This window comes from Oreochromis aureus, linkage group 18 (assembly GCF_013358895.1).
Source record: "Oreochromis aureus strain Israel breed Guangdong linkage group 18, ZZ_aureus, whole genome shotgun sequence".
Lineage (NCBI taxonomy): Eukaryota > Metazoa > Chordata > Actinopteri > Cichliformes > Cichlidae > Oreochromis > Oreochromis aureus.
The window spans coordinates 30,126,280-30,187,227 of record NC_052959.1 but is presented as its reverse complement, the minus strand read 5'-3'; the positions used below and the strand labels follow the sequence as shown (position 1 = coordinate 30,187,227).

General features: G+C 40.3%; 2 protein-coding genes across 6 annotated transcripts in view; both read left to right on the top strand.

Moving 5' to 3' along the window:
* Positions 1–1,506: 1,506 nt before the first annotated feature.
* Positions 1,507–56,334, top strand: larp4b (La ribonucleoprotein 4B). Of its 4 annotated transcripts, none has more exons than XM_031749004.2 (17): positions 1,507–2,105; positions 10,972–11,105; positions 24,717–24,870; positions 29,757–29,921; positions 30,759–30,837; positions 33,335–33,471; positions 35,062–35,165; positions 37,437–37,547; positions 37,703–37,756; positions 38,393–38,599; positions 39,029–39,132; positions 40,203–40,466; positions 41,909–41,933; positions 42,120–42,290; positions 43,638–43,828; positions 45,433–45,544; positions 48,185–56,334. In XM_031749004.2, exons 2-17 carry the CDS (start codon positions 11,025–11,027, stop codon positions 48,515–48,517), a joined length of 2,292 nt encoding a protein of 763 aa, XP_031604864.1. In that variant the 5' UTR covers positions 1,507–2,105; positions 10,972–11,024; the 3' UTR covers positions 48,518–56,334. The 4 variants fall into 4 exon arrangements, with proteins under 4 accessions (XP_031604864.1, XP_031604863.1, XP_039457860.1 ...); XM_031749003.2 differs by having other exon boundaries at positions 41,888–41,933; XM_039601924.1 differs by lacking the exon at positions 1,507–2,105 and adding an exon at positions 2,178–2,641 and having other exon boundaries at positions 41,888–41,933.
* A 3,945-nt stretch (positions 56,335–60,279) lies between these two features.
* Positions 60,280–60,948, top strand: part of LOC116327403 (disco-interacting protein 2 homolog C) — a 226,563-nt gene continuing 225,894 nt past the window's right edge. For both annotated transcript variants that reach the window (XM_031748990.2, XM_039601846.1), the window contains exon 1: positions 60,280–60,542. In XM_031748990.2, coding sequence (XP_031604850.2) covers positions 60,464–60,542 — 79 coding nt within the window. In that variant the 5' untranslated portion in view covers positions 60,280–60,463. The remainder of the gene's footprint in view (positions 60,543–60,948) is intronic.

Below are 60,948 nucleotides of genomic sequence, written 5' to 3'. Positions count from 1 at the left end.
TGACACTGCAGTGGGTGGGTGTATTAAGGCAGGAGTCGGAGTGCAGGGAAATAACCTCATGCTGAATGTCAGCAAGACAAAAAAGAGTTGGTTGACTTCCAGAGCAGAGCTACAGGTACTTGGGTGTTCACTTGAATGGCAGACTGGGCTGGAGGACCAACAGGGATGCTGTGTACAAGCAGGGAATGAGCAGACTCTGCTTTCTGACGAAGCTCAGTGTGCAGCAAGGGCGCTGTTTACTTTGCAGTTGACTGCTGGGTGGACAGCATCGGTGCCAGAGATGGCAGCAGGCTCCACAGGATCACTGGCCAGAATCTGGAGGCGTTTGAGTCAGTGAGAAACAGGAGGTCACTGAACAAACTGCTCTCCATCATGCCCCATCACACCTGCTCTGCTCCACACTACAGAGGCAGCAGAGCTCATTCTTCCTCAGACGTGTTCAACCTCACTGAATGAAGAACGCTTCAGGAAATCATTCCTACTGCTCTCTGTAAAACAGCATAACAGCTCTGTTTTTCTGTGACAGGTGAACACACCTGTCAGGACAGCAGAATCCACATACCTTCTTAGATCTATTCTGTATATATTATTTATTAATGCCATTTGAAGTACTCTTTTGCACAGTCTGAGTCTGAATTTTGTATTTTTTAACTTAGCTTCAGTTTTATCTTCTTAATTTGTAATCACTGTTGTGTATATATAAATATTCTTTGCACCAACTCAAACTATAAGATGTGTCTATCTACCTACTATACAGAAACATAACACAATAAACCTATTTAACATGTAGCGTTAGTCTATCGACATGAGATAAACAATATAAGCCACCTTTAAAATGCTCTTACCTGAATAGAAAATCCTAATTCGTCTTGGACCTTCTTATATTTCCAAAAGTCTGTCACAAACCGACTCGCCCTCTTAGATCTTACACTGCCAAACTTTGAGCTATCAGCTTTCACAGTTAATGCCCCCAAACTGTGGAACATCAAAATATTAGGGAAGCAAACAGATAATTTCAAGAAACTCTTAAAGCACACATTTTTATTTACTAGTCCTTTTACCAAATAATGAACATAGGAATAGCAGTGCACAGTCGTGCCTGTTGAGCTCAGCCACGTTTGGTAATCTAGCAGATAAAGATTATTTGCATGCCTTCCTGATTAGTATCAAATTTTCCTTCTACTTTTGTTAACTAACATTGTTTCTTATATATTTCTTTGATTATGTTTTGCTGGATTTTTTTGCTGATTTATTTTTACTTGTGCATTATGTGTGTGTGTGTGTGTGTGTGTGTGTCTGCATATGTCTGATAGGCTGCTTGTTTGATTAAATGCCTGGTTTGAGATGTAAGTTTTCAAATATGTGAATCCCTTTGAAGCTATGTGATATTATTGGGCTATATTAATTAAAAATCTTTATAATGAAGCTCAGGTCTTTGGTGGACACTTAAAAAAAGATTTTTCTGAGCCACTGGGATGTCCGGTAAAGCTGCGCTGTAGACGATCTTTGCGCTGCACACGAAAAGGAAAGGAAACGCCGACTTCTCCATTCCAAACCCCCCTCTTCTCTCTCTCATCTTTAGCAGGAGCGAATGTTTGATCGATCGGAAGCTGGAAGACGAGTCACGTTTATTTCTCACTTTTTAGGCTTCCCCTGATTGTTTCTGGACTGGCCTCCCTCCCTCAGAGCCTGCTGTTGACCGTGAGGGATTTTGCTTCCAGACGCCAGTTTTCATCGACTGCACAAACTTGATAGGCAGGCAAGCTAGCTAGCTAGCCACCTAGCTAACTTGCTAACTAGCTTGCAGTGTTGTTAAGGGGGACCTCGTTTTCCTTTCTTTTTTCCCCCCCTTCCCCTTGTCAGTGTTGGAGTGTTTTTGTTATTGCGCTGTAACTGGCTGTGGGTGCGTCTTCTGACACCTGAAGACTGTTTGCGGGTGAAGTTTAAGCCGGTTGTTCGCAGCTAGCGTGCTCGATACAGCTTGCTAGCTCGCTAGCTAACACCCTGCGCATTTAGCCTGGAAGCCAGTTCGAGGCCTCAGTCCAGCACCACCTCCAGCAGCAGCTACCACAGTGTTTGCAGAGCCGTATAGTGAGAGTTGACAGGTGAGTAAGAAGCTGTTCTCTATCATTAAGGGGAGAGGGGTGGTAAACACACGGTCAGGGGCAAGTTAGCTCTCTTGCTAACTAACTGATTCAAATCGGTTGGGGGTTGGGGAATCCGCGAAATCACGCCTGAGGTCGCCATCTTTCATTGGATGCTGCTGCAAACCAGCTAACAAGACATGGCTGCTACTTTGCAGTCGGCTCAACTTTACCACACAGGCGTCGTGGCTACAGTAGCTGTTTTTTCTTTACCCACGCTCAGGCCGCACTTCGTCCTCATCACGGCTCAATTATTAAAGGAGTGTCGCTGAGTTTGGCCCCTGGCATGTGAGCTGCAGTCACTGCCGGCTGTCAGCTGCTAAACGCGCCTGCATTGCGTCTCCGCTGGAAGTTGTAGTGTTTTTTGACTTGTCAAGTTGATCCACACAAATGCTTCTCGAGTGTGTGTGGATGGACGGAGGTACACGCTGACAAGCAGCTGATTAGCAGCGTTTACGGCGACATCCAAGATGTCTTGCGACCATCCTCCACCAGCGGTAAGCAACCGACTATAAATACAGTCCTCTGGAGCACCCTTGCATTTTTCACCGGTAGAGTTGAACCTCGGCCTTGTTTTAGAGCACCGGTTGGGGGTCATAAATCACCTGAAGTGATTGAGCAGGGTGGAAACACGACAGGGGAGGAGTGAGCAGAGCTTGTTTTGGTTCAGGCCTTGTCTAGACTTCATGATTGAGTCACTACATCTGTAGAGGAAATGGGATGTGGTTTGACAAGGGTCACTGTTTGTTGAAGGGTTGTATTGAGGGGTTAAAGTGGGGATTCGGGGGGCAACCTCAGGTGTAGTGGCAGCGGGGTTTCTTGGCTCACAATGGGCCTTTTTGTGCTGAGAAAAGCGGTTGGTCTGCATCTAATTACTTAACAGACATCTCTTGTTTTCTGGTGTTTGTGTGTATTTGTTCACAAAATATGTACTCAAGGTTAAGTAAATTAACCCACCCTTTAAAAACATTGGTTATTAAAATGTTTATTATCAGTGTTGTGGTTTTCCTTTGGAATAACTTTGAAATAAGTTGTTTAACACTGTCTGTATTGCGTGCTCTGAGGTCTGTACTAGGAAGCAGAATTTGGACTTGAGCAAGATAACTTCAGGTGTAACTCTGGGGTTTTAGGGTTATGTAGGTATTTTTGTTGTTAAGGCGTTACATCGCTTGCTCCAGAGCAGGTTAAGTTCAAAATAAGAATGCTCAACAGGTATGAAATAACTATCCATTTACCAGTCAGCTCTTTAGAAAGTAGCGCTGCTGTGATTGCTCTGACCTCGGGGCAGGAAGGATTGTCTCTACAGGACTAAACATCTGCACATTTATTCTCTGAAAGAGTGACACAATGAATACACACAGATGAGGGGCTTGTGTCTCTAAAAATACTTACTACAAGTACCACTATAGCTGGTCTTCTTACTGCAGTTATAATAACAGCAAGATGAAAATAATTAGTGGCTAAAGGTGATAACAACTGAACCACTAACCTCTAACCATGCAGCTCTTATGATAGATATAAGATTTGGATCTTATTCTTATATTAAGTTGCTCATTCAGTGCAACCTCTACCATAGTAGAAGTTGCACTGAAGTAAACAAAAATATTATTCTACTGCTATTAGTCCTCTTTAACCATGGGAGACACAAGAAGAATATTTAAAGTACACAAAACATGGATATAAATGAAAAGTTAATGCGCCCTCTGAATTTCGGAAAAAAGCAGAAAAGAGAAGCTGCTGCAGCAGGTAAACCCGAGTTCCACTCAAGTTCACCTGTAGACTTTAAACGTGTTGTGTAGGTCAGATGTGGGCCCACCTCTGCAGTGCTGCCGCTGTCCTGTGGCTGTGCACCAGTGCAGATGCAGACAGCTTTATCTCTCTGTGGCAGTATCATGTCTTAGAATTATGGGAAATGATTAATCTTACCCTGGACATACTCTAAAGTTCTTTTCTTTATTTGATGAGCATCACTCAAAGAGATTTGAGGAACAAATTTATTCCTGTTTAAAACTATTTTAAAACTATTTTTTTGTTATGAAATTTAAAAGTAGATGTTGCCCACCAACTAGGCACCATCACCAATACTGTGTTTTATTTTATTTTTTTTATTTTTTTTAAGGATGGTTAACCAGTATTTTTAAGTAGGGTTTAATTTGCTAAAGCTTAACTTTTTGTTTGTGAAATCCACAGAAACAACAGCAGCTAGCATAAATAGAAGTGACTGTGTGATGATGTTATGGCGAGCAATGCTGAGGCTATTCTGGCACGTTGAGGCCTCACATTGAGGAGTTTCCTAATTCTAACCGCGGCTCTGGCCTTTCTGTGTGGAGTTTGCTTGTTATTCCTGTGTATGTGGGTCCTCTCTGCATACTCCACGTTCCTCCCACAGTCCAAGGACTGCTTATGTTAAATAGTGATTGTAAATTGGCCGTGGATGTGAGGTAGATTAAATGTGGCCTTGTAGTCTAAGCTGTTTGAGAGGGCAGCAAGAGTAGAAATTTGCTATAAATGTGTTTTTGCTGCAGCTATATGCATACCAGTCGTGCTTACGCATAGACGTGCATTAAAGGCCCATTCTATGCCAGCAAAAATCCTACACACTAACCAAATTGAATCCTATTTTTAATTTTTGGTCTTTACTTCTTCACAAACTGTTTTTGTTTTTATTTTTTATTACAGGCTTACCTTCTTCGTATTTTCTAAGATTATAATTTTATCTCTGAGTCAGTCACTCTGCTCTCAGCACACTTATGTTTGTGATTGGTCAGATGCTGCCAGTGTTAATTAGATTAGATTAAGTTGACAATGACCTTTGTGTAATCAGTTGGCCTAATTGTTGATGTTGGGTGTAGTTAAGCCAGATAAAATAAAGAGATCTGGGCATTTTGTTATGCCTTTTGTAAGTACAGGTATAGGTGGAGTTAAACGTGGGATTGGGGCTCTCTAAGTTCAGGTATAGTGAGGGTGAAATAAGCAAGAAAAGAATTTGTATTGAGTTGTTTCTTTTTGAGCAGGCAGTTATCAGCCAGCCTGTGTGTTTATCCAAGTTCAATTTGACTTAATATTTATAAGCTGTTACTTTAAACCACAGTACTACACACGATCAGGTTAGGCTGCCTTAGGGCTGTGCAATTAATGAAAATTAAATTTCACTTACAGTTTTGGCTTCTCACAATTATCCATGTTAAATGTTTTGACAGACTGATAATATTTCAGTGACGACCTGTAAAGCGACCTAAGGGAAATGTCTCTGGTCTGGAGTTTATCCTGCATGAAGTAAATATCACACTTGGCTCACTCTCAGAGTGCAGGTGTTTTCTCTAAAAGGCAGTTTGTGTGTTGGTTGAAGGTGTTGTCTCAGAGGTTGAAATTACAACGCTGTGGGCATGAGACGTATTCCTGCTGGCAGCTTAAGGCTAAAAAATGTAATTGTCGCTGAATTGGAGAGAAATGAACTTGTTCTTTATTTATATTTTAAAAGAAACTTCAGATTTTTTTTTTTAACTGGTTTTAATTTAATTTTAAAATGGTGTGGGTGTGGGGAGGTGTGATTTCTCTTCTTAACTACTTGCCACAGGAGGGATTTATACGCTTTTGAATTACTCATTAATTCAAATTGATGAGCAATTAGTGAGTTACTGTGTGTGATACCAAAAATAGAATTAAGAAAAACCCAACTCTGTTAATATTTAGATGACGTTTGATGAACAACAGCTCGCAGTGCAGGACGCAAAATCTGCATCTTTACTGTTTCTGAGAGCAGCACAGTTCACACAGTCTATCTCAACCCTCAGAACAAAAGCTGTCCAACCTTTCTGTGTATTTACTTTTACACAAACGAGGCAGAACATGTTAAATGTTTTAGCCAAATCAACTGGACTGATGCTTTACCTCAGTAACGTTAGTATTACCAGGGTGAGGTTCCTGAAGTAGTTTAAAATAGTTTACATTAATGTCACTGCAACTGTCATTTTCACAAGTTCTGCGTTTCCTCTGTGTGGTTCTTTCAGTTTATTCATATTTACATTTGTGACTAGTGATCCAAGTTTGCATGCTTTCAGCTTCACGATGTGCGATAGTTTCTGACCAGAGTGAAAACGTAATGTTCTCACTACTCTAAAACAAGCATTACCCAACCTTTGGGCTAAACAAAGAGTATTTTAGCTGATATCACAGCCTGGTAGCTATGTCATTTGTTGTGCCATAGGTCAGCTTATATATCAAGTAGATGTAGATCTAACAGGTTCATAATATGATTTCAAGTTTCTGCACAAAAGTATTGAATTTGAAATTTGTTCATAAATTTGGCTGCCAGCAATTATGAAAACGACACAGTCCGGATCAAACGATGACTGTTTTTGCTCCAGCAGGAAGCATTTGGTCCTCCACAAAAGCAAAGCCTGATCAGTTGAGTTCAACTCGATCCAGGATGATTAAAGGAGAGCTTTAGCTCCGTAAGATCTCTCTAGAGGAAGTAAAACTACTGAGATTTCTATAAGTGAACCTGTGGAAGGATTATTAGTGTTTGCCTTCAGCTTCTTTTATCTCCAGAGTGCTCACAGGCTTTCACATGGTCTGCTTTCAGCTCTGTGCCACTCGCCTCGTAGGTGCAGTGCAGAACATCAGTTCAGTGTTGCTTTTGCAGTCTTCGCTCCAATCTGTACCCCAAAAACTTCCTGCAAATGATGTGACATGGGCTCTGCCAACAAAAATGCCTGTTTGGGTGTTTTAGGGACAGACTAACACCTTTTTTTTTTTTTTTTTTTTTTTTTTTTTCTTCCCTTCCTTAAGCTGTTTACCAAATAAGCTCTTACAGTGACTGTAGTTTTAAATCTGCAGAAACCGTTTCAGACCACGACCCTTTCCGGAAGAGCTCCCTGAGGTGAGCGTGGTTCAGCCTCAATAGGAACAGGCAGTTGACCGAAGGGCAGCTGACATAGACAAGAATGAGACTTTCTGGCTTTAATCACAGCACCAGAGTTATTTTTTATTTATGTGTGTGGTGATTTTTATCAGAGGTAGAAGTTCAAATCAGAACGTCAGCATTAAAGAGCAGCAGTTTGGAAAAAGGGCTGCCAAGACTTTGTTGTGTCAGTATTTCAGTCCTTTAAATGTGTGACAGCAGAAACAGAAAAATACATCAGAGAATTTGGTACTGAAGCACACAAGGTGACATGAAAACCCAGAACCCCACACCCAATCGTTGGTTACTAGCTTCCTATTTAGTCCAAAAATAATAAAAATAATAGATTTTGCATGACTTGTCAGCTAGTTACACACTCGGGTTGTGTGCAGGTTTCAGTTGTCAAACAGCTTTTATATGTTAGGTGCAAAGTTTATCACACAAACAGATGCTTCGATTATTGATGTGAGTTGATGGAGGCTTGTGCTTAGCCCCATTCATCACAGCAGCAGTGACACTGTGTCATTATGTGGATCAAAGGTCACCGGCTTTACAGCCACACCATTCTTTTTCTGCTTTGTATGCGAACACAGCGAGGGCCCGTGTCAGGGACAGGCGCCCGATTGTTAGGCGGATTATCACGCTTTACAAGCAGGACAGAAAAGGTGGTGTTTCCAGTGGTGTTTTGTTTTGTGTCTCCCCCCCCCCGTTACACTGAGGTCAAACGTTGTGGAAGTGATCATCCAATCGGGCCTTGGGGATGAGAGAGTGATGTCGAGAACTTGACCTACAAAACCTCATGACGTTTGACTCGTATATAAACAGAAAGCAAAGAGTGCAGCTAAGCATCCTTTTTACGTGGAAAAGAATTCAGGAAGGCAGGGCTTGATGGTGTAAGTGTTTTGCCCGCATTTGTGACTAAAAATAGATGCACGAGGACAATAAAAAGTATTTAGGAGCGTATGTTCAAATATTTAGCCAGTAGGATGGAGCATTGTAGCGCTGACACGGGCAGTTGTTAAAGCCCATAAGAGTCCTTCATTAGACCGCCTGAAAACCTGAAGAAAAGTGACGTTTTTAGCTTTAAGGAAAAGCTGCTTGTTTAGTCTGCTGCAAACTTTAAATTTGGTAAACTTCAGGTTCATAGAAGCCATCCAATCTCTCTAGCAGACTTACCTTCTATTACAGTTATTTTAAAGCTTTAATAACAAATATTTTCTTACACATTTAGATTTTAAAAACATGGTGGCAAACTAAACGGACAGCTTTTATTTTGACTTATCTTTATGTGTTTGCTTTATTGCTGTGTGAAACAGGAGAGCAGTGGATGAGAGCAGCTGAAAAGATTATTTTCTTCATGTTTGTTGAGTGGTCGGTCCAGAAAAGTCTGATTGGATTTTTACCTGCCGTGATTGTGATTGTGACAATGACGAGTGCCGCTCCTGTTAACTCAAGAAAAACATTTTTGTTTTAATGCGCCTGGTTTCACCGCCTCATCAGAGAAATGAGGCTGAAGATCAACCAGAAATTACACACATGATCTGTGTGTCAGTCTCATTGGTGCTTTATTATTAACCTTTCTGTTGAGACAGCAGGTTACAACATTAACAATAATAAATTTTAATCACTCACATGCTGCTAAATATTCTCTGCAGTCTGTATCAGTTTGTAGCTACATATGGGGAACATGATGCCTGCGTGATCATTGCTGCCTTCTTTGTGTGAAAGTGTGCTTGCAGGGAAAACTAATCAGTTTGCTTCACAGGTGAAATCATAACTGGAAACGCCATCATTGGTTAATCAACCTAGCTTACAGGCTTTTCAGTGGTTATGTTGAACCCTAAGTGTAAAGATTGGAGGTGGGAGTTGCCAGACACCCCACGATACAATCTTATCAGAATACTTCACTCATGATATGACAATTTAATTTTTTTTTTAAAAATATTTTGCAGTTAGTATTGCAATAACACATACTCCACTTTATCACATTTTGTCAGTTGCATTCTTTCAACACAGTTGAAAAAAACCCGATCACATTTTTTAAACTAATTTTTTTCAGTGATGTCCTCAAAGTTGAACTTAGTCAGTATCTATTTTATCCTATAAGATAAAGTTATCACACTTAAGCTGTTTTTATTTTTGTCTTTTCTTTTTTTGTCTTTCTTTTTTTTTTTTTTTTTTTTTTTTTTTTGAGCTGCAAAAATCCGACCGTCACGAGAACCTGCCATAAATGTTGCCAGACAAAGTCTGTGTGCTCTGTCTGCTATTGAATGGTGTCAAGTAGGCAATTAACTGTGATAAACCATTGACAAGCACATATCTGCTGCTGTCTACATAGACAGAAATTCACATTTAATTAATACATTTCAACTCTGCAACCTTCCTGTTCTATAGGCATATAAACCAGAATACAGCTAGCTGGTAGCCTGTTGTGTTGAGTCCCCTCGAATTCTGGTCATTGACAAAGACTCGTTTAGACTCAACGCAACATGTTGGCAATCTGTCTCATTCCAAAAGTCTTTCTTAGTTACTGCAGTCAGTCCAAGTTGGACTGCAACTGTTAGTATTAAGGTTGCCTCCTATCTGGCAACCTGTGCAATTGCCCTGCCATCATAAGTGGTGATGAGAGTGCAACAGCATCAAGCTCTGGGCAAACATTTTGTTACCACGAGTTTTAATCTGTTGCAGAATGTGAAAAAATTCAATACAATTATTCATTTATTTATTTGATTTTTAGGCCCAGATTATTGTGTTTGATTACAATACAGCTATTTGGTGTCCCTGTATAGATACCACCATAACAAAATATTGCAATGCTACTATGTATCTTTTTTTAATACCCCTAAAAAAAAATTGTCAAAAATGGTTAAAAGTTTACTTTTTTTGTGTGCCCACAAGCAGCAAATGTAGCAGGTGTTAAAGATAGAAAACTGTTTGCTTTCTGTGGATGCACCTGTTGTTTTCAACATAACTGCATGGCTGTTTAATGCCGAGATGCACCATCACACACGTACACATACACATTTTATTTTATATTTTAAACTGAGAAAACCGTAATGTTAAAATTCAGTCATACAAGCACGAGGGCTGGTAAACCCATAAAAGCACGAGATAAACATCAGCACTGTCATCAGTAAATGTCAGTATTCACAGGCAGCAGGAAATGGAAAATCTTTTATTGAATGGGAATATAAAATACAAAATTTAACCTTGAAAAATACAACAGTTCAATAAAAACGAGCACAAAAGAACAATTACACATTTCATTTAAATAATCGGCTAAATATTAAAGCCTGCGTTGGTCGTTTAATGCAAAAATGGCCAAACTGTCAACTAAACAAACAGCTGCTAAATATGAATCAAAGCCACGTTGTGTAATCGAGGCCTGTAAAGTAGATGGGTCTAATTCACTGGTTGTTTCTGTTACGAGTTTCAGAGCTTTCCGTGTTACTATATTTGTATTATTTCCAATTGATAGCTTTTCTTAGACATTGGTTTGACATACTTTCAATGTGTCAGAACAAGCTGACGTTCAATTTTTCATATTTTGTCATCACGTCTGTCGGAAGTGTCTGAAATGAGAATAGTGGCCTCCGTACGTGTCATTAAGCACAGATTGAAATGGTTTGAACAACGACATATTGTCAGTTTTGCCATTACAATTTTAAGAGAAGCAACAACGTGTTGGTAGTTTAAATTAATGTAAAGTTAAGTCTGTAGGAGGAAAATATCCACACATGCACTGATCGTTATTCTGTCCATATACAAGCATTAAAAACAATTTGTGTGAAAAATCAGATTTAATAATGCAACTGTCAGACACTACCTCCTGACTCCTTTATCTTACACATGTACCAGCTGATGATACGCTGACAAACATCCGTTGTTGACTCAGACTTGTTTGTCCCTTCTGCCCCCCTGTAGCTTACTTGGTGACACAGAGACTTCTCCCTGAGGAGCCAAGAAGCAGACGGCTCATGACTTCTGACCAGGACACGAAAGTTGTAGCTGAACCACAGGTGCAGCAAGTACAAGAGGCAAAAGAGAACTCTCATTTGGTGAGTTTAACGCGCAAACATTCATGTTTTTCAGTTGAGCTTACACCACTGTGCTGTTTTTACTGGAGCCACCTGCTCGGTTTGTTGTAGTTCAATACTGTTCCAGCATGTGTTGAGCTTGTATGCAAACACAGTCATTCAGGGGGTTGTAGCTGCACTTAAACTGAAGGAACAAAAAAGGGTGGAACTGATCCTGATTTTGGTCTGGAAACCCTTTAACTGAAGAGCCAGGCATATTTCTTTGGATCTTTGGCCCTACAAAGGCGTGATTGCTGACTTTCAGCAGTCACTATTGTTGAGCGCAGAAATTTACATGCAAATGTAAGCAAACTTGGCTCAGTTCTTGGCAGCAACCTGAGCAGTGCTGTAGACAGTGACAACAATGAAAGAATTTTTAAAAAAAGAAAGAAACTGAGGTGGAGCTCAGAGGAGACGGAGGGGTACAGAGTAACACGCTGACCTGGCCCGTGTTCCTGTTCTGCTAAGTCAATGAAGTCGTTACACGAATGAACCGTACAGAAACAATTTGGTTTATGTTGTTTCCAGTTCATTAAAACAATCCATTTGACTGATGGAAAACATGGCACACAGTTTTTCTTTGCATCAGGGACATTTTCACACTGTTTTTCAGACAAAGTTTGATGTCTGTGTTAAGGATACACGGCAGCTTTTCATTAATATTCAACGAAAATGTCTTGACGAGGGCACAGTAACAAAGCAAATACATTAGGGCTGTAAATGAATATTCTTCTTATGATTATATATTTGAGTGAGTCTTTGTAAAACAGATGTTTAAATGTGAAAATAATAGCTTGTCGGGAAAACAAAGATTCGAGCAGAGCCTTACCAGCTGGAGAGAGAAATTATTTTGTCCTTTAAACAGTCTTAAGTCAAAACTTTTTCACTTATTTCTCAAGTTTTTTTTGTTCTATTAACTCTTTTATGTTGTTTTATATGTTTAAATAACAGTTAATTACTGCATGAACAAGCTTAATGATTGCGCCCTTCCATCTGATCTCCAAACTGGCTCAGACCTGGAAATGACAATACTTTGATTCTGTGTGGAGGTTTTTGACTCAATAATGGAGCCTATACAGCTTTGACAGCACTTAATTAATAAAATTAGTTTTGATGATGTAAGATCACTTTTCTTCCAGGCATATTTATCTTTTTTTGTAGCTTTTATTTTATTTACCTTGTTCATACATGTAAAGCACCTACACAAATGCTGAAGTTAAAAATTAGCCAAAAACAAACACACAAAATCAAGTTCATGGACATTTGAATAGTCCCAGGTCAGTGCAAGTCTGCCTCTATTCAATTAATTAAAAATCCTTAATTTTAAGTCCTTTCTTTACTTTGTATGACAACCTTTTGTCCCAGTGTTGTAGAAAGTATTCTTTTTTTTCCTGTCTGATCTTTCACATCATCAGAGTCTCCTCAACAGCAAACACCTCATTCTGTAGCTTGGTGTTTCAATCCTTAGTTTGGTGATAATTTTCTTTGCTGGTGCCAGATATGCCCTTAGGATATACGTCCCTTAAGATAACTCAAGTATAGGATCAGAAATGATCTTGGAATCATATATTTCACCGAATCTTTCACCAAGCTGAATGAATGCCATCCCAGCTTTATTTTCCCAAATGTCCAACAAATGTGAGTGTGGTTTGTTTCCATATGACCGCATTTTCATAATTTCGAGCATGGCTGGGATTTCTGGAATTTCTTCATCCAGCTCCCGTTTCCATTTATTTTTCTTATATAAGGTTATAATGTATATGATCTCTAGATTCCATCAAATTACAGACACTAGTGTGGGAACTGTTTCTTTGTAAGATGATCCAAGCGTCTTTATAATGGGATGTACTTTGGCCTAGTTTATCTTTATGCCATTTATGTAGTAATCCCATATCATGGTTTTGTACACAAAGCCATGTTTATAATTTTTAGTTGTAGGATTTTATGTGTTGTCCAGATCACAATCCTAATAGTTTGTGTTGGAATAAGTGAACAACCTCTGCATTGCTGCAGACAGCCTGTAATACTTTCTTTTAAAATCTTCTTAGTTTCTGTGTCTATGTCCTTACAAACCAATGACATCATAATAGATTTCACCTGAATATAAATACTATACAATCTGTATTTTATATTAAAGTGCTGCCGTGCACTACTTTAGAGTTGTATAATGGGCGTAGCAGTAAAGATACTCTAAAGGTCAGTATTCATGTAGCATTTTCATAATGTCACATGAGTTGTCACAGTGAATTATCTTTTGTGGGGATGGCTTTGGGGTTGTACCATAACATAAATTCTCAGTCTTGAAATCTAAAAAAAAATCCTCTTTTTCATATGTAACAATGAAAATTAATTTAATTTAATTTAAAATCTTGGAAGGTTCAGTTTTTTGGGTTACCTGTCACATTTATTCATCTCTATGGATGTATTTCATGGTAAATCAACCATAGAAAGTTAAAGTTTCTTCAGCACCAGCCTGCCTATATTAAACTATGTTGGGGGGGATGGGGTGTATTTCAAATCAGCCAAAATGGCATCATAGCTGCCACAGCCTGTTTTTCACTGCAGCTGATTTCCCACACTGATTGCATATAATAGACGAGTGTTCAATAAAGAATTGGGAGGCAAAGAAAAAGGCAACTCTTGTAACTAAATAACCATGACCTGTTTTTGTTTCTCACTTTTCATGGGCCTGTAGCAGTCCTATTGATCATAGCTGTGACATTTTATTTCTCGTTGAAGCGTGAAGGCCAGACAGAGAAGTACATCAGAGTTTGAGTCCTGTGTCTTTAGGTAACATGTTGTTTTTAGTAAAATGACTGAGTGGGTCTGGCTACAATGTTTTACTATGACAGATGCTTTAAAATGTTCTAATGTAATTAATTATGGTTTTCATTTTTATACAAAAGGGATAGAAAGCTAATTTAAAAGTCCTGATCTGTTTAAAAACTAGGGGTTGAGTCTTAAGTGGCTTTCCTGCTTAATATTTGTAAGTTATAAAACAACACAAGGTATCAATAAATTGTGATCATAACAAGAAAAACCGTTTAACCAGATGTGGTTCCTTCTTTTTAAACACGGAGAAATGTCAAAAGTTTTTTACACGTTGTATGTTGAAGATGAATCGCACCGATCAGTCAGTTTCGTTTTGTGGTCTGCACTGACTGAGTCGGTGCAACGTGTGAAGTATCATTAACGTACATCTGGGTGTGTCTGAAATTGCAGAAGGTCGCCGTGGGTGTCAACCAGACATTTCCATTATCTGAGTTCAAGTCAATAGTTTGCTTCACAAAGATTATGCTTCCCATTAGTACTGTTTTGGAAAATCTTCTGAGGGAGGTGGCACCAGGATTTGTGGCCTCTTAAAGCCTTCCATCATACAGAATAAACAATTGCATCTTGTTGCAGTCATCGGTCGTGTTATTCTTTTCACATAAGGTTAGGAAATGTAAATTAAACACCAAGTTTAAGAATAACACATTAGCTCTCTGCTTGAATTTTTTTTTCCCAGATCCCCCACAATATTGTCTATTGGGACAACCCTATGGCACACAATATTTGTGAAGCATAAACAGTTTGTGGAACTAATAACTCCACGTTAATAAAATATACCGCTGAACAAACTGCTGGGTACTGTTAGTTCGCCTGGTAGCATAAACAGTCTGTGCTAACAGCTGTGAAAGGCTCCATCCATCACAAGGTAAATGTGGGATGATTTGGAGAGCAGAGATGCTCTAAATCAGCCTCAACGGCCGGTGTCCTGCAGGTTTTAGATCTCACCCTGGGTTTAACACACCTGAATCAAATGATTAGATCATCACCAGGCCTCTGGAGAACTTCATGACATTTTGAGGAGGTAATTTAGCCATTTAAATCAGCTGTGTTGGATCAAGGACACATCTAAAACCTGCAGGACACCGGCCCTTGAGGCCTGGAGTTCCCCCCGACTCCTGCTATAAATTAACCTATAAGAGGGGGGGGGGGTTTTTTAAAGTTTTTTTAACTACTCCCTCGGGATGAATAAAGTACAATTAATCAATCAATCAATCAATCCCGGGCAGGGCAGCTGCTCCACGCAGAGCATCTGGGAACTTGAGTGTTGTGCTACGAAGCAGGATCAGTGGGTTCATGAAGTATGTAGAGCTTCTCTAAAGGTGGATTTGGCTCGATCACTATAGCAGCTGAACACAACCAAGTCATGATGAGTTTTTTATTTAAAGTCACCTAATAGCAACACGTCTTCACAAGTCTTTATGCTTAAAGTGTAATATAGATTCTCAGCTCGGCAACCTGTTGAGCCAGACCTCACTAACACCTCTAGATGAAGGCCAGCACTAGAGCTGCAGCACTGCAAGCTGCATGTGTCACATCGTCCCTGGAATTTGCATGTAGTTAGGTGGTGACGTAGAAAATGTGTAAATGTTTTTATGCTTGGTCCTCGTCTGTTGCCGAGTATTAACACTTCATGAACTGCAGCTACGAGAACATAGGTTGGAAAGTAATTATTTAAATTTGTAGGTTATCACTGAGAATAATTAATCGGTAAAATTTATTTCACTTTGATCTGGTCTAAAACTGAAGTGGTTTTTCTTTGCTGCAAGAAAGACGCGTGGTGTCACCTTTTGCTGTTTATTTCAAAGCTTTTTAGAGATCACTTGTCTCTCTGCTAAAATCTGTGTTTGGAGTAGACCATGTTAAGTTTTCGTTTTTGTTTGTTTGTTTTTTTGTGGAAGTCGTGTTTGACCTCCACCAAATTGATTTGATAGAGTAAATAAACATTGGAAATCCAAAAAGGCTTATTAGGATCCATATTGACTGATATATCGGTGTGTCCATAAACTGAATCGTCAAAAAACAGTCTGTTTTCATTATACTTCAGCAGTACTTATTTTTGACAATACTAATAGCCCACCAGCATGGTTATTTTATCCCCGAAATGCTGCCTTTCTGCTCCTTATTTATATGCTAGTTACTGTTCATTGAAAACCTTTGGACGTGCATCCAAAAAATACATTTCAAATTTGAAACACAAAATGTAACTGGAGCAAATTTTTTCCATTTCTGATCACTGAACATTGATTGTTCCACAAGCCTTTCGGATCAGGAAGTGAGAATGAAAGGATCCCAGGTTTTAAAGCCTGCTGCAAGGGAGAAGTACTGCCCGAGCTAAAGTGGTTATTCCTGTGTGTTTTCCTTTTATCGGCGACTCTGTGTATTAATCCTCAATCGTGTCCCCAGAGATTCCTCAGTTCATCTGCACGACCTCTGTGCTTTCGTAGGGAACTTCACAGCGCTGCAGGTTTGATTGACAGCAGCACATGCGAGCCTGTTGGGGCTAAATGTGGTCACTGGGGTGGGATATTACAGCAGGCTCTGACCAAATACTGGTAAATTCTGGCTGTGACAGTAAATACGCCTTCTCTGTCGTCCACTTAACCAGCTGCTGCTTTTCTCAGGCCAGACGTGTCTGGTTAGACTGGAGGTGGGCGGTGAGGTGTAGTAGCTGTGATTTAAAAACATAAGTTTCCCATTCCTCCCCCGGTTGGGTCGAACTGTTTTTCTGAGAAGTGTTTGTGGCACTTTTCTGGTATGGTGTCTGGCTCTCTTGGCTGGTGGTGCTGCAAGATTATTAGTTGTATTAGGGTTGGGCAGTGTGGTCCAAAAATAATGTTTTAGTGCTTGTATCCTCAATGCAGGCAGAGAGATATTGGTATTTATCATGAAAGCAACAAGTAAGATGTTGCAAGACTTTTTGATTAGACTTTTTGAATTTAATAGAACTGAATGGAAGCTACATTTGTTATATTTATACAGCACCAAATCACAATGGTAGTCACCTCAGGGCGCTTTGTATTATAAGGTAATGACCCAACAATAATACACCAAAACCCGAACAATCAAGCGACTCACTTTGAGCAAGCACATGGCGACAGTGGGGAGGAAACACTCCCCTTTAGCAAAAAGAAACCTGCTGCAGAACCAGGCTCCGGGAGGGGCGGCCATCTGCTCCGGTTTGAGCTGGGTTCTCAATCAATGTTGGCCTACAACAATTATTAAAAAAGGATAATGATGATAAAAATGTTAATTTTGCTACATTTATTCATACTATTTATTTTTGCTACTAACTTAACACCCAGGTTTGTCAGTTACGATTTTGGCCTCCTACAATTATGAAAGAAAAAAAAAATCCTGGGAAAAAATGATTGGGTCTTGTGATCAATCACACCTGTTTACTTAAACACAGAGTCCTTTTTCCTCTCCTTATCAACCTAAATTCTTTTCTTATTTATATCAGCAAGATGTATGACAATTTTGATTAAAAAGACCTTTACAGGCTCTTTAAACTTACAGAGTGGGGTTGTTGAGTGCTGAGATGCACAGTGATTAGAAGTCAAATGCCTGACATTAACATCAGCACACAAACTGTGTGCTGGGAGCTTCACAGCAAGGGTTTACATGCCCCAGCGGCTCCAGGTGTAATGTGTAGGTGGCCCACTACTTCTCTTCCCTATAGTGTATGTCCGTATAAATGATAATTGTTTTTAATAACCATTTCCACTTTAAGTAGTAATAAATATCCCGACCTTCGTTGGCATTTTTTGTTTTGTGTGGGGTTTTGTTTGTTTGTTTGTTTGTTTTTCATCCAAGTGCTGTGATTTGAAGCTGAGTGTTTGTAGTGTTGGTTCCTGGTCTTTAAATCACTCCCCTGATGCGAGTGTATCTCATACTCTTTGTGTTTTTAAAAGGGAAATCATTCTTACTCTCGCTGTTTCTTAATGGTAATTCTTACTGTAGCAGAAACTGGAATTTCCTCAGTGCAGCGAAGCATAGCTGCTGCTGCTGCAGTACAGGTGAAATATGGGGACTTGACCTGAGAACAAACATTCACAGGGGTTGACTCCTCAGGTTGGGCTTCAGTCAACCTCCTCAAATAGGAAAGAATGCACAATTGAGGAAATGGGCAGAAAGTGAGCGGATGGCCTTGAGGCGAAGAAAAGTTATTTTTCCTGTGTGCTCCAAAATTAGGAAATGGAAAGAGCCTGCTGGGTGTTTTTTGTTTTTTTTGTTTTTCCACTGTCATTTACAGATGCACAAGATTAGAAAGTAGATTGCAGCGAAAAGGAAAGAGCAAACTACCCTCATGGTTGGGTAGGTCTCAGGTGGGATTCGTTGTGGGAAAAGTGGTCAGAGAAGGAAAATACAGCCCTCAAAGTTAAAGGTTTCTGAGGAAAGAGATGCCACCACATCATATAACGCACAAGAGTTGTAGTTTAGGCCAGGTTACGTTCACATTTATATAATGAGCATTTAAAAAGACTGTAGACTCTACATGACCCAGCTGCTACCAGCTAATTCAGTTTTGAACAAAGGCTTGAATCTAAAGCTTGTGAAACTGTTGAGCCCACAGGAAGTAAAACTTGATGTTCAACCAACATAAAAAAAAACAACAACGTGTTAACAGTTACTTCCTCAGAATTTAGATAGAACTGCGGGTTAGTCTGCACACTCATTTCTGTCAGATATGAATAAAATTCGACAACAATTATCATGCAGTTTGTATCTTAGTAATCTCAAAAAATACTTACTACTGGGCTATGCAGTTATATTATGGCATGCTAAGAGTTCCAGAGGGAAACTTGTAAATATGATTAAATAATTAATTAATTGGGTTAAAAAATTCAGTAATAATTCATTTAAATATAAATTGATTTTAAAACTTGTTTCTCTAATTATTTCACGGTTGCGGTGCTACATTATATCTTGAATTTGTTTTACTTGTCAATCTAATCCATTAAAGTCGGGGACGGGTCTAAGAACCATGTAGTCTAAAAGATTGTTTTGATTTGAAGTTAGTTTTGGCTCAACTTGGTCAGCGGTCTCAACAAATGCTGGTGTGCTTTTGCAAATTCGGTTTTTGGTGATGTAGAAACAATAGTATTTTAAAACTTGACTTAGAGTTTGGAGTGCTTGACATGCATTCTGGGATACCTGGCTGCCCCACATCAGTCTATTGTCTGGGATTAATCGGTCTCGACTTGCTGTGCAGGGAAAATGCTGATCTTGGGTTCCTGCGGATGGATATTTGTTATTTTAAGTAATTATGCATTTAATTGTGTATTAATTTAATTTATTACCATTTTAATTCACACATTATTTTATGTATTTATTTAATTTTGACACTCCTGGCACTTCATATGGTAGGTTTAAAATTGTAACAGTGAAACACCAAATTGTACATATAATTGTAGTGAAATAGCACTCAGGTATATGGATAATAATGCACAAGCCATTTGGTGCTACCAAACCCTCGTGTGTTCCAACTCGTTCCTTATTCACACGCATGCGTTCACACAGAGCGACGGAGTGATACACCATATGCTTTGCACATATGTGTCAGAAACAGACCAGAAATTGAGCATGACCCATTTTTAGCTGTGCATGTTAAATCAAATCAATTATGGACACAAGCTGGAAAGAAAGTGAGTCTGACGGGAATCTTTACAAATATTAGTATTATTATTATTATTTTCATTTGTTTTTTTTAGGTGGTCAAACGGGATTTGGAGAGAAGCTGCAGTTTCACTGCATATGCAGGTGTGAAAATGCTCTGTGTATGAATGCAGATGTAATCAATACTGTGGGGACAGAAATGCAGACTAGTTTTTAAGCAGTTGTCCAGCTTTGGAAACTGAAGGGAATGTACTCAAAGTGTAAATGTAGTTCAGCAGCTGGTTAGCCATATCAAAAGATTTCAGATCCTCATTCTTAAATCTGTTGCCAAAGCAGGGAAATGCCACCAATACACAGACACCACACCACCGCTTTTCTCACCACTGTCCAGCCTCGTCAACAAATCTTAGATCGCACAGTCTTTTACGACGACTTGCCTCTGAGTTATCGTCTTAAAAAAACCCACGGTTCTTATACAAATGTGACTAATAATATAATGCTGTTAGTTTTGTTTTCCTCTGGAAGAAAGCAGCGTTAAAGTTAGAGGAGCTAAATGGCTCGTTTCTGAGAGAAGATTAACAAAGGCAAAGAATAGGCTTGCATTAGATAAGATGCCCTTTATGCTTCCCAAAGGTTCGGAAACTTGCTGTAACAAGCACAATTGCCATTTCTTCTAAACATAGAAGAAAATAGCTTAAATATGTAGAATGGTATTGAGTAGGGCTGTGCCATATTTTAATGTGATACAGAAGCATCGCATCATGAATCGACAACCTTCAACATCAAAAGAGCCGCTTTAGCTCCGCCTACAAAACAACAGGAGGAAAGAGACCTGCACATGTGAACGGCGTACTTGGCGTATTAAAAGGGTTACGGTTAGTTTTAACTGTAACCGAGCCACAGGTTGCTGACCTCTGGTTAAAAGTTACCTCAGCAACCTCCAACACTCTAACAAAGCACAGTAGAAGGTAAAATATATGTTTAGTTATATAAATAAAAAAAATAAAAAAAATAGATATAGCATAATTAAGGTAAAATATCTAAAACTCAAGATGCTAAATAAACAGAATAAGGTATCTTTATAAAAATGGCACAGCAAATATCAGATGATGTTACAATAAAGTGTAGTGACGATGCAAATAAACTGTTAGGGATCATGCAAAGCTCCTCTAGTCTAAGAATAAACACAGCATCAGTTTAAGTTTAAGCCTGTATCAAACAGCCCATGTGGACTTAATTTGTAATTTTGACTGTAAAACTACAAAATGCAGTTGACCCTGGTATTCGCAGGGGTTAGGGACCACAACCGCCCGCAAAGAACTGAGATCTGCGAATAATTGAGACGTGGAAAACTTCTTGGCACTACCACAGAAGCTAACATCCACAGTCTTCCTTATGTTCACCTCCTTCTTGATGTACTGGGCGGTACTCTCGGTCAACATGAAGGAAAATGAATGGCACTCCTGGATTGGCTGCTTTGCAAACACCAGCCAATAGTGTGTCAAATAAAAAAAAAAAAAAAAAAAAATCTGTGAATAGGTGAATTTTCCCCAAATAATTTGGAGTTACTTTCCACAGAAAAATCAGCGAATACTGAACTGTGTATAGATGGAGGTCGACTGCAGTCATCTTTCTGGAACCATATGAATAAAAAGCACACACTATGAAGTCTAGGTTCCCCCGCCTGGTGTTCACACAGTACTTTATGAATGCTTTGTGCTACCATGATACACAGAATATCCCTGTAAAGGTCATCTTCTCTTCTTTCCCAAACTGTTTAAATTTTGTTTTTAGCACAAGTGGTAAAGGAGTTTAGAAGGCTTGTAAAATGGTCCTGCCACCAGACCAATGGTTTCAAAGAAAAATAAAAAAAGGTTAAACTGTTCAAATTTGTCTAAATAATGACCTGGGGGAAAAACAACTAATCTGTAGTTGGCAAATTAGTCTAATATTGTAGAAAATGCTGTTAAGGATGATGCATGCTGTAGTGTTTGTGATGTGCCCTGTGTGCTCATCTGGCCCATCTGGTCTCCCCCAGATCTGTCTGTCAGAGAGGAAAGAGGAGCCTCCGGTCTGCAGACAGACAGATTAGTCCAAATTCAGCTGTTTTTGTTTTCCCCCCCTAAGGACTCTGGTTTGTCTGCTCTGTCTTTCTGTCTGTCTGCCTGCCTGCCTGCTGGGAGCCCACCTCCATCAACGAGGGAGAGCAATAAACCCGTTGTTACGTCGGCTGCCCTCCAATGACACTGACTATAACTCATCTCTGTCCACGGTTCATGATGAATCACATCCTCCTATTTCATCCAAAAATGCACCCTCAATCAGAAAGGCTGCTAACCTTTCCTTCCTCTGTGAGAGAGGGGAACATTTTAAAATTTTGAAAGGTCAAGCGATGCCCTGGACGTACTCGTCCATTGATGTCAGCAGCAGTTTCTATGGCAGCCGCTCGGACAGGAGTGGGAGTTTTACATTGGAGGAAGGCTGGATTATTAGCATAGGCGGGGATTTGTCTCTGTCTGGCCAGGCACATCCTGAATGATCTCGTAGTGCCATGTTTGTGAAATACGACTGAGAAACAATATCTCTTGCTGCTCACTTCTTAATCTTGTCGTGTTTTTGTTTCTCTTCCTCCTCTCTTTACTATGTTCAGAAAGAAACCAGTTTGCCCAGCCCTTTATTTTACAACTTAGCTCGTTAGCAGAATAATCTATTAAAACCAAGGCTCTGGAGGTCTGAATTTGAGCGATGCCTCAGGGTTGATTTAACATGTGGCAGACCGGAGCAGGCATTTCATTTGAGCGCAGGTGTGCGACTCAACGCTGCCTGCACAGCTCCAGCGTTTTTTTTTTTTTTTTTCCTGGAGAATGACTCAGTGCAACGGCGACAAAACAAAAGCAGAGACGGGTGCTTAACGGGAGCAAGACAGCCAGTCAGCTTCTGCAACGTCAGCCCTGGCCCACCGGGGCAGGCGAGCCTCAGTGCTGTCATCAGATTTGTTGAATCAACCCAGCAGCCTGGATCGGAGGAGGGCAGGCAGAGCGTGGCGGTAGCTGTGATTTGATGAGGACGACTTGGAGAGGGGTGGTGGCAGCCGCTTCGCTCAGAGGATCGCAGGTTAGAGCCTGAGGCAAGCCAATGTTGGTCGGAAGACTTCCTTCCTCAGGCTACCGGTGGACATACTTAGACCTTATCTTTATGTGTTAGCCATGGATTGGATGCAGTGGACTCTTATACCACCAGCGGCAGGCAGCGTCTGGCCTGCTGTTCCTCAGGAGTTGAGTGAAACACTGACTCTGACCACCGCTCTGGGTTATAGCCTCTTAGCCTGTGAGACATGCATGCTGAACTGCCGCTTTGATCCTGTGAGTATTTCCAGCTGACAACAGGGGTTTATTAGCCTGGTTCCTGTCAAACGATTTTTAGTTTGAGGAGTCTTGTCGATTGAGACTTATGTACAACATGACTGATGAATGCTCGCCTTTCTGATGCTCAGCGTAGACCATTTTAAAGAGTCGAGAAGGCATTACAGAAACATTACAGTGAAACGAGGGGTGGGTTGTTTTTTGGTTTTTTTTTTTAATAAACGCGGGGTTTAAATTAGTTGAGCGTAAAACACATTTTGACCAGGAAAATGCTTAGACTTGAGCAAGTCGGGCTTACATGCACAGTCACCCAGCCGAAAGGCCAATTTTGAGCCAGGAGAAATCCTGGAAATAGAAACTTCTTTTCTGGGCAAGTGAATCTGTCATTTAAATGTCATATTTTATATTTTCCCTGTGTTTTTCTTTAGAGTTAGCAAAGGAAGATTGTTGTAGAAGGCTTTGCAGTATTGGTATTCTCACACACTGTAATGCGAGTTTTGACATGAAAGATTTTGTGAAGACTTTGGTTTTTTGTTTTTTTTAAACCAAATTACCGTTTGCTTTATAATATGTCTGGCACATCCACAGTGTTTTATTGGCATATTTTGAAATGTACAGCTCATTGTGCATATGAATATAAAAAAGCAACTATTTAAAACTGCCTTAAAAAGCAATACATGTGGGGAAAATCAGCTTCTACAGTCTTTGTGCACTTCTCTCTCTCTTTAGCACTGTTATATTAGCTCGTGTCACTGACAAAATGAGACCCCATAATGTGGGTCACTCGTGATTGATTTTAATTAGGTAGAAGGCAAACCCTGATGACTTCCTTAGACACCATCTTGTTGAAATCTTTTTTTTTTTTTTTTCTTTCTTTTTTTTCCCCTTCCCTGTGACCTGGGTGGGTTGATGTTAGCTTGGCTCTTGTGCTTGTGATTGATCTGTAGCAGTTGCAGTGTTTCCCACAGATTCGGTCTTTGATGTTAGCTCATGTGCACTTACAGAGGCACAACCATGCTTGCTTATAATATTTAATTGTGAAGTACTCTGTGACAAATACTGGAGGAATATAATCAGATCAGAGTCTGTGATCACCTGGGTGGACTTCACTTCCACTCGTCTTTGCTGGTGCTCTTGTTCTAACTCTGCTGCGCAACCACGGTGAGCTCAACAATATGGTGCATGAAGCAGTTTTCCACCTGCTGCTCTTCTGATTAGAGTGGCCTTCAAGCTCAGAGAGGATCCGCAAAGTGGACTACGGACTGTCGTAGCCGGCTTCAGTCCAAGGCAATAGAGTTTGTTTGAGAGATGGAGAAAATGTCCCACAGTCTCAAATGTCTTGAACCAGAGAGTGGGGAAAAGCAAGACCAAACTTTAAGAATAAGAGTTAGAGGATAGTGGTTGATTTTTTATTTTATTTTATTTTTTTTCTTCATTCAGATGAGTGAACAAGGCAGACATTAGTATATGTGGCTGGTTGGACTACATAAAATCTGTATAGGAAACACTGCTTTGTTATTGTTTTTTAAATTGCCTGGATGAAATGTAGGCCACATGAGTCTGTTAGCATGGCTGTAAATATACTTTCAGAACCTCTGAGGTGTATATTTACTAGTAAAAGACAATTCATCGATTACAGTCGTATGATTTATACTCAGAGTTGATGCCCAAGAAGTTAATGTCATTTCTTTTCTTTTTCTTTTCTTTTTTTTCATCATATACTGATGTGGTGACATACATTAGCTGAAGTTGATTTCTCTAATCAGGCTCTGTTCTTTCACAGGAATCTGCCAAGGTTTCGGACCTCAACCCCAATGCGAAAGCATGGGCCAACCACATGTTTAGCCTGGACCCCAGCGGGACTGCCGACACCACAACTGCTGCCCTGCAGCCATGGAAGGAAGGCTGCGATAGTTCGGCCGACCCCGGCCCAGAAGGTCATTGATGCACAAAAACTGGCTTCTGATATACTTAGAATCTGACTTTTGGCCACTATAGTGCAAAACAAAGTATAACTGCTCTCCATTTCAGATATATCTAAATAACGCAATACAGAGCACAGATAAGAACATTAAACGTTTCCTGCTTCTAAAATGGTTTATCAGTATAGCATTGAATCATTAATCAGCATTAACAGGAATTTTTCTGCCTATAAATGGTCTTTTTGGATTATTGTGCATATAAATTGGTAAATGCATGGTTAAGGCAAAGAGACTGTGTTACCTAACTTAACAGAAGTCTGTGCATTTTTGTGACATTAGTAGTGATATAATAAACCAAAATCTAATTAATCTAACTCCAACTTTTAAACACGCCAAAGAGTTTGTCACACTCAAGGTGGCTTTCCTTTAGCAGAAGGCCCAAACCGTTTTTATATGCAGCTAAACTGCTGATATGTTAGGCACTATATAAGACGGGGGGTGTCAGACTTGTTATAGATTATGGTCCACTTTCAAACCCAGTGTTATTTCAAGCTAGGCTAACCACCAAAACTATTGCATGTTCAACATTATTGCAAAATAATGTTGAACACGTCCCTAAACAGGCCAAAGTACATAGTGAAAATATTTACGTGTGGCAGCACAGTGACAAGTTGCTGGTTTGAGCCCAAGCAGAGCCCTTCTTTAGCATTTTCTTTAGCTAGTGTGGAGTTCAGGTTCGGGTGCAGGTTTGTAATTTCTCACGCTTGGACATAGACAGTGTAGCAATAGTGCTAGTATTTCATTGAAAAAAATGGGATGATTAGACTTAGGCAGTCATTGGTGGGTGGGGTATTAACCACAGGCTGCATGTTTGACACCTAGAATCTTAAATATCAAAAAAACAAAAGTACACAGAATTGTTCCAGAGAACGTAACTGTTAAACACAAAATGATTCTGGGCTGCCTTTAGCACAATTCTTCTGGGCTGCAACAGAGATGAGATTGTGTTGCAAGATATTAACTGAAGTTCAAATAAGTTCAGACTGCAGTCTTGCGTAACACCCCTGTTGGCCACAAGATGGTACATGGAGTAAGTGCAGTGTTCACCATGACACCAACATAATTCAAGCTAGTGTTCGCTCAGCATTCATATTTTACTGTTGTATTTTGCTGACTTGTGCTGACTTTGGTAGCTAACAGTTTTTACAAATTTACATTAATGAGAAGTAGTCTGTTTAATGCAGGTTGGGCTGATCAGCTACATGAAAACCTTCTGGTAAAACACTGCCACCATGTGGTGAAAGTTTTTGATTTTCAGAGGCTTCTTTACAAAAAGCACCTTTCAATTTTGCAGGTAAATACTGGACCTGAAAAAGTGGAGAATTATAGCTTTTGGTGGTTGTGGCAGCATGAAGCAGGTGAACATAGCCAGCAGCTAATTTAATGTAATGCTGAGAAACTGAAAAGAGTATACAGCTAATCTGAAGCTGAGGTGTAGAAAGAAAGTGAAATGTTGGCATGTAGCCTACTTGCTAAGTCTGTAATAATCGAGTAGTGACAAACTGCACAGTCTGGTGTAAAAGTCTGCTTTGTCCACTCTGGTTCCCTTTTCCCACCACACAGGAGACACCCCTTTAATCATTCATACTCAATCTAGTATGAGTTATGAATATTCCGGCCTCAGTCAACCTTCTTTCTTGGTAAATGACAGTAATCACTCGCTTCAATGTGCTCAGCCAAGTTTAGCCGCAGAGGCAACAAGGATATGGTGGTGAAACAGAAATTATTGATTAGTCTCAGTTTGACTCGCACTGACGTCCTGGCCTACTTCATCTTCCACGTCCACAAAGACATTTATGGAAAATTTATTACAGAGCACTGCTGATTTAATGCAGTTGGGCTATGCATGTAGTGGTCTGTGACGGAAAATTTACACCACGCCTGCAGTGGTAACAGTGATTTAGTCATGATACTGGCTGGTTCCTCTAATGTGCCCATTCACTGTCAGTATGCTAAACCATTACATGCACATGGAAACTTATTCTGATTCCTTTGTCGACAAACAAAGAAGGACTATTAAAGGTTATGAATTTAAGCTACTTTATATCATTCAACATCCCTCCTGTCACCTGTTTTTCCTTTTACATTCATATTGACTTTAAACTTGGGTCCTTCATTTACTGCGGACTCATTGTTTAAACAAAACAAAAAACCTGAAAGTTATATGGCAGATGATGAAAAACAGGAACTTATTTTATTTAATGGTTCATCTTTTACTTGCCAACCTTGGTACTGCGTTTCAAATTGTAGGCGATGCCTTTCTCACTTAGAAGGCCGTAAAATGAAAAAAATGAAAAGTTAAAAATTAATGTGCTACGTATCCGCAGTAATGGTTTAGTTTGGGGGTCCCATTCTGTCCCACAGGCTGTATGTTTGACACTCATGGGTTATCGGTTTTTCTGATGTTTGAGTATTCACCATTATATTTCAGACTTGCCTGATGTGGACGTGACTTCAAAAGTAAAGGTCAAGATTTTCAAATATTCAAATTTGGGATGGGTGTCATTCGTTGCCTCGACGATGAAACGGTGCTTTCCCCATTATAATTGTTCATATTTTATTAATGAACAACAGCGTTGTTTCTGAGACAGCTGGGAGTGATGTGCTAAATTAAGACAGATGACACCCACAGAAGCAGTGTGTGAACTTATTTAGCAAAGGCATGTGGACTCGTAGGCTCCTTCACAAGACCCTTGTCAGGAGGACTCGATCGCTTGTTGCTTCTAGTCAGCCACATCTGTGTTTATTTTGACTTTTGTGGTGTGCTTTGTGCTAAAGTTTGAAAGAGTAAGCAGGTCTGAGGATTTGAACAGAACTCCCACAGGCTTAGAGACTGGTCAGTGACCTCATCACAGCTTCCGGCCACTTGGGAAAAATGTGTTCCTCAACAAGTTAGCGAGTGGTTGCTGGAGATTTACCATTTAAAAATGGTAATAAATGCTGGTGAAAAACCACCTTGTGATTGTTTTAGTTGCCAGCAGGTTATTGAAATCACCTGTAGTTTCCATGGAAAACACAAGCTTGTCTGGAAATACTTAGATTTTCCTCACCAATCTTTACTGAAACTTGAAAAGTGGAAAGTAATTTGAAACATTTCCCTTTAAAGTAAAAGTTGTGCCTCACCAGTACAGCCACCAAGTTGAAAGGATGCAACTTTTACTGAACCTCCCACGGATTACTTCCAATCAGAGAGTTCACTTCTCTTAAAAGATTTACTTTTTTATTTTTATCTGTGAAGTGGCCTTTGTGCTGTGCTGTTATGGTCGCTGTTATGTCAGCTCCTGCCAAATCTTTTGTGTTTGAAACGAATCTAAAAGATAAAACGAACCATTTCCCACGGGGGACACGGCTCTGAGTAGATAAACTGTTTTCAGTTTAAGTCACTGTACTGTTCAGTCATGTGCAGAGTATTTCCATAGAGCACCCTGAAGAGAGCTTAGCCAGACCATAAGGAAAATTCCCGGCACTGTGATTTGATGGAGGTTGCTTAAACACAAATTAAGAGGAAAATGCTCTTAAATACGATAGCTTGAACTCATTGCCTTTACTAGTCCCACACTGTGTCACTGATTTATCTGATTTATCTTTTTATAAAAACAGTATTGAAATTTGTACCAATACGGTTTTTATAAATGGTTATGTGCTTGATTACCTGAATGTAGTTTTTCTCTGTATATTATCATGTTTCATTCTGTTCTGGCACATCCCTCCTTTGTGATCTGTTGTCATTTTAATTTGCTGTTGACTCGACATTGCCTTCATACCCACCTTGTTTTTAATTCAGTGCAAATTTAAATCCACAGCACTAATTCTCAGGATTTATTGCTAGGCTTATTGCTATGCTACAGCCAGAAATAGTGTTTGTGTGTAGCACAAAATATACAGTTTCTTTCTTGGTACACTTTATTTGTTTATCGAATAATGGACTCAAAAGCCACTTGTTAGTACTGTTATTAGTACAATATTAACAGTAGTGCACTATTTACATTTATGTTAAGATGGGTAATTTGGTTTTTAAAGGCAATACTTGTTTTTGTTTAGATGTAATTAGTGCTGTAGAAAAGGTTTTATTTTAGAATTACATTAGTTTTTTGCCCAGCCTTTAATAATTCATAATTGTTCATTGTTTGAGTTGTTCACATTATTATTGTGTATTTCTATAAGAAGATCTGTTGTGCTCTAAAAGGAGAAGAGCGTTCAGAATGATGGTCTTTGCATCTAAATCAGGAAAAAGGCTGAATTTATGTGCCAGGCCAGATGCTTCAGATTGCCTCTGGTAATAATGTCCATTTGTCATTGCACAGGTGTATTGTTGCTGAACTGGGACAAGGTTGGAAACTGGGCACTTGGAACTTAAAAAGGACACTGCTCTTAATTCACATTGGAGCTGTTTTCTTGCTTTTCTTGATCTCCTGTTGTATATGTTCATATTAATCAAATCAAAATTTCAAATGATGAGGAGAGCTTCTGTCATGTAAACACTGTGAGCCAAAAGCTCAGACTGATCTAAATACTCAGTATCTACTCTTGACTCTGTATGATATCACCCCCACCCACATGCTGTTCACACCTTCTGAAGCTGGAGGGGCAGCCAATCAGAACCAACATAGTTCAAAGGAAGGGTGTCCTTAAATGGCTCGTTTTAGAGGTTGAGCTGAGGAGCTGGAACAAGGCCCAGTTTAAGATGGCAATAAATTAATTTGAACTAGAAACCATGTAAAGCTACTCTGGAGTCCATAAATAAAAATAACTACTATTATGCTCATAGCCCCCTTTTAAACAGCTGGTGATATTCCTATGCCTTTAATCATTATTATAATGCCCATTGTTGATTGTCACAGGCTATGAAGCCAGTGAAGACAAGGCTTACAAGGAGCCCCTTCTAACCGACCCAGATGAGCCTCCACCGGTACCAGTAATGCTGGCTGAGCCAGCCGCCGTCACTCTGGAGTGCTCCGAGCCACCCTACACAGAATACCCCGAGCCTGGGCAGCCAGGGCACACAGGTGGGCTGGTTAGTGATTGGTTGTTAGTCAGAGGAGGCTCTGAAGTAGTTGTGTATCAGTGGTATTTATCCACATGTCTACACATGGATACTTTGTGCTGATTTTTGATGGGGCGGCGTGGACACCCAAGTTTATAAACACAGAAACCTAAAATCGAGACGATGTCCACATTTATACCACAGGCACGGCTATTAGAAGGCTGAGGGATGGCACTGGCGGCCATCAGTAATTTTAAGTGTGTTGGCCTCTTCAATCACACAGGGATCTAAATATGTTTGATTTCACCTGATCTTGGATAACTCAAGGTTAGAATGAACTCCAACCAAACACAGTCGGCTAATGTGGTCGAATATTAAGGGACAGTCTGTCCTCGGGCAGTGGATTTATTTTTGGAAGAGAACAGTGACCACTTGAGAGGTATTTGTTTTATGTGTTATTTATCGCATCATTAAAATTTCATTGACCTGTTCCAGACACGATCTGCTACAAGACATTTATCTCTTTAAGTGCCCTCTGCTTGAAAGAAGTGTTGACAAAAACAACGAGGCTAAGGGAGGAATGGGTGGTATTAAGATGACCGTGATTATACAGCCGTGTACGAGTAGGTTTCTTAGCGTCCGTGCCATTGTTTCCAACACATTAAATTAGCTTGCATGAGTAATTGCTGTGTGTAAATACGACACTCTTTTGGTGCTTTTCTTCTTTCTTTTTTTCCTTCTCCATATTTTACAACCGTCTCCACCCACATCCCATTTCATTGTCTGGATAATGTTTAGAGGATTAGACGTAATCTTAGTTGCTCCTTATTTTACCAAAATCTTTATCCTCTATCAACAGGCAGTGATCCCCAGCCTGACAACCCCCAGGAGGGCTTGAGAGAGCACCTGAAGAAGACCCTGGAGTTCTGTCTTTCCCGGTGAGCCAATAGCTTCATATCACATTACAGCCCAGAATTTTATGCTTTTCTTTGAATGTAGGAACATCTCCTTCACTGAGCCTCTAACTGTCCATGAGAAACTGGCGTACTGTGCTGAAATCTCAGCCCATCTACTTCAATCATTGCTCAGCAGCTGTTTCATACTTGCTAATGGAGAAAAGCACTTAAATTAAGATCTGGAAGGAAAAACATCGACTTGAAAGTGATTAACACCATGACCAAAAGACTTGTGGATGACTGTGTGCAATCCACTCATGTGTTATTCTGCCTCCTTGAATCCTGTGGATCCTGATTGGTATAATCACCACATTAGGCTCAAATAATACTTTCTGTGGCAGTGAAACCTCAGGCGTCCACAGTAGCCTTCATGACGTAAATGTTGTCTGCCTGTGCTCCCAAGGGTCTGCATCTGTGTGCTCCCCAACTATGACTGTTGGCTGGCTGCACGTGTGAACACGACCTGAAACCCACTGTACCATAAACAAAAATGTGTCTGCTCTATGCTTGCTCTCATATGCTATTAGTTCTCTCCTGGTTTACTCCCATGGCCCGAATTTTATTTTATTTTGGCCATCAAGACAAAATCCAGACTTTTAATACCTGGTTTGTTTATTTGCATTTGTGTGTATTTGTTCTACTAGAGAATTTAGGATGAGTTCGAACAACAATGACTGCCCATGAGATTGCTTTAAAAGTACAACATGGGGCTTTAGCACGAGGCTCATTATGGTTTAAACATTTCTAATGCAAGCCAGTGTCCAGCTACAGGCCCAGTATGCATTTATACTGACTCATGGGGGGGATTTGTACTCCTGCAGATCTTAACCAAATCCATCTAAACCCATCTAATGTTTTAGTTCACTTTATTAGTGGTATTATTGGTATGAGTATTAGTAGTAGTAGTAGTAATCTGAAAGCTAAAGGTTAAAAATAAATCTGCCTTCCTCTGTAGACTCGGACATCTCTGCTAGTAAGAGAGGGGACGGCTGCTTTCAGCCTGCGGCAAAGTTTACGAGAAATCTTCTTAATTTAGAGATCATGAAAAACTAAGCAAGATGGGGTTTTTTCTTCTTCTGCTTAATTAATTTCTACCTTCCTTGTTTAAAAGAAACCTGTGACCAATGATGTTTAAGCTTTTTGACCAGGTGGTCCTTTTAAAGGACTTGTAGGTTTTGATCACATTTACAGTGATAGCGTTAACAAGGGCTGCTGTTAATTCTAGGGAAACATTTTCTCCCACTCCACCTGGGTCCCAGTCGTAGCGCTGCCTCCTCGTTACTTGTGTGGATTTTGTGTGTTTCAACACTTAAGCTCCGTGGGTTGAATGTTGTAACACTGTTCATTCAGCCTGTCACAAACTGGCCCACAGACTAATTCCAATAATAGAAGGCTTATTAAAGTAAAATAACCATAAAGTAGAAGACTTAAACAGCAGTGGGTGAAGTCAGTACGGTCAGTGGTGTGAATGTTATATTGTATGACGCAAGAAAACAAACCAAACAGCCAACAAGATCCAAAAGTGGTGTCTCAGGGTGCCTTTGTGGAGCATTTGTACACTGAATCCGCTCAGCCGTCTGTCTGCTGTGTATGTGTGTCTGTCCTAACAGGGTTCATGGGAATTCTGCTTTTTTCTCTCTCTGTTTTTGTCAGAGTAAATTAATATTTTCAGTCGTACTGGGAGGTGTGATGGCAATTGTATATGTTCTAACATCATTGTTCATGCGCTAAAAGAATTATTAAATCCATCAATAATTAAATGTGTGTGTGCAGCTAGTGTACTGGAAGACTATGTATTGTTTTTGATACCGATCAGGCCTCTTCTCTCTCTCTCTCTTCCCCCCCCCCCGGTTGTGGGCGTCAGGCGTAGTCTGAATGAAAGCCTTATTTCATACTTTTGAATGCCTCTGTGGTGGTGGTGGCTTAGCTGCTGATTTGAAAGGAACTGAGGCCTTGAAAAATTCATTTCATTTTCTCCTCTCTGTGAACTTGGAACAAGCCTACAACAATAGCATACTGTTAGCTTCACCAAAACGACAGTGGAAGTTAAAAGGAAAAGAAAAATACTGATCAGATATGAAAGCAAGAAGTTATAGAAACCAAAAGACTACTGTTGGGTTACAAAATACTGGACCATACACACCTACAGTGCATTTCCTTTGTGAAAAAGCTCACAGTTGCACAAGTAAAGCAGCCAAATGTGCAACAGCTGTAAACTGAAGGAGCTAAGAGTTTCAAAAGGTAAACTTGTTACAGGAAGAGCAGCGATTCAGATGCAGTGTGCACCCTCAACAAAGCTGATGTTTATTAGAGGTGTAAGAGTCGCTCTTATTTAAGAGCAGGTGTGAGTGTGGGTGCTAATGACAGATTTGTGTTTATCAGAGTAAATGAAGTTTGTTTTCACTGCTGCACCTTTTGCCACCTGAGCTGCACCGCGACAGTGTAACTAACCTCTCCTGTCTGCGTCTCTGTTCGGCAGGGAGAATCTGGCCAGTGACATGTACCTCATCTCCCAAATGGACAGTGACCAATATGTGCCAATTGTGACGGTGGCCAACCTGGACCACATCAAAAAGCTCAGCACGGACGTGGAGCTGATTGTGGACATCTTACGATGTGAGCGAAATGCTTTCAAAGTCACAGTTTTATGCACCAGTTATTTTTCTTGGAGTTCAATCACAACTCGCCGTGATGGTTGTTTACCTGAACAAGCTGCATGTCAAGAAAACCTTATCAGCCAGAGTGAATTTCTATCAGCATGTGGTTGGAGTTGATTTCCCAGGAGAGGTCGTTAAAGTGCATCCAGCAGAGTCTTACCTACTTGTGTTTGATTTGTGCTCGTACTTAGTTTACTGCTTAAATTAATCCTTTCTAGCTTGGAGGCCTTTTTATTTAATGGCTCATTGATCTGTACACTGCCAAGATTTTATATTTGAATTTAGTCAGGTTACTGTAAACAAACCATCATGTAATTACGCTGCGATTAGGCTTTTTCCTGAAGATGTTCAAGTATGAAACTGCTTGTAATTTACAGATCACCTATTAGGCCAGTTTCAGGTCTTGCATCCATGATTAGAAATTTCACATATTTATCCATCTTATACTAAGCCTGAGTGCAGCCCCTGTCCATCCTGTCTGAAAAGGTCACTTTTAGCTCCCTTCCCCTCCATTTAAGACAACTTTTTTTCTGATTGGCTGCTCCTCACAAACGGGTGGGTGGAGCTGCTGTGCCCAGAGCTCCAGCTGTGAGATCATAGCTGGAGCTTTGGGCTCATAGGAGTTGAATACTCTGACCTCATGATTTTAGACTTTGTTCATATTTAATGAGACTGTTGTGCACTCTGGTGTGTGTGTGTCATAGAAAATAAGAGTAAAACTGCGAGATTAGTCAGTTTTTAATTTGCATTATTTTTTTCCCAGCATAGTTGAGTCGTAATTTCATGAATACAGGAAGTACCCACATCAAATTCAGAGCCTGAAAAGCACTTTTAATATCTGTTACACACAGAGTCTAGTCACATCTGCACATGTTAAAATAAAAGTCTGCTAGAGGAGTCGGGCACCAAAATGTACCCAGAAAGTAGATTTATGGTCTGACTTGTTTGGACCCGATGCCTGCCACGGTGATATCAGCCTTTAAGTTTACAGGAAAAAAGCAAAATCTTCAGAAACGGATTAAAATAAAATCCAGGTTATAGGCACTACATTTCTTCACTTTAGATGTTGAAACTATGATTATATTGGGTTATGTTCGTGTTCATTTTTAGTCAAGAAAAAGGATTTGCTTCAGATTGTGACACTTGGATGTGGGTGTAAAATTAATTTGTTTGAAGCTTTGGAAAACTTACAAATGTCATGTCCATACATGGCTAGAAAAAACAGTAAATGTAGCTTATAGCAGATTTTCACAGAGCTTAAATGTGCTGTTCAGCTCTAAAAATTTCATGTGGATATTTGAGGCTCAAAAATGCTGGGGAAAGAAAAGTGACTTGAAAGACACAGAATTTCAGCCCACCTGTGAGTTCTTTCAGGACCCATAACCAGGAAACCTTTCATAGTTTGAAGGTGAACATTTTGCAAGGCTTCATTTGGTCTGTGAAAGTTATTGTACGTAATAAACCAGCTGATTCTGAAGGGCTTATTAGGTGGGATGATTGATCCTTCCTGAAATGGTCCATAACACCATTTCTTTATGGCTTCCTGCAGCTTTGCCATTGGTCCAGGTGGATGAGAAGGGGGAAAAGGTGCGACCCAATCAGAACCGCTGCATCGTGATCCTCAGAGAGGTTCCAGAGAGCACGCCCATAGAGGTCAGTGCTGAAACACGATGTCCGATTACACCGTCTGTCATCTGACGCTACTGTTATGAGTCAACAAACACTAGAAGCATTATTATTCCATGGAAATGGCTCACGCCTAGAATACAAGCATAGCTTATGTACACTGTAGACGCCAGCCTTGTCTGGGTGTCTGATTGATAGTTTGCCTTCATGGTCTGTTCACATTTGTTTATAAGGTCTTCTATTTACAGTCCCAGTAGTTAAACTGGGAATGTAAATAGAAATCCAAGTAGATCAATATTTACTTTTAGTTAATTAAATTTAGTTCTTCTTTGATATTTTACTCATTTCTGAATTCGGGGGGGAAATATTCTGCTAATGAAGTTTAAACATGGATGAATTCGACAGACTGAATTATTTAATGTTTCTGTTAGAATAAATAACTTAATATAGTGAATTCTTATGCCTCAGTCACCATAATTATTAGTTTGTAGTTATCATATGTGCCTGAGCAGGTAACTATACATGTATCCTTGCTTTATTTAGGATTTGGCGTGTTTTATGTGGTGTTCTTGGATGTTTTTTAAATCACTCTCTGTTATGCTTTAAGCGGAGTCTGCAGAATGCTGTCAGTATTACACATTAAGCTAATTAAACCATGATAACGAGGTGGTATGAGTCCAAAGGAGAGCGGAGAGTAGACATTTAAGGTAGACACCTCACCTTTCCAAAATGCAAAGTCCGGATTTTATGCAGTCAGGACCCGTCCTTTCCCAGCAAGCACCACAAAACACACATTTTGAGCATTTTGAGGTTATTGAGAAGCATTTTCCTGTCAGGCAGTGAAGGTAAAACATTTGCAGAGTCTTGTGTGATATCAGTAACTCGCTTATCTGCCCCAGCCTGACAGAACATTTTCAGTTCAGCTGACTCCGAGCTAATGACTGTTATCACAGCGGTGCATTTTCAGCTCCGCAGAAAGTCCACGTCAAACAGATCTGCTCATATAAACAATATTTTTCTATCACATCATTCCCCATATTTCCTTAATACTGGAAAGTACACTAGTTATTTTGCTCAGAGCATCATATTTAGTTGTGAAATATAGAGAGAGTAGCAGCGAAACGTGGTTTTCTGCAGCTTATTCAATTATGGGTTGTTTGTAGTCTAAATCTTGCGAGTATTAAATGTAATAATGTATCTTTGGTCCGGTTTAACCTGCAGGAATTCGTGAAGGCTCCTTTAATGCGTTTTGTACCCACAGAGAGAAGAAATTGGAAAACATGCTTGTAGTGTCTCTCAATGTCTTTATGGCAGATATGAAGTAAATTCATCAAACAGCCAAAAATTATAAGCATCACTAGAAGCGACAAGGGGTCGCCCAGTAGGGCAGCTCTCCATGATGCAATTCGTGACGCAGCTAAAAAAGGGGGATTTGTTTTGCCTGTTAAGAGAATGTGTAAACTATGTAAACTAGTACTCTGTGGAGTTCGATGATGATGATGATGATGATGATAATAATAATAATAATAATGACAAAACAAAACCAGAAGGTGAGTCTGGCTGCTTGAAGAACCCCCCCCCCCCCCCCCCATAGATGAGAGTGTGGGTTCATAACTGGTAGATAAGACACAGAAAGTTTCACACATTTAAAATTAGGGGCTTTGGGAATGATGCTAATAAAACAGAAAGCAGACCCGTAGAAGTACAAGTTCTCCCATTAATATTGGACACATTCTCTGCTTCAAGGTATAATTTTGAATGAAGCTGCTTTAGGTTAAACTAATACAGCACTTGTGTAGTTTATTTCCCACGGTGTGCCAACAAGAGGGCACCAGTGAAATCATTCACATATAGCAAAGAATGATCTAATCCTCCATTAGACAATATGACAGATGGAGGAAGCTTCCAGGTCTGAAGCGTGACGTCAATACAAAGTGCCTCAAACCTGTGGTTTTATGACCAGCAGGGGGCAGCTGTTCTGATTGCAGATAAACTTCTATTAAAAATGAACATGTAAGGCACCATGATGGGTATGTCCACTTTTTAAACTGTTATCTGTAATTGGGAAACATAAGTGGGAGACAAACTGAATAGATCTTCATAATTTTTTTCTTAATAGCCTTGCTGGCTTTTTTTTTTTTATGTGTAAAGCAGCTAACCGTATCAGAAAGCTACTAGACTTTCTAAGAAATAGTTGTAAGGTTCGTGTCTTAACACTTGGGCCCAGCCTGGGCCACCAGGGTTGTAGCAGATCTGTAGTGAAGCAGTGGAATGAAATGAGTTTCTCTTGTTTTGCAGGAGGTCGAGGCTCTTTTTAAGGGGGACAACTTACCCAAGTTTATCAACTGTGAATTTGCCTACAATGACAACTGGTTCATCACTTTTGAATCAGAAGCAGATGCACAGCAGGTATCCGAACATGTGAACAGTTATTTCATGCATTCATTCAGTTTTGATTTCATAGTAATTAATACCAGTATTTAAATCAGTTTAAGCATCAAAGTTATCAGTGAACTTTGTTTTTTAAGTCACTAATGCTGTGCTGCGTTTCCTTTGTTTTAAAGGCATATCAGTATCTCCGTGAGGAAGTGAAGACTTTCCAAGGGAAGCCAATAAAGGTAGGCTCACTTTTTATTGGTTTGAGGAAAGTTTGGAAAGAAAAAAAAAAAAAAAATTGCAAATAAAAAGATGCTCGAGAACTTTTTTTTTGTGTTTTTAACATCCTGGTTTCAAGCGGGGACCAGCATCCAGTACCAGATGCACCGTACTAGTTGTGATTTCAGGCTCTCGTCATTGTCAGTTTATCCATTTTGAGCTATATTCAAACCACTTCTGTTCATGAATGTGGTCTCAAAAGTCAAATATATCCCCCGTCATGCATAATGAATCAGCAGAGAAGCACACATCCAACTTTTCAGCAGACGGCTCACAAATCACAGATTTTTGCTAAAGGAGTTCATTCAGAGGTCTGCTTGTTATTTAAGGAACACATGAAGCGTGTAAATGTAAGTTGCATTCCTCTGTACTAAACCTTTTTTTAGATTTGGCTGAAAAAGTTAATCGACCGTGATCGTTACCTTTAAGCCCATAGTACACATGAATATTTATTAACAACCAATAAAACAAACAAATTTTGTGAAATTTATTTTTTATTTGTATTTTTTTCCTAAAATTTATTAGCAGTTAGTAATAATTTGGCCCATCTTTTGGGCGCTGGTGCTAATTTCTCTCTCTGTTCGGGCTCTTTCTGCCAGGCGAGAATAAAGGCGAAGGCAATCGCTATCAACACTTTCATACCAAAGAACGGTTACCGGCCGGTGGAGGTGAACCCATACGCTCAGCAGCGCTACACATCCTACTACATCCCGCCGGTTTACAGCCCCCAGCAACAATTCCCCTTATACAGCCTCATCACGCCGCAGGCCTGGTCGGCCACACACAGCTTCATCGACCCCGCGCTGGTAAGAATGAGTTACTGTGTGCTTATTGGATTTGGGAAAGAAGAAGTCAAACAGGTGCTCAGTTGTGTATTAAAAACGGTAAATTCACAATTGTTTTTGGATTTAGGATTAAATCAGGACCAGCAGATCAGCACCAGGATTAAATTTAGTTACTTGTGTTTAATATTGGCTTTTTTTCTGTGTCTGTGTGAAAGGTGACATGGTCTGAAAAATACACTGTGCTTTCTATAGTGGCTGCTTTATTAAATATAAACTGGTGCTATGAAGCATTAATAAGTTTAGAGCCACTTTCACATTTTTAAAACACTTTTTATAAACATACAGCATCAATAACTACATTAGAAAACATTAAGTTCAAAAGTCACACAACGAGCTTAATAATTTGTTACTTAAATGCATCTTGTTTAAATTTGATTATTTTGTCTCCAGGTTACTCCATTTCACAACAACCAGTTCATCAACGGATTTACATCACACAGTTTCAAACCAGCGACGTCGCCCCTCACTGTCAGACACTACTCGCCCAGGAACAGGTTTGTTATAGTTCAGTGGAACAATGTAGTTAATGTACGTACTGTTGGAATAATAAATCCAGGTAAACGGGCAGCATCTCACCTTTCTCCACATGTAAACACACTGGGAGTTCCTCAGTCGTCCCAGCACATCTCCATCACCCTCACACAGGGTGTGATCACCTGTTCACCCACTCATGCTGTGTGTATGACACACAGCTGTGTGGCCATGTGTGTTTAGAAAACAAACAAACATAGAACATAAAACATTTTTTTTTTACTTATTTGTAATCCCAGGGGCGACTGACAGATTAAATCATATGGTTATTATTTACCTGCTTATCAAAGTTTTGAGGTTGGTTTGTTTTGTTTTGTTTTGTTTTTTTAAATTAAGGATTTGTTACAATATGAACTTAATGGGGTAAAAGTCTCTGAAGTTGTCTTCTGTTGACTAGTTTTACATGAACTGTAGCCTGAGTTTCGTGTTTTTAGCTGACAGGAGTGGCACCAGGTGTCATCTTCTGCTGCTTTAGCTCTTCTGTTTCAAGGTTTGAAGAGTTGTTGATTCAGAGATGCTCTTCTGCGTACTTTAGTTGTAATGAGTGGCTTTTTGAGTTCAGGTCGTCTTCCTGTTAGCTTGCAGCAGTCTGGCCACTCTGCTTGCACATCAATGAGGCATTTTCGATCATAGACCTGCTGCTCACTGGATATGTGCTCTTTTTCATTCTCTGTAAACCCCAGAGATGGTTGTGCGGCTAAAATCTCAGAAAATCAGTTCATTTTGTATTTCGTAAATAAACCATCAGCATATGGGAAATGATTGTATCTAAATAATTTATCCACTTCCAGTTTCACTGAGTTTGTAGATTTTTCCTCCTCCAAAGGCTGAAGACGCAACACAAACACAAAAATGAAATCTCACTATCTGGTTTTACCTGCACTCGTGGGGTCCTTCACAGGGTTCAATCATTCAGTTTAAACCCAAGTTTTAATGCTTACATGGACATTTTCTCACTCTATTAGACTCGCTTGTTGCTCAGATAGGGTTAATTTTCTTGTTTTAAATAAACTAAGGTTCTCCTTTTCTGCAGGAATCACAGCAAACCTCACCTGAGGCCGACCATCCCCACAGCGGATCGCAGCACTGGGCTACTGGACAACCCGAGCTTCTTTGCCAGCTTTCCCAGCGAGAGGCTCAATGGATCTCGCAATAGCCCGCCAACGCGACTCCCAACCAGCCAGCCCAGAACCAGGTTACCCTCCACTGCAGCCTTCCCTCGCAGGGACACTGTGGGCACGGGGCGAGTAACGGAGCCCGCAACCACAGACTACTCCCTGGGGATCGGCCGAGGAAGGTCAGGCACTGATCATTTACTTGTGTAGAGCAATAACTCTGCCACTCCCCTCTGATAGTGCAGGTTTCCAAAATTTTATGAGAGGAATTGAGCAGATTTTAGTCTGTCAGAGTTCACGCTGACACTTTGAATGTGGTTGTCCTAAAGAGAAAACATGAGTAAAACTAACAGCTCAGGTGATTTTTTTTATTTATTTATTTTTTTCCCCTTTGTTCTTGGACAAAATGTCTTTGGAAATGGGATGCCACAAATTTCCTAAAGTTGTGGTCCTCTTAGAAGAAATAGTCAGTACAAGGTGTGGTCAAAATGTCTGGAAATTGAGCTCTAAAAATGAAAAACCTCACCTGATTTAAATTTGGTCAGCCTCCCATTCAGAATCATCTTCTCATACATCTCAGCCGGCTCTTTGTGGTGCAGCATCCGCAGCACTTTGTGCTGGGCCGCAGCCCAGGCCGAGGTTCTGTCAAACCAATCCCCGCCTATCGAGGCTGGCGAATGGCACAATTCTACTGGATTTAATTTTTCTGAGAGTGGACAAACTAAAAGCGAGGTGAATCGTGCTCCTGCTCTCACTCCTCGCCTGACTCACTCTGTTCAGTCTTACAAACTAACTTTAAACTGAGACCCAGCTCCCATCACCAGCGATGACCTCCATCCAGATTTTGCGTCACTTTAAAACGAAAGGCGAAATTTGCCGTCTGGCTAAATTGCAGAGCACAGAGTGTAAGTGGGCACAACAGGACTTCTAGCAGATGATCTAAGAATAGCAGCCGCATTGGAAGCTGTCTGGACAAACTGGAGACGATGACACTGAACAGGGCATCAGCCAAATTTGAGTGAGGTAATGTTTTGAAGCTTTTTGGCCACACCTTATCCAAAGCTGTTCTGAGTGATCACCTTTATCCTCTGATGAAACATTTATGTCGTGCTGCCAGCGATCGCTTCCAGAATGACAATGACTCACCATTAAAACAGCAGATGAGGGAGTTTCTTTTAGAGGACTTGAAGCTGTTCTGGTGGCCCAACATCTTAAGCTTTGTTTACTTGTCTCTATGTTCAATCTTTTTTTGCCCGTTTTTGCTGTTCCTCAAAAATTAATCGGCTACTAAAAGTTTTTCATGTAACTGGATAAAATGATGAAGTGGTGACATTACATATCCAGGAGGTCAGCTTCCTTGTGCCATCACGATTCTGTGCACCAGCTGAGGAACAGAAGGGGAGATTGTGGCCATGTTTCACATTCTGTCAGATGCATAATTAGTGAAACTAATGGTTCCAAACTATTAAAATCTTTCAGTCTTCATATTGTGTTAGCATGAGAGTCTCATCTAATTCATTCTAGGTGTGACACTGTGTAAGGTGAAGTCGGTGCTTTTAGATAGAACGGATGTTTGTAAATTGAGATGTTCTTTTTCTTAAAGGAAAAATGTTTCTGCTTCTAGGAAAAAGAGGGACGAAAAGTTTACAGTAAGTACTGATTTTTTTTTTCTCTTCACTCTGATTCGTTTCAAACTTTAAATTCCACAGTTTTTCTGTGAGTTTATGTTCAGTTTAAAGGAAGCAAACCAAGATTAGTACTTGTTATGTATTCCTTACATCTTGAAAGTGAATCGAAGACTGTTTTTTTTCTGACTCTTTGTTGCCTCTGTGTAGAGAGTGACGCCTCAGTCGCCGCCTCCGCCCCCAAAACCTCCATCTCCAAGCTTCGAGCTGGGTCTCTCCAGCTTCCCTCCTCTGCCCGGAGCAGCCGGCCAGCTCAAAACTGACGACGTCTTTGACAGCCGACTGGCCAGCAGCGTAGTGGTCGGAAACTCCAAGGAACGGGTAGGAACTGATGCTAAACTCACACTGAGCTATACGTTTGTCAGTGGTGTGTTAAATTCTGTATGAATAAATGTAAACTCCAATAAGCCCTGGAGTGTTATTGTTATATTAAATTAAGTCTTCTGGTATAAACGATAATACAGTAAAGCGCTTGGTTAGCAAAGATAATAATAGATGCAGGTTTTGTGGTAAAGACGGGTACAATCACAGCACGTGCTCCAGGAAGTGCCATTTTGCCAGTTTTACTTTTATGAGGAGAGCAGTGAGTGTGCAAAGTAAAAATAAGATTTTCTTAAAATAAGCAAAAACAATCAGGAGACACCATGACAAGCTGCCACTCAGCACACAGCATAAAATTATGACATCATGAGAAAATGCACCAATGATTGACACGCAACACACACCAGCCATGTTGGTGATTTGTTTTTGTGAAGGGTCAGCTGGTGCATGATTTTGAATTGTTTCATAAAAGGTGCTCCAGTGAATCCTCTGCCATGGAAATATTTCATGGTGACTTGACTCGGTTAGGACGCTTCCTAAAAACAAAACGGTCTGTTCAAACTGCAACGATACCTTTAAATATTCTCAGGAGCTTGGAAAGAAAAGCATCTGGACTTCTTTAAGTTGCTTGAAGACGCCCCCGCAAAGGGACAAAGGACCCCCTGATGATCCTCCACCTACTCGCACGAGCCAAGGTGTGAAAACGGGTGTAGGTCACAATCAGCCAGGGTTTTGGGTGAGCTCATTGTGAAACCTAGCCCCACCCTATCATGTGATTTCCTGAGGTCAGATGGCCCAGGATGTGAGTGGGTGTTAAGACGTCTGGGAAGGGTTCTCAAAACTGGATTATAGGTGGCAGACAGTTGGTGTTGTAAGCCACCGCCTCTTTGACCCTAGAACTGAAGAAGCTTCTCAGATCAGAGGTGAAACATCTTCAAGCAACTTCAAGAAGTCCAAACGCCTTTCTTTCCGAGCTCCTTAGACTATGATGACCTGGATGACCGAGAACTTTCACAGAAATGCCTTGAAATATGTTGGAAAACCTTTTTTTAATCTTCCTCAAAATGGAGGTGAGACTCTTGAAAGTAATAATCTGATTCTTGAGTGTGTTGGGTCACGATATGGAACGTTAATCCAGCATTTCTTTATGAAATGGAAAAAAACGGCACAAGTATAAAGAAGGCTTTAGAAAGGCACCACCAACACTGTCATTTTAGCTACTGGTCCTGCTTTTTCATTGTACAGTGATATATGTTCACCTGTAAAGAATTTCTCCTACTGCTAATAAAAAGAACTTGCTGTAATACGTCATTTGTGCCGCTTGCTGTTTGTTTCATGTCACTGCAGAATGTAAGTGCTGAATCCAGTAGTGGAAGCACTCTCTCCCCAGCGGGTCCCAAAGAGCCTCTCCGGTCTTCAACGTCCCCGATGGCCACAACCTTCCAGCCTTCGCCGACCACCCCGACCACGACCCCCGCCTCGACGCTGACCCCTTCCCCTGGCACGCCGCACAGTCCCGCTCCCTCCCTCCCAGTAACGTAAGAAGCACTCAGATGTTGTTGACTGCAGCACGTAGAGCAGAGTGTGTAAAAAGCCATTTACTGACAGCCGTAGGGTAGAAGATAAGACTACGAACATACACAGCATTCACTGAAATGCTGTCATTAATTATCATAATGGTTCTAGTATCTGTTAAGAAAAGCGTGTAACATAATAGCCTACGATTTAGAGAGAAAGAGAGAGGGAGAGGATGTGACAGGAAAGGTGCCATCCGCCCACGAGAACAGCCTGACATTGCAGGTAAAGAGGCAGCGTTTTCCAGGAAGCTTGTGAGCCTATTTCAGATCATTATAGGAAGTAAACGTGACAGAAAATGGAAATTAGGGGTATTAACTACAGAACTGGCAAGGCAGCCACATGCCATACCTGCAATGGCACTGTGACAGTTTCTCACAGCTGTGAAATGTGTCATTTTGGACATTTTAGTCTTGTGGCACCATTAGGCTTCATTCTCTCACCCTGAAATGGGTAGACGACTTTCAGCTGCTCCCTTAATCACGAGGGGTTGCCACAGCGGGAAGCTCCGGATGTTTTATAAGGCAGAATTTTTATGGCGAGTACTTTTCCCCAAAGGGATTCGTGTCTCCTCCTGGGAGCGAACCGGGGACCTTTTGCTTGCTTATTAAGGAAATGTGTGAACCACAACACACCGACATCCTCCGAACACCTAGTGGTTTAAAATGAGTCCTCCTAAGATATTACCAAGGCTTTGTTTCTTAATACTTAGGTCTGTGAGAACCGGTATCTCAGCTCATATTACATTGCATGTCTGTTTCATCATCCTTTGCTTTACGCATTATATTCATATTTGCTGTTTGGAAATTCCTGGACAGATGGAAATTTCTTCTTCTATTTTTCTTTTATCTGAAGCTGTAATGGAGCAAGAAAAAAGTCATCCTGCACCAACACTTTGAGATTAGAACTTAGAGGGTCCTCTACTCATTATTTTATCTATCAAGGTTCAAGGAAATAACCTCTTTTTTTTCTTCGTATTCACATAAACATAATAACTCAATAGTTTTGGCTCCAGGTGTGCGCCTTGTGGCGGCTCCACCTTTGATATATGAGGTGTGATCAAAAAGTTCTGGGAACAGGGCCATAAAATTTTAACCTTACCTGTTTAAATTTGGACAGTGTCATGTTCAAGGTCATCTGTTCAGCACGCTGCTGCTTTTTGTAGATCGCTTGGTCGAATTTAAAACACGGGAGGGGACAACAACACAATCTTGAGTCACCGTGAGCTCCTCCACCACTTTTATCGAGTTCGTCCACTTCGCAAAAATTTAATTCAAGCTTCAACACGAGGGACACGATGGGATTTCACAGAAGGATCTAAAAAAAAAAAAAAAACAAAGTCCTGAGCTGCACAAGAAGATAATGTTGAATATTAGGTTGACCACATTAAGGCTAGGAGGAGCTTTGTGATTAGATCTCGTCTTATTACGGTCATCAGTTTGCCTCTTTGTGGTGCACTGATCACTTCTTTAGCCATTATGTGCGTTTGGAGGACTGCAGACCTCCTAAATGATGTTAAATTCATTATTCCACCCTAATGCTGTTGGCTCATGTTTGTTTATTCCAGGGAGGTGAAGGTGACAGAGGTGAAGCCGAAGGAGGTGCAGCTGTCTGTGGAGCGAGTTCCTGGGACTCTGTCCACTGCAAGCAAATCGGTGCAAGTCAACGGTGCTGCCACAGTCAGTATTGATTCCTCCTTTTTGTTTTGTGTTTTCTCCTTACCGTCCCTTTTTAATATTTGCTGCCTCTCAGACCCCTCAGTCACCATTAAATCGATCTCATCATGAAGAAAAGAAGGCAAATTAATTGCACCTTAATTCTGCGCAGTCTCGTATTGATTTTGATTGCAGACAACTCGATTTTTAGAGGAAAAAGCTGTGCATTTTTAAAACAGACACATGTAGCAGCCAAGAAAGCTTTACTTGTAACAAGCCCAAGGCAAATTTCCTCTTACAGCTTTAATTTAGGTCGGTGTGAGGTGTCAGAAGGAAACGGTGCATTTTAAAGAAGAAAATCTGTTTTGAAGGAGGGACGAAAAAAACAACCCCTGCTTTCCTCTCAGCTTTGGTCTTTTTTTAATAGCAATAAAACACGAGCCAATGTCTGAAACGTACTGCTGCTGAAACAGCGACCACACACACACGTAGGAGTGAGCAGAAACGGATCTGGCAAATTAAATACAATCCACATGCCAAATGTGGGTTCAACAATCATATCACTGCTGTCATGTTGAACCTCTTAATCTCTGAAATGTTCAGGAGCCAAAATTCTGAATGTTTTTAGCTCAGTTGCCGTGTTTATTACAGCGTTTTCCCAAACCGTATAAAGGGAACGTTTGTAGTTACAGGCTGTCCCCAGCATTATATTCATATATGAAAAAGTTTGATTGACATGTGCCTGCATCGGCGTAAAATACATTTTTTCTCGTCTCCTTGTTTTCATGTTTGTTGTTTATTAATAAATGATATACACTTAGTTTAATCCAAAGGCTAATTTTCATTATCAGCCAAATTCTTTGATTTTCAATATTTTAGATTTTAATTTTTCAGCCCTTACATTAAAGCTTCTGCACACGTTTAGGAGACTGCTGTGTAGTGTAAACCAGCGGTCCTCAACCTTTTTTGCGCCACGGACCGGTTTAATGTCCGACAGTATTTTCACAGACCGGCCTTGTCGTGGATAAGTACAACAAAATAAAACCAGTAGCAGTACCAAAAAAATAAGATTTCTTCATAACACACGGGAAAAGACCCAGGAAAACAGAGTTATCAATAAAAAAGATTTAAAAAATAACGCTAAAAACCCTGAAAACCGTAAATTTCACACCCGAGCTTCGACTCTCACGGCCCGCTACCAAATGACTCACGGACTGGTACCGGTCCATGGCCCGGGGATTGGGGACCGCTGGTGTAAACCAAACGGTGAGCTGCTGTGAGCAGAGTGGGGCAAATACTGTCTCCCCCAAAAAAAAAAAAAAAAAAAATCATAGTTAACCTTGTTCTCATGTAGCGGTAAATGATTTCAGCCCAACATAGCTGATGAATGTAAGTAAACAGAGATCAGCTGAGCAGGTACAGAAACCTAAATCCCACCGTTTGCCTGGTTCTGTTGTATTTTTAAAAGCTTCTTTACAGTTTTATTGATTTCGAGCTGTTGTAATGTGGACGAATTGTAGCAGTTATTGGGAAATATCTTTCTGTCACTTTGTAGCTAATGGCTCTCTCTGAGCCTGTCCCTGGAGAGGTCTTCCTGTTAAAAGGGAGTTCTTCCTCTTTACAAATGTCTGCCCACCAAAACTGTGTCTAAACTCTACAAAGGGCTACAAAAACAAAATGGCAACAACAACACTATATGTGTACCACACAACAAACATCAACTAGTTCCAAAACGTGGAGGGAATTTGGGTGGAAAACTCTAATTAGATTCTTTATTACTCCACATATTACTGAATGCAAAAATGTTGGAGACCGTGTGGTCACCTGAACGCCAATCACTCTCATGACTTTTGGACGTGTACACAATTGACTTCATTTTGAGACAGTATATCCAAGTTAACAGATGACATCATGTCCTATGCCATCCCTAAGGACCCCGGGATCTTCTTACTGGGTTTGCTACCCAGCGATTTGATTCTAAAAAAGGACAGATATATTTTTAAAATCCTGTTGATCGCATCTAAAAAGGCCATAACAAGGAATTGGCTTAAGAAGGATCCTCCCCGAGTAGATCAAGTGCTAGAGATTATAGAGGAAATACATCTGATGGAGAGACTGACTTTCTTTCTATGACTTAAAGGTCATCTTTTTCAACCACATTGGACTAAATGGCATAAATATAAGCAAAGACCTGAAGATTCTGTCACTTAATTCAGCTTATCTCTCTACTTGTATGATGCTTGGAACAGTGCCCCAATTTGTTCCTCTTTTATTTTTGTTGTTGTTGTTTGTTTCTTGTTATATTCTTGTCTCAATGAAAATTCAAAATAAAAAGTTTCCAAAAAAAAGGGAGTTCTTCCTCCTCATCCAGGGAATTGTTGGGGCTACAGGCCTGAACCTTTCCAGGCATCGTATCTGAGATGCATGTGAGAAAGCTAATGTCAGACTGGACATGAGCAGGTTTTTGGGGGTTTTTTTTAACCTGCATCGCAGATAACTTCTGATGGTAAAATGTTCATTACTGATGCTAACGGACCCGTACGAGGATCTAACTCTGATTCTGTCCAGTTCAAGGTGAAAATGAAAACTACTTATCATTCACAAACTGCCCGCAGACGAGATGTGTGCAGAATGTTTTACAACTGTCTTGTGTTTTCCTGCTAGGAGCAGAGGAAGCCCTCCTACGCCGAGATCTGCCAGCGGGTGAAGGATGCCCCGACGTTACAGCAACCAACCACCCCTAAGGAAGCTAAGCCAGCCTGCGCTGCCACAGCAGGCGAGGAGAGGAAGTGCCCCGACGCCTCCACGCCTTCAGGGGAGGCCAAGGCCAGAGAGACTTACCACCCCTCCTCCAAACCCGGTTCAACGGGTTCCACCACAGGCAGACCCCCGAAGGAGCTCCGAAGGCCGGGTGGGCGGTGGGCCTCTCCGCCCCCACACCCAGGGAAAACCCCCAACAAAGATTCCCACCACACCCCACCCAAGTCCCCGCAGTAGGGTGACTCCCTTTCCCTCCCCAAGTCCTCCAACCCCACTACTATGCTCCACAGATGCGTTTAAAAAAATAAAGGAAATACAAGTCAGGGCTACTTGATACTTATATCCCAGAATCACCCGTCACAAACAAGCATAGAGGACGCCTTCTTTTCTGGATCAGGGCTTGCAGACAAAAAGCACTTTACTGTGCATGTAGAGCACCGTTTCTTTTTCTTTATATTCTATTTATTGTTTTTGGTTTTTCACTTTTATTTCTCCTTTTCTCTTTTTGCATTACGTAGTGGTGTCAGCCTGTCAGGTGGCACAGACAACACTGAAATTTATTCATTCTGTCCAAATGGCCTTGTGGGATTAAATTAGCTGTGTGCGTGCGTGCGTGCGTGCGTGCGTGCGTGTGTGTGTGTGTGCGCGCATGTGTGAGAAGCAGCAGGGCATTGTTGGAAGCCACCCCAAAGGATGATGGGAAAGGGTGCATAAAACAGACTCCATCTTGTTTGGCTCTCATAATGAGGGGTTTGTTTGCATGTTGAGTGGCAGCATTGTGAAACTTTAAGTGGCTTAATTATGGGTCATTATTAGTCTTTTTGTTTTTAAATACATACTCACATCCATATGCAACTCAACATCACAAGAAGACTTGGATCCTTTGGTTTACATAGATTCTTTTGCAGATTTGTTTACACTAGGTGGCTTTTGTGTCTTTTTTCTTTTTGGCTTTGTTTGCAAACCATAGTTGGCTGTTGGTACAGTAATTGGTCATCCTCCCCTCGGCGTCTTCTTCCTCTGATCCTGTTCTTCTTAAAGGATCGCCCCTCCTGCTGTTATTCCCTCTCTGTTTTCTAACATGCTAACTCACCATAGTGTTCGTCTGTGGCCTAACGTGGGGTCAGCGCTGTTTTGATTTTTAGTATCACACAGGAAGGGCACATGACTTTCTCTAAAACGAGGCATCTGTTGGAAAAGTGGAAGTAGGTGAGGTGTTGCTCACACTGCATGTGTGTCTGAAGACACTGAACTAGTCAGGAAGCTAAATTCTCTCCCCGCTTTTCATTTCCTGTCAAACTGTGGATCATTATTGTGGAAGGAAGGAAGATGCAGGGCAGGTTTTAGGCTGACAAACTTAAAATCGAGCGGTGACGAGGAAACCACTTCTTCCCATCTGAAAGGGTTTTGTTTATTCTGGAGGCGAGGAAACGATGGCAAGCAGGAAGGAGGAAATTAACACTAGCTACCAGCTATCAGTTCAGTAAACACGTCTGTTTACAGGCGCCAAATGGAGGTTTTTTTGGTTTTTGTTTGATTTTCTGAAAATCTGCTGAGACAGAGTGACTCATCAGGAAGCTGAGATGTGTGTTAGTTTCCTTCCATAAAATGGCACAAGTCCAGAGTTCAGTGTGGCGATTTGATTGGATCCAGTGGGAAGTTTCCTGTTCAAACTGTTCAAACCTCCTTTCAAACGGTGACATGTTTGTAGTTCTTTCTCCTACTTATGGTGCTAGATATCAAAACCTGGAACCTGTTACTACAACTCCTCTGATACTGTAAGTAGAAATACTTGATTTACATCTGCAGAATTTTAATTGCACTGTTGTTGTTTTCTCAGACTCTCGCAAGCAAATTCATGCGATTAATCCTACCTAAAGTGAAAAAAGGGACTAACTTTGTTTTGTTTTGTTTTTTGGGGGGAAAGTTGGGGAATGACACACAGTTCAGTTTTCCAGGAAGTTGATGAACACCCTGCTGCATCATCTCCATTGACACAATCACTGAAGCCTTTTTGTTTTGTCGGTCATGTTGAAGCGTCTGTGCAGCATTAAATTTTTGAAGACTGATGCTTAAAGTTTTTTGTTTGTTTGTTTTTGGTTGGTGCTGCTTGAATAGACATGCAGTGGTTTGGATTTTTAACTTCTGGTTTTGTGTCAGTGAGGATTTCGTTGGAAAGTGGTGAAAATGGGGAATTGGGATGGTTGAATAGACGAGTATATTTTTATGAAACTAAACTGATGAAGGTAAATAATGAGTGGATTTTTGTTGTTTTTTTTTCTGGAACGTGGTTTGCAAAGTTGAAGCGAGAGAGAGATCTTTTGGCTTTGGGGGTCCTGTCGGACTCGTGAACAGCCTTAAACCAAACATTTAAGTGCTGGAAGGTTTGGAGCAGGAATGTGTGTAAAATCCATCCTTGGGGTGAAAATGTTCCGCTGTTTTCCTCAAGTCTATACCACTAGGATTGTTTATTATTGTTGTTTTGGGGTGTTTTTTCTTTTCCTCCTCTCTGTCGGCGTGCTTTGTTGTTTTCTTCTAGTTTGTTTGCACTCTTTGATTTCTCCGAAAAAAATTGGAAAAGATCAACCAGAGCACACGGGGCTTCCTCTGTTGCCGCTTCACTCTGGTTACCTTTGATAAATGGCAGCAGACAGGAGGAAGATTTAAAGCACAGAGTAAGAGGAAACATCCTTTACTCACCTTGAGCCTGGCTCGTTTGAAGCGCTGGCACCCAGTTGGTGAGAGCTTTCATGGGACATAATCGAAGCAGTGATTTTATACCAGAGCTGGTGGAAAACTTTTGCATCCTGCATCAGAGTGAAGTACCAAGATCGCACGTTCAGGGAGGGCAGCTCCAGCTTTGGTTGGAAGGTCTGCCTACTGTAGCAACCACTTTGGCAGATAACCAACCGAGTGTGTTTTTTAATTTGAATGTAACTGTCTGGAAAATGACTTAAAAGACTTCCCTCCCTGCTCCTCGGTCATGTGCTCGGGTTCATCTTTTGAAGTCGTCGCCTAAGATGCAAAAACACCCTTAACAAAATAAATAAAAACCACTGTACTATACACAATATCTGTTTAGGTGGGACCTCGCATGTCTCGCTGAAGTCTTCCTGCAACAAAAAGCATTCTGGGTAATCCCACTAAGAGAAAACAGGAGCCTGGAGAAGGGAAAGCTTCATTTAAAGAGCCTGTACTCCTGGTCAGAGCTGCTTTTGATTTGGATGCTACAGCTTGAGTTTAGTGAAAAAAGAAAATATTTTTTTATTATTTTGAAGGACTGAGATGCACTTGGATGGGTCTATTATTTTCTCTTTTTGTTTTCCTCATTGGTGGAAATGGTAAAACAGATGTAAATGCACCATATCCACTTATTTATAAAGCAGTGCTGTTTATTCCACAAGAAATATCATTAAGTTTTCTTTTTGGGAGAAGGAAAAAAGATGTATTGAGCTCTCAATATATATATACACACACACACATATATAAATGTGTGTTTGTTTAAAAAATCCATCCAGTGTTTGAGAAACTTGAATTTTATTTAAACTTGAAAAATGACTTTGCCTTAACTTTTCTACAAGACAAGCATAGAGTTTATTTCTTTTCAGAAAAGATCCCCAAAATGTTAACAAAGCGTGAGATGTGGAAATATTTAGTCACACCAGACATCACAAGTCTTACTGCGAGAGAGAGAGAGAGTACAAATCTAGCAGCGTTTTCTTTCTTTTCCTACTTTTTGGTTTTTTGTTTTGTGTAAAATGTACGAAAATCTTGGGTCGTTTTTTTTGGTTTCTTGTTCAGTAGTTTCAGGTTTTTTGGTTTTTTTTGTGCAGGGGGGTGGGGGGGATAAAAACCTTGTAATTGCAAATCTAGTCAATACTGTATTAAATATGTGCACTTTGAAGTGTGTGCTTTGCTTGTACAGATGTAAATACTCAGAAAAATATAAGAGGTACCTTAAAATGATTATAAAAATATATTGATCCTTGTTAACTATAATGTCGCTATCGAGCTGGATGTAGAATATAAAAGAAAAAAAAAAAGACGTGATGTCGTGCGTTCGGAAATATTTTTCTTTAACTACTATTGTTTTTCAGTTTGGGTGTGCTGAGTTTGATTCCTGCTCCGCTCTGCAGTGTGAGCAGGTCATTTATTGTATTGTTTTTTTGTTTCTTTTGTTCTTTCATTCCTTTTTATTTTTTCGCTGTGCGTTCGGTCTCACCTGGATGCTCAGGTGCGACAGTAACCCCGCCCTCCCCCTCCTCTGTGTTCACAGTCTGTGATTCCGACAAAGCCGAGTGTCCACTGGCATCCTCTTTGAAGCTCTGGCTTCTTTTTCTTTCACTGATACAGTTGATTTTGGGGGAATTTTCCTCACAGTGTGTTTGCTTTTTGGACAGTCTGAATGAAGCTTTTAGCAAAACAAAAACAAAGCACTACATGTTGGATATTTACTCTGTTTTTGCCATTGTTGAGTACTCTGCTAACAATGCCAAAAGATGAGACGTGACATGAAAGCTGCAGCTAAAGGCATTAATGCAAAACTTTAGGTAACACTAATACTTAAGATGAGATGTTCATGCATATGCAGCTCAGTAGGCTATAATCAAACTGCACTGTGTCCACATTGGTCGGGCAGCATGACTAGACTGCAGCTTTTATTTGAGAATATTAGAAATCCTCGTTCTGGTTCCAAATATCCACCAACACAACGACCATCTGAGGGCTTATTTTATCGGTTTTTGTCTGATGAGCTCAAACTCTATTTTCTCCTTTCTGTCCAGATTTTAGGATGAGTGAATATCACAGTTTTGGGGGTAAATCAGATTTCAGGAAACCAAAAGTCTGAGACCAGGAAGCATTGAAGCTAGGCTAGGTTAGCAGAAACACTGGACGCCTGGCTCTGTTATGTTTAAAAATCTGTTTCTTTAAATTTCACTAGTCAACACATTTGATTTTTGCACATACACCAGTTTAAATGTGTGAAAAAATAAATAGAAACCAAATAAATAGCACATTTCTGTTGTTAGTCAGTGAACAGCACATTAAAAAAGGCAACTAAACCTCACAAATCTTTTTGTGTGGCAGACCGCGTGCATCGGATTATTGGTTGTTACGTGTTTTGTTAGATAAGCCATTTTTTTTGTTTGTTTGTTTTTTCCAAACAGAGCCACGTGCTTTATTATAAAGGACAGGCGAATACCCAAAATACATTTTTAAAAAATTAAGTTTTGTTTTCATAGAACAGCTAAAAGCTTTCCTGAGAAGGACTAAGCTTCAGTTTTAAAACGGTAATAGTTTTGCTAGACGTTGTTTCTCAGATTTAGTGTTTTTCACTGGTTTTTGTGCTTGGCCCTGTCATGTATATTTAATGGGTTTCTTAGAGCTTTGTAACTGATTTTTGGATTTATCTGTGATAAATCACAGCGTTCAGATTGTACCAGCCAGAGATGATCTTGAAAAGCTATTCAACTATCTTTACCCAAACTGAACAGAAATTTTGCTGCAGACCAACAGGGGGCGCCCTGAGTGAACAGGAGTGAATGAAGCAGGTTTTGTAGTTTTCACAATCATTGATAAATTGTCAGATTAGAAATAAAACACTTGGTGGGCTTTTAGACTTTGCACATAAAATCCCAGTGTTCTAATCCTTTCAGATTGACTGGATTTACGACAGGAAACGCTCTTTTGATGGTTTCAGTTTTCACACAATGATGAGATGTTAGAAGTGTAGATGAGCCACAGTGGAAACTTCAGTGTGCGTATAATAAGCAGCTGGTGGTCGTGGTGATGCCATCAGGATACCATCGAGGTGGTTCATGCTCCACTGATGTCTCTGGCAGAAAGGCATTTTACTACAGTCGGAAACCTGTAAAAATCTAAAAATTGAGCTTTTATTCATCATTTCAACCACTTCTGTCAGAAACATGGTGAAGGAAAGTGTTTACTGGAAGTTCAGAGAATGGGAGGAGTTGAGTATTTCGAAGTGTGCTGATAGAGATCCTGTGCATGGTAAAGCTGTTCAAGTCCAATCTGACCAACTTCTGCAAATGTTGTATTCTCGGTTTATCCGTTTCTCTGTGCGTTTGGGTCGGGGTCCAGTAATCCCTTTGGTCTGATTTCATTTGTTAAGCATTTCAGATGCTGGACAGAAAACCAGAGCTTTTCAGACAGAAATCAATAAAAAGAAACCCTGAACCATCGAAGCTGGCCAATCAGCAGCTAAACAGACTTTGACGAACCATCGGGCGGATGCTGGTTTGCTGAAAAGAGCGATGCTTGGTGGACACTTCTTGGTTTAGTCGAGGCGATGTGATGTGTGACGCCCATCAGAAGCTTCACAGTGAAGCACATCTTGAACACTCGGCACTTGTGGTGGGAGATTATTGCAGCCTGCCGCCAGGTGACGTCGAGTCTCGGGCCGTCGGATTGTGCATTTCATTTTAAAAAAACATTAAAAAAAACAAGGCGACTCGTTGGAGCTAAAAGTTTCCCGCCCAGGTGTCGACGTGGGCGCGAGACATCCAAGGAGCCAAAAACCATTCGACCCGCTCTGTGCAGTTTTGTTTCTTCTCTTCAGATTAATGTTTGTGATTTCTTGTTCATGTTCATGTTCATCAGCTCCAAGGTTTCCTCTCCTGAGAAATAAATGTACAAATGTTTTGGTTTTTTCCTATGTGCTTTTTTTTGTTTTTTTGGGGGGGTAGGGAGTAAAAGGCTCAACTGGAATGAGAGTAGTTTACCTTGTTCAGAGCGATGTTTCTCACGTACAGTACATTTAACACGCAGGTTGACATGTCTGTTAAAACCATTTGATCACATGTTGGACTGCAGTTCGATGTGGCAAAGAAAACCAATAACCGTGCCATTATACAACAGTCGTTTTTGTCTTGGCTGGGCAGTTTAACCTGTACATACATAGCTGAGCGCTTACCGTCTCGGGCTTTTATTTTTGTTTTTTACTTTAAGATGTGATTTTTCCTGTTACTGGAAGCCTGGAGACACCTTCAGTTTGACACCAGTGACTGTAGGAGCGTTTTTCACGCGGTGTAACTCGCGGTGGATCCCCCGCCTGAGGTCGAGGTGCCGTCTGCCTCTGGTGGCCTCGAACTTTGAGAATACAAACTGGGCATCTCTGAACTGTGAATGTGTGCATGTGTGGAATAAAATAAAATGTACCACCCAGCTAATCCAGGCCGATGCAAAAGTGACTCTTTCCACAAGCGCGGTACCTCAGACTGGATGGTACCGCTTTCAAAGGGATCTCTTATTTTGGCGGGAAAGACTCGCCGCGAGCTCCTTGTGCCTCTTCAGTCTTGCCGGCGTTCATCCAGATGCTCAGTGGTGGCATTTTTGAAGGAGCTCCCTTTTCCTCGTGGACTTCTGCATGGAGCGTCACACTTCATATCAGCCTGTTGGTCGCCTCAGACCTCCTTCCTGTTCGTCCCTTTTGACAGTGCCATTTTTCTTCTTTTGGGTTTTTTTTTTTTTGTTTGTTTGTTTTTGTTTTGTTTTTGTTTTCCCTCCAGGAGGGTTGCATCTTGTCGTTTAAAAAAGAAAAAATAGACCCCCTTGTGTTTTTGTGTTTTCATTTTGTTTTTCAAAGATGTATAACAATGAATGCACACCAACTGACTGGAAGAGGACTATGAACTCACTGTGGTTTAACTCATTAACACTCTTACCATGCTACGCTAACAGCTGTGGACAATCGACGACTCCGTGTTGGGGTTTGGACAGATAATTTTGCCTAACGACACCTTTAACAGACGTGGAATGGAGGTTTGCGATCAAGAGGGCTTCTCTCTATTTTCCTTTTGTTTTTTGTTTTTTTAAATCTGGATTTGGTTTATTTTTTTGTTTTGTTTTTGTTTTTGTTATTTTTTTTTTTTATTTTTTTTTTGTTTGGGTCTTTTCTTCCATCGAGACTGGAATCAAGCGTACATGTCAGCTATAGATAATTTAAGTTACTCTTGTGTCATGATGTAAACTGTCTAATTTGGAGAAAAAAAATGTAGCTTACTGAAAAATAAAGATTTAGGCACTGTTGAGGAGCCACTGTGTGATTTTTCTTTCTTTTCTTTCTTTTCCAAAAGATCTTTTCAAACCTTTCTTGTTAGTTGTTCCATAATTACAGAAACTACAGTCAATATAGAGAAAAATTACACAAAGTTCTTCCTCATGAAAGGGGGGGAAAAAGTGAAAAACCTAAATAAATTTTTAAGCAATACCTTGCAAAACAATCTGATTGCCTTCAGGATGTAAAGTTCATAGTGGCACTGTTATGTTATAAGCATCATTATAGAGTGTGCATCACTCAGAACCAGCTGTTTGAACAATACAATCCAGTATAGAAAGAAAATGTGATCTCTTTGTTGCTGCCAAATTTTGGCTTTTGCGAGAACTTTCAGAAAAGCCTGATTGTAATAGTTTGCAGTAGTAAAGAAATGTGAAATGCACAGAGTAGTTTTCAAGCATTACTCGGAAATTAGGATGTTTCCAATTTTAGCGATATTGTGATAAAGCAGTGATACATTTGTTTGATGTGACGGACATACCCTGGTCAAAAATGACTGGAGTTAATGCCATTAAGAGTAAGTATCTGTTCAACCAAATAAGATTTTGAAATCCATAATTTGTTTTAATTGATTGACTGGAAATCCCAACCATTGCTTTAATGATTCTCAGCGGTGGTGGGTGGGGGGGGCAGAGCCCCTTTGGTGGCACCCCTGCATGAAGGTCTTTAAAAAGTGCCTTTAGTTTAATTTTTGTGTCATCTTTATGTCACAGGTAAATTGGGTGTTATCTGCATAGGAATGGAAATTATATTAATAATACAAATAAAACAACACTTGTCTTTCAGTTGAAAACACCTAAGATGTTGTATTTCTTGAACTAATCTTATCTAGACTCCGAACCACCCGACCAACTGAGCTGCTTTATTAAGCCAATAAGGGGAAAGTGCGTGCAGTCATAAATAAAGACTGAAGAGTGGAGTTTGACAGGATGGGCTGTACTGACCAGCATGTTTCCATCTTATCCCCCTGTGGTTAGTTAACTTCTCACTTCCTGTTTGTTAGTTACTCGTCTCTGGTGTCTGGTGTTTTGCTTCCCTCCCCCGTCTTAGTCTCTTTGATCATCTTCACCTGGGTCTCGTTACCCTCCTGTGTCCCTGATTACCCTTTTCTCTAGATACAGTGCGGTCTCAGCGTCTATCGTCATCCCCATGTGTTGTGAAGCATTATGGCTTAGGTTTGCATCTTAATTTCATGGAGTTAATTCTGAATAAACTTTTTTTTAAACATCTGCCTGCCCGTGAGTCTGTATTTGGGTCCCTTTGCCTGAAATCCATGACCAAAGTCCTGTGAGAAGAAACGCTACATAGCGGGTTATAATCTACAGATAAATAATATTTTTAAAAAACTGAATGTCATGTAACATTTAAACTGCTCAGTTAATTCTATTTTCTATATTATATAACACTGACAGTAGCAGAGAAATTGTTAAGAGCTTTAAAACATTAGAAGATATCCCAGCTAAGAAATGTTCAGATTTTCACAAAGTAACTGAAACATTTTGAAGTTATTTCCAAAAAGATGTGACACTGTGTCACTCCATTATGATGATTGAATAAAGTATTACCTGGATGCTTTGTTCCATTAAAAATGATGAAAACAAACCCTGTTTCTGTACTTCTCTGTTCTCTGTTGTTGGTTTTCTTTTTTATTTTGAGCTCTAGTTCTGGACATGATGAGCATCCATAACGAGTTTAAAACAAGCTGCCTTTGGTTGGTTAAGTAAATGTCCACATACTGTGAGTTAAAAGCATCTGGGCTTTAGGAAGATCCTCTGCATCTTTGTACAGATGAGAGCGGAAAGCCACAAGATGGCAGCATGCTCACAGAGGACCACCTTCTTTTCTCAGCTCTGTCCTGTCAGATGAGGATGATCACAAAGAAACAAGCACTTTATTTTTTTTTATCCAGCTGTGATTCATGGTTATTACACAGAAATGACTACAAATATTTCCAGATATTTTTATTGCTCATACTAAACTTGTTTAGTCTAAAGTTCATGACTAGATGCCAACAATAGCATGTTCTTAGTCAGCCTGCAGGTAGATAAATGAGTAGGAAGGACTGAACTCCCTACAAAATAAATTATTTGCTTACATCCATGTCTTATACATTTGTTGTATGGACATCATGCTGTGATGACGCACTAATTAATGGATAACATAGACTGTATATAAAAGATGTAGCATACAGGCTACAGCCATCAGTGATTTAAAAAAAGAAGTCAGAGTGTATATAAATCTCCCTTTTTTTTAAACAGACATGAAAAATAAAGGCTGGATATACTGAGAACACATTGGATGTGGGCGTGGCTGTGACCACCAGAGTTTATTGTATCCACTAGAGGCGCTGCAGCATTAAGCATATCAAGGTTCTCATCATTTGAAAAATGAACATCGTGTTGTATCCAGTAAAGTTTGGAACTAGCGACTGAGACCATAAACTCATGAGGAAAATGTTCTGAGGTCACAGAGAAGTCCCCTCAGATGGTTTAATGATTCACAGAGTAAAGGATCCAAACACAGGCCACAGGAGACCAGGGTAAAGTCCAAAATCTAAACCTGTAATCAAAGTCTGAGGTCACAGTCAGGTGGGCAGTGGAGCGTCCGTGAAGCAGGAGAGAACATGATGAAAGACAAACTGGATGATTTGGCAGGTGACTGAGGAAAATAGGGGAATTTATATACTGTGGCGGGTGATTAGGTCATTGAATACAGGTGGAACTAATGAGAATTACAAAGGAGGAATTTTCTGATTGAGTTGGATATCACTGAGATATCTCCACTGCACCTAAATAAACATTCACCTAGCAGACTTTAAATGAATGAATCGTAAGAGCCATTAAATTTCACTGAAATAAAACAGAAAACAAACGATCCAAACGTGTTTCAGCTGTGATAATCGTTCTAATTAACTCTTCTTTGATCTCTTTTGTGCATCGAAGACTAATTGTTCAAAAGCACATAAACTACAGCTGACGTTTATCCATCTTATCAATTAACATAAATGACAGTCAAGTTAACAGATTGTGTGTGCCTGTGTGTGTGAGAGAGACAAAGTGAATGTGGCGCCCTCTACCGGTGTGTTGTTTATGGTGTGAAAATATTAAACAGCACTTTATGTTTTCATTTTAACTCCTGAAACTTTGACTGAAAATCAGTCAGAATAAAAATACTGATTCCGGTGAGTTCAGTCGTGGATCTTTAGAATCACCTAAAGGGAAATTGTGTATGTGAGGAGCGTGAAGGCGGCAATATCTAACGGGTGTGAGACAGGAAGAGGTCAAAATCCACATTCAAAATAAAAGCACAGCACTGGGGTTTGGATCTTTTGAATGTATTCATCTCCCAAAGTTGTTTGAAAAATAATTTACTCTTACTAGCTATCCACACATATCCGATATTTTTAGCAATGCATCATATTGTTTACTTTTAACAGACACACACTGGTGAATTGTAAGTTGTCAGTATAAAGGAAGTAACCAGTGAGAACAAACAGTAGAAAAAGAAGAAGGTTTAAACATTTAAAATCTCCAAAATATATGTATAAAATCAGTCAAAATTGCTCTTGCTTTACCTATTTTTATTTAAAATAAGGAAACAAGGAACTAAAAATGTAAACCTGCTTTTCATATAACATTTTATAACATACTTTATTCTGAAAATTAAATTAAAACAAAAATAAAAATCCAAGTATCACAAAAGTAAAACTGATTTATTTTTTAATCCATAATTTATTAGCTCATAACTTTTAGTTAAAGCCCGCCTGTGAGTCTGATTTACTCAGGTTTGAATTTGGAGGGTTGTGTGAGAGCCACAGTCAGCGGTCTTAACCAATGACTGGGGAAAACAGTTGTTTTCTAAAGTCATCGGTCTCAACGCTTTGATCTTATTTTGAAAATACAGATTCCGGCAGAAGCTCTACAGTGTTAGCTGTAGCTTGACGGTGGTTTGCGGAGAACGCGCAGAGCCGCTGCCGCACACGGAGCGACGCTGACGGACTCGGTGTGACTGACTTTGGATTTTTGTGGTTTGTGGAGCAGCGTGGGGACTGAAAACAGGGAGAAAGAGCCGGAAAACAGAGATTTAAGTCGGTTTGGAACGGCGGAATGGCGGACCGGGACCCGGTGCCGCTTCCTGCGGAGGTGCGGGCCAAACTGGCCGAGCTGGAGCTGGAGTTATCTGAGGGTGAGTACTTGGGTTTCATCGCGGAGCTCGGCAGCTCTGCCGGGGCTCTGCTGCCGTTGCTGCACTGGGACTGTTTGTCCTTGCTGAGTTTGAACTGCTAGGAGGAAAAGTGCTGAGCTCCAACAAGTTCAAGTGCATGTCTGTCCACACACACACACACACACACACACACACACACACACGCTGCCACAATGACTGCTTTGACTGATCTGGATTTGGATGCAGGAGATGTGGCAGTAAAATGGAAACAGAGCTGTCACTGGCTGTGGACAGACTACAGTGCTGTTAGGGTGTTCTTGGATTTTAAGGAGATCATTGCACGTTCACTCCCCCAAACTGACACACAATGTCACCTGACGCCAGGTATCATGGGAATAATACAGATAATAGATAAACATCCCATAAA

Excerpts from the sequence above, each read along its gene's own strand:
- larp4b (XM_031749003.2), top strand. The coding sequence starts at position 11,025 with ATGACTTCTGACCAGGACACGAAAGTTGTAGCTGAACCACAGGTGCAG. Across the intron at positions 37,757-38,392 it reads TCCAAGGGAAGCCAATAAAG|GCGAGAATAAAGGCGAAGGC; the intron begins GTAGGCTCACTT and ends TCTTTCTGCCAG. Across the intron at positions 45,545-48,184 it reads AAGTCAACGGTGCTGCCACA|GAGCAGAGGAAGCCCTCCTA; the intron begins GTCAGTATTGAT and ends TTTTCCTGCTAG.